The sequence below is a fragment of the Capsicum annuum genome, chromosome 1 (genome assembly GCF_002878395.1).
Source record: "Capsicum annuum cultivar UCD-10X-F1 chromosome 1, UCD10Xv1.1, whole genome shotgun sequence".
Classification (NCBI taxonomy): Eukaryota; Viridiplantae; Streptophyta; class Magnoliopsida; order Solanales; family Solanaceae; genus Capsicum; species Capsicum annuum.
Genome location: NC_061111.1, coordinates 42,241,347 through 42,313,435, shown reverse-complemented (window position 1 = coordinate 42,313,435; position 72,089 = coordinate 42,241,347). Strand labels below are relative to the sequence as shown.

General features: G+C 34.7%; 3 protein-coding genes, 1 long non-coding RNA gene and 1 other non-coding gene across 5 annotated transcripts; 4 read left to right on the top strand and 1 right to left on the bottom strand.

The window, feature by feature from the left end:
- Positions 1–2,638: 2,638 nt before the first annotated feature.
- TRNAN-GUU lies at positions 2,639–2,710 on the top strand. Its single transcript has one exon. It is a non-coding gene; the product is annotated as a tRNA-Asn (tRNA).
- An 898-nt stretch (positions 2,711–3,608) lies between these two features.
- LOC124886983 (NADH-ubiquinone oxidoreductase chain 2-like) lies at positions 3,609–7,385 on the top strand. The gene is made up of 2 exons (XM_047396011.1): positions 3,609–4,002; positions 6,451–7,385. Exons 1-2 carry the CDS (start codon positions 3,733–3,735, stop codon positions 7,096–7,098), a joined length of 918 nt encoding a protein of 305 aa, XP_047251967.1. The 5' UTR covers positions 3,609–3,732; the 3' UTR covers positions 7,099–7,385.
- A 14,650-nt stretch (positions 7,386–22,035) lies between these two features.
- Positions 22,036–23,498, top strand: LOC107854386 ((S)-8-oxocitronellyl enol synthase CYC2-like). The gene is made up of 2 exons (XM_016699397.2): positions 22,036–22,157; positions 22,309–23,498. The coding sequence occupies exons 1-2, from the start codon at positions 22,116–22,118 to the stop codon at positions 23,449–23,451; spliced, it is 1,185 nt and encodes a 394-aa protein (XP_016554883.1). The 5' UTR covers positions 22,036–22,115; the 3' UTR covers positions 23,452–23,498.
- Positions 23,499–32,051: 8,553 nt separating this feature from the next.
- Positions 32,052–37,968, bottom strand: LOC107873455 (probable methyltransferase PMT15). Its single transcript, XM_016720318.2, has 6 exons — positions 36,743–37,968; positions 34,133–34,343; positions 33,733–34,030; positions 32,962–33,354; positions 32,808–32,885; positions 32,052–32,722 (listed from the first exon to the last, which is right to left on the bottom strand). Exons 1-6 carry the CDS (start codon positions 37,448–37,450, stop codon positions 32,479–32,481), a joined length of 1,932 nt encoding a protein of 643 aa, XP_016575804.2. The 5' UTR covers positions 37,451–37,968; the 3' UTR covers positions 32,052–32,478.
- Positions 37,969–71,399: 33,431 nt separating this feature from the next.
- LOC124886982 lies at positions 71,400–72,076 on the top strand. Its single transcript, XR_007044380.1, has 2 exons — positions 71,400–71,570; positions 71,756–72,076. It is a non-coding gene; the product is annotated as an uncharacterized LOC124886982 (long non-coding RNA).
- Positions 72,077–72,089: the final 13 nt, after the last annotated feature.

The window sequence follows — 72,089 nt, the reverse complement described above, 5'->3', positions numbered from 1 at the left end:
AAAGAGATTTTCGAGCCTGCAAGCAGCAAGCAACAACGGCTTTTCAGCCGTTACGCGCTAGCTTGTAGTTTAGGGGTATAGTAGGGGTGCCCCTTTCTCAAACTTTTCTATAATATAAGGTAAGATTTTTGGAACCCTAGTTTTGGAGTTTTCCCCAACCAACCTATACCTTACTAATAAAAAGAGGCTTCCCTTTTTCAGCTGCATTGCACTGCCGCATAAACAATGGATCCGCTGGGATGGATGAGCAACCTTCTATTTGGCCTCTGTACCAATAGTAGAGTGGCTTGCTACTTTCAATCAGAAAAGGAAGATTGAGCAAGGCAAAGGAGAAAGGAGTTGTCCCCCCTTCTCTGGTAACCCGCCACCGCATATTTCGAAAAAGAAGGAGCGGAGAAGGAAGAACAACCGTTTGACTTTGGCACATGAGGTGGCGGGTTTGGCTAGGTAACATAATGGAAATGTATCGGACTGCAAATCCTGGAATGATGGTTCGACCCTGTCCTTGGCCTCGAGGAGTGGTGAGCAGCACGGAACTTGTTTCAATCAAATGGCATAGTATTAGGGTAGGAGGCTTTCCTTTGTTATAGAAATCCACAGACAAGATTCTGGAACTTCCAAACCAAAGAAATGCAAGATGAGAAGGAGCTTTTTACGTTACGCTTCAATAGAATGAATTCGGTAAGGGTAGAATAGGCCCTATGGTCGATCGAAGGTGCTGTGCCACTTGAACTCAAATCTATCTGACCTTCAATCCATCTTTGTCCAGCCAGCTCATAACAAAATGTTAGACCAAGGCTGGCACAACCGAATTGGTTGAGGAAAAGGAACCCCTAGCGACCAAGCACCCCCGCCCCCAAAAGCGGAGACCAAAGAACCTTAAGGTTGATGAGGACACGTCTGAACAGGAGGCGGGCGCCCTCTAAGTTGACCACCCTACCCACTAATAGACTATGAGGGGGGGAAGGCGATTTGGAATCGACCGAAAACCCGAACCGCTTGACTGACCCCTTCATAGTCCATTCATTAAGGTTGGGGATGGCTGGAACCAATCAGAAGTGCAAATCGCGCAAGCGAAGTGGGAAATGGACCGCAGCGCAACGACTAGGACTCGTGTTGGAGGAGTTTTGAGCGTGTGCTAACACTCATGCAGCGGCAAGGACCCTTAACTCTCGAAGGGGCCACCAACCGCCCGAATCACTGTAGCAAACCCTCTCTTTACTCAATGGATAGCCCTTATTCTCTTTCAATCAACAAAATGAGAAATGGAAAAAAGAGGTCTTTATTGAAGAGGCTTTGCACCTGAAATAGGACTAATGCAGATCCAGAAGAATGGTCTGCGCTTTCGAAAAGATGAAGATGCAAGGGATAAAGAGACAGTCTTTTGAACAACCAAGCTGACATAAGGATTCTAGCTCGCGCCTACTTAGAGCAAATAGAGATTCTCGGACGGGCAAAAGCGGCACTCGACATATATTAAACAAGACCAAGAACAAAGCCATACCATGCCCTCGGGAGAAAGTAATGATGATTTTCATGAATGCTGCCCTCGAGTACGTGTACAAGAAGGTCTTTGCCGATTCCTATCAACATGGTGCATCTATTAGTAGAGGGGCATGAAAAGTGGAGACTTTGACCGTAGGTATCAATTGATAGACATTTTTCTTGAGGAAGAGAATCCAGGATGAACGCTTTTTTCATTCGCTATGCGCTGACTGGATGCGTACTCGCGTAATCAATCGATGGACGGGGGAATTGCATGAATGATGAGACCGGACTAACCTAAAGTCAAGGCTCTTCTCTCTCTTGATGGCGAATCTTGATTGACTGACACTGGGAACCGATTCGGAGAAAGAAGAAGCATGGCATGAGATAGGCGGCGGAGAAATTTCCGATAGCAAATTACTTGACTCGATGGATGGAGGGAGAGCCCTCCAACTCAAGCACGAAATCAATGTTGAGTCAACAATCATCGAGAGGGGTACCACCAAGCGAGATCGAGACCAGCCCCTTGTATAGGTATAGGGTGCCAAACGTGCGCTTCTTCAAATATCCTATAAATCTAAATAAAGTAGGAACTTCAAAGCTTGACTAAGAAGGGAGAAAGTTGACTTTGAGAAAGAAAAGGGGCGCCCTAGCTGCAATCAAAAAATAGCGCTAACGAGCAAGAAAGGGCCCCTTACTATAGATAGGGCCTTAGCGCTTTACTAATAACAAACATATATAGGGTTGACTTTTTTCAGCTTGATTGAAATCGATTCTATGATTGAATAGCAGAAGTGCAACTTAGTAGTAGAAACTCGGAGAGACAGACAGAGAGGGGACTCTTTCATACCTGTTAACTCCTAGGATGAGAAGTAGGTCCCTTGTTTTTGGCAGGAAGAGTTCCAACCTTTGTTGCCTCTCGGTAGAGTGAGTCTACTTAGCGAATTAGCAGAGCGCGGATATCTATTGATCAATATGAATCTCGAGAGTGGATGGTTGATCGCCGCCTCCTTGTCCTGGAGGCTCTCCGGCCGGGGAGGGGCTTGCCATCGTAACCCTTTCTCCCGGTATATGTCAAAAAGAGTGACGAACTCATTTTTCTTCGGTCATAGGTTAAAGAACGAGAGTCGACTTCCAACATTAAGTCTGTTGTTCCTCAGTAGCTCAGTGGTAGAGCAGTCGGCTGTTAATCGATTGGTCGTAGGTTCGAATCCTACTTGGGGAGATTTTTGAGTTATCGCTTTTCTGACCTAGCACTTGCCTCCGGTGGTGTCCTTCTCCTTTGTTTCTAAACTAGCAGAATCGTGGGACATCAAAAGCAGTAAGTTGATTGTTGGTTTTTATTCCTCACTCTCGTATAGGAACACTTGGTTCGTTCCATTCTTAGGGAAGGATCCACTGGAAAGACTGGAGTAGTATCTTCATTAGCCGGAAGGAATTAGTCTCCACTAGCGTCATTCGAAGAACGAACAAGAAAAGGGTTACTGTTTAGGATAGATGGATGTGGCCCAATGGCTAAAGCTCTGCCAGCTTCTTGTAGACTGAACTCTCTTCTCTTTAGGCTCCGAGTTCTTTTTGGGGGGGATGGTCTAATTTACTAGTGGCAACGAAGTTCTTAAATGAATAGATTCTCCCGGAATGCTAGCTAAGCTAATCGTCTTAGTTCCCTTCAATTATATCAATAAGCTTTTTGATTGATTCAGGGCGCCGCCCTCCTTCTTAGAATTAGAACCCATTGAGGGGGGCCTCAGCCCGGGAAGGGGAGAGTGGCCGAGTGGTCAAAAGTGGCAGACTGTAAATCTGTTGAAGTTTTTCTACATAGGTTCGAATCCTGCCTCTCCCACTTATTTGTTGTAGACTTCAGAGAAGAGAAAAGAGGCATTCGTCAGCGTAGGAAGGCCAACCGAGCGAAGCTTTTTTTTTTTTGGCCGTGCCGTGAAGTGAAATTGTATCGTATGTTAGTTAGAGAGGTTGGCGAACTACTACGATCTATAGATTTACCATCTATATCCAATCCCAACGAGAATAGAAGCGAGTCGCTTTCGGCCTGTCTTGTAGTCGTAGTCTTTTAGCTTATATAGTCGTCGGTCTTCCTACATGCATGCGTCCGCCAGAATGCCTCCTTGGTTCGGGATGAAGCCAAGCCGATACATACGATAGGCGAAGGAAAGACCCCCATTTCATAGTGCCAGGGGAACGCAAGTTTGATCGAGGATTGGAGAGGAGAGGTGGAAGAAAGGGCTCGGGATGGATTTAGGAGTCTTTGTGCGAGCCATATGCGGTGAGAGTCGCACGTACGGTAACGAGGGGGTTTGCGTCTATACGTGTAGTGTGGTGCTTAGGCCTACCAACCCTATTTGTTCCATGATCTATGGGTCTACTGGAGCTACCCACTTCGATCAATTAGCCAAGATTTTGATCGGATACGAAATCACTGGTGCTCGATCTAGTGGTATTTTTATGGGGATTCTATTTATCGCTGTAGGATCCCTATTCAAGATCACTGCAGTTCCTTTTTGGGCGGCTGTAGGACGGCTGGTAGGGTAGGTGGGTAGTACCGCTCTGCGGCCAATCTTCCTAACCGCTTAGGGCCGGGCTTAGAGCGCGTGAAACTCATCACTACCTCGTAAGGGCGTTGAGACCATAGCATGTTATACGAAAGTGCCGCTTTCTCTGTAGTGTTGTCACACAGCTGCCCACCTAGAAGAGCAACTCGCTCTGTAGTGTTGTCACACAAGATAAGCACGCCGCCCGCCTGCTGGCCGGGTGAATCGAAGTTATCTTCCGATCAACTGTCCACCCAGTCAAGTGCAAAAATACAGTAGAATCACGCAACGCACGCTGCTGGTGTGCTTCCTGCTCGCGAGGAAAGAAAGAAGAGCGACAGGGTTCAGTTTAGATTTGACTGTTTGCAGCATGGGAGCAGATTCCCCAAAAAATCCCTGGGAACAATGAAAAAAAAAAGATATCTCAGTAACGAAAACTATAGGGGGCTGTATTGGCGAGATCCAATGGTGAACAGCTGCCCAAAAGAAAAACCGCCTGGAAGTCCGAGGACCTTTAGTACTGTACTCTACCCCCGAACCAGCAGCCTTCGTGCCAAGCAAGACCGCCCTTGTCCCTTTCCTTTCTCCATTCCGCCTCCTTCTTTGCTTTGTTCCAATAGAGTCTAAGGCAAGGTGGTTCGTATGCCTACTTTACCTACTTGACGAAAGGGAACGAACAATGTTTCATTTCCGAGTTTATGGATTAGATTCAGTCAGCCTCACGACATAATCAGAGTGAGGCTTTGGTTATTGGCAAACGCTTCTCCAAAGGCGACCCTCTCGAGTTTCTGGCTGTTTCCGTAATTGAAGTAATCGTCGCCCTACCAAACGAAAGAAGTCACTATCAAACTGCTCGCCCTATTGAAGTACCAAAGGTGCGCTCAGCCCGGTGATTAGGAAATGGGTTTGCCCTTGAATTGAAGTGATGAGGTCGTAAAGAGAGAAGTAGGGATCCTATTGACTAAAGGTTGGTTCTTCGCTTTCCTTTAGAATGGAAGTTGCTATGAAGCCCCTCTCCTTACAGTGGTTGAACGCCCCTACTACTTACTTTGTTTGATTCAAAAGGCAAACAGCCCCCCCAACTAGTTGTATGGGGTGGGGTGCTTGTGAAAAGCTACTTTGGATATGAGTAATTCCTAAAAAAAGGCTTTGTCCGGTATTTGACAAAGATCTTTCTATCAATAGATAGGAATGAGTGTTCGATATAGGGGATAGGATCCATCTGCTCTTTAATCTCATAATTTTTTTGTGAGAAATATATATATATATCATTTATCTATCTCTTGTCTATCTATCATTGATTCTCAAGTCCAATTTTTGGGTTCCCCGAAGCCCCGAATGGAATGGATCGTTTCTGCCAACGAAATGAACGCGGAGCCCGTTCTGAATGCTTCTACGATCTGGAAGTTCTTGCGAAGAGAATAAGATGCTGCTCTCCTTTCCTTTTTCTTTTCCTCCTTTGCTAATCTTCCCCTCTAACGCGGGCCGGGCGGCGACGGGCCCGGGAGGAAGAAACCTAAGAGAAGACGCTCGTCTCGGGCGGTTCTTTTTTTCAGTGCAACATAGGAAAGCGCCCTCTTTTTGTCATCCCTGCAGGTTTCCAGATTTTGTATTGAACGCATGGCGTAGCTAGGACCCTTCACATTCTGTTTGAGCCTATGTTCAAGCCAAACCCACCCCCTATTTTACTAAGGCTGGAAAGAATGCCCACCAAGTTCAAATAAGGGAATGCTTTTCCCAACCATTAAAGTAAAGGTTCGACGAAGGGAGGGAGGTGCGGCGGGGGAAGGAAAACGCTTTCAGAGATCGAGATTTTTTTTTCATCGAAAAAGAAGAAGGCCGAGGATGGCCGTAGGTGCGTCTTATCTAAAGGGAACACGCTTTTTTGACCGCCGTGGTATGATTTCGGGCCCTCCTCCTTACAGTGGCTTTCAGCTCCTCTCCTCGTTCCGCCCTTCCTATTGGGATAGCAGGCTTCGGGCTTTGCCTGCCCTTTCTAATAAGAAATTTTGGCTCGGCCCGAGAAAGCGCTGGCAACAACTGAAAGGAAGGGGTCCATGTAGCTGCTGTGTCCGCCCCCTTCTTAGTCAATGGGGCACAGCAGGTTCGGCATCTACTACAAAAGAGAGAATCCACTTCAGATAACCACGTCTCTGCTAGGCAGCGTGTGGAATGACCGAGAGCGAACCTTTTTGGATATATAATCCAAGTCGAGAGTAGAGTTACAGGAAAAGCCGTTTGATGGAAAACGACTTTCACATTCGGTTCAGAGAGCACTTTTTTCATTGAGAATTCCTCGTTCCCTTTCGTGTGAATTCCCCAGCGACGAATTTCAAACTTGTGGGGCCCTATCTATTCCATCTCTCGAGCCCCGAAGAAAACCCCCTACCCTTCGGACTCCATATATCTTTTGACTCTATATATGTGGGCACCTGATATCTATGAGGGTTCACCCACCCTGGTTACAACATTCCTTTCTATTGCGCCTAAAATCTCTATTTCTGCTAATATTTCACATGTTTCTATTTATGGTTCTTATGGAGCTACATTGCAACAAATCTTCTTTTTCTGCAGCATTGCTTCTATGATCTTAGGAGCACTGGCCGCCATGGCCCAAACGAAAGTAAAAAGACTTTTAGCTCATAGTTCAAATAGACATGTAGGTTATATTCGTACTGGTTTCTCATGTGGAACCATAGAAGGAATTCAACCACTAGTAATTGGTATCTTTATTTATGCATCAACGACGATAGATGCATTCGCCATAGTTTTAGCATTACGGCAAACCCGTGTCAAATATATAGCTGATTTGGGCGCTCTAGCCAAAACGAATTCTATTTTGGCTATTACCTTCTCCATTACTATGTTCTCATATGCAGGAATACCCCCGTTAGCCGATTTTTGTAGCAAATTCTATTTGTTCTTCGCCGCTTTGGGTTACGGGGCTTACTTCCTAGCCCAAGTGGGAGTAGTGACTAGCGTTATAGGTCGTTGGGCGGCCGGAAGGTTGCCACGAGTAAGTAAGAAAGGGGGACCGAAGGCAGTTCTCCATGCACCGGACACGTAGCTTACCAAATCAGTTGCGACACGGATGGGAATGCATGCTACGAAAGATAGGGTCGAGTCTGATACATCAACCGTCTACTCAATATCCTTGTAAGAGTCCACAATGACTACAAGAGATGAACTTTGGTTTGGTGAATTGAAGTTGGCCTTAGGTGTAATAGGACTCCCAGTTACTGCGCGCGATCGTATACTGAGGTGCTCCCCGCCGGTTGTTGGAACGATGCTAGCCGGGCTGGGTCTCGATTCAAAAAGATGAAGGGCCCAAAAGTCTAAATAGGGGGTGAAAAATTCCCCATCTCATTGGAGGCGGAAAACGAATCGACATCTCAATGTGATACAGCCCTTTCGATTTTAGTTGGGAAAGAACAGCGAAGTCTATCCGAACCGTCCAATGAAGAATAAGAGGAGAGCAAAGCGCCAATGGCACGCGAAGCGCATGCGGAACGGGCACGGAGAAAAAGAAGTGTGGAGGAGAAGCAGCCGAGCTCATTCCCTTCGCTTCCTGGGCCCAAAGAAATGCAGTCTTTCCTGGCCAAATCAAGGATTTGGGGCTTCTTGCTACGCTACAACACTATATAAATCCATTTATATTAGTAATATATATGAATAGAAAGATAGATCCATCCATCTATCCTATCCGATTTCGATTTTTCTATCTAAAAAAGAATCGGTTTCATTCAACCTTTGATTCAAAGAACTGCCTTAGCCCCCCCGCCCATGAAAAGGCTCTGCTGTAATGGATGGCAGAGGGTCCGTAGTACCCGAAGCACTGGAGTGATCCAGTAGCCGGGAAGGGGCCTAGAAGTGCCTACTACTACACCACACTACACTTGGCTCTACACATTTACAGAGCTGACCCCTGTCCAGTGCCTGGCAGAGCTAAGGGGGCTTCAATCCTTACTCTTTATCCCCATCTTCGCCCAGGCTTAATGGGGCCTTACTTATTCAGGAGGGAGAGTGGAGCCTCGAAAAGCACTGTTGAGAGGAAGATCCTTAGCCCCTCTTCATTCTCTACAAGGTTCCAAACCTTTCTTCAACATAGGTAACAACAAGCCAGGCAGAGATGGAAGAGATCAAACACGAGAATAAGAAGCAAGCTCGCCTTCCTTTTTGATCATTTTGATAGAGGGGGATGAAGAAAGTGGACAAAACAGACTCGCATTTCTCATCGAACAAATACAGGAAAAGAATCATATTGAAAACGCTCCTAAACCAACCCCTTCCTTCGTAGAGCCCGTGTATTATAAGTGATCCGAACCTGCCCGAAGTGAGCCTCCCATAGAGGCAAGTGAAGTTGGTGAGCCGTATGATGGGCAACTATCTCCTGCGGTTCGGAGAGGACTCAGCTGTTAGTTAGTACCCCCTTGGTTTCGGGGTGGACCTTTTCACTCTATTTTATTATACACGCTTAGCGAAAAGAATGTTTTTTGATACACCTAGGACATGGATTCTATATGAACCAATGGATCGTGACAAGTCGTTACTACTAGCAATGACTTCCTCTTTCATTACTTCATTCTTTCCATATCCCTCTCCTTTGTTCTCAGTTACTCATCAAATGTCACTCAGTTCATATCTTTAAGTTCGATCATTGACAAGGTTCAAAGAAAGGGTGGGCCATTGATAAAGAATCGATGGAAAACCACAATGATAGCAGATGGCGGGCCTCCGCTTTTCTTTTCATTAATGAATCCCGCCAGTTATTATTATTATGAACTCAAATAAAAGGACAAAAATTTGGATTTAGAAGGCTTGTTCAAAAGAAAAAAAGACGTGGGTGGCATTATGACTGGGGTGTCAGTTAGAAAGGTTCAACCAATGTTCGTTCAATCAAGCAACATTCTTTTTTCTTAACTTTAGGAGAGGGATGAGGGAATTGTTTCTATGATTTTCTCAGATAATGCGGGTGCGAGAGTGAAGCTATCGCGCCTAAGGCGAAAGGCTCTGTTCGGCTCGATAGGTAGCAGGCTCAGAACAAGAGGATAAAGACAAGGGGGAAGTTTAGTTATTAAGTTCCTTTATTAAGGTAAGGATAAGATAAAGAGAGGAAATAGTTATATATAACTATTATTTAGTTAGACTAGTGACCAATAGCTAAAGAAAGTGAAAGAAGTAGAATCAAGCCATTCATCTGAAAAAAGCTTTTTGCTTTATTTAAAACTTCTCGAACTAGAAAGAGAAGCCCTTTTCAGCAGGCTTCCAGCTTCAGGGGCTTGATCAGGATTCGAGGATTCTCCTTGGCTCTTTTGCTTCTTTCGAAGATCATGTCGAATCCCTCTCTCATACTCCTCATAGGTCAGCCCTGGTACCATAAAGGTCGTCGCCGCAGATGAGGGCGGATTCCAATTTGCTTCATTATCTTCTTCTTTGTCAGCGACTACTACTCGAGACCTACCCTTATGCGAGTGACTGACGGGGGGAAGCGATGGCTCAGGGAGGGAAGGCGCAGTGCAGACTTGGTTAATCACGTAATCGTTGTGGAGTGCTGTAAGTGCACAAACTTAGCCAAGTTAGCGAGTGTGAGAACAAGAATTCGAGCATTCACTTTATTGAAAAACAGATTGACTCTCTAAAAAAGGAAAAAGCTTTAGAGTCTTCTTAGGAAGCTTGCCCGCGGCCAAGATAGGGAATTGCTTCCGCAGAAAGGCAAGAAAATGCGCTCGAGCAGAAGGACTCACTCTCGGTGATTCAGGAAGACTGAAGAGCAGTCCCGGTTGGCAGCGATCCCAGTCCTGCCTGGCGCGAGCCATAAGAGTAGAAATCCGCGAGGCACTCCCTATCTCTGCCCCTTCCATGGGGCGCAGGCCTTAGGAACGTAGGAACTTGCTGGCTATTGAAACTATCCTAACTTTTTTAACGGGAACTGAGTTGACTTACTAGGGGTAGGGTTGAGGATCTAGCATCCCAACCTGAATTAGAGGGGAGCTCCAATTCGAAGCGTGGCTACTAAGGAAGGCCCCTTTCCATATAGGGGAGAGTCTGAAATAGTGTTTTGGAATTCATCGATATCGGAGTACAAATTTTTCAGGTACTCTAACGGATAGAGCTTTTTCTGTGGCATATTGAGAGCCATATAGTCTCCCGCCAATCAAAAATCCCCAAACATTATCAGGTAGACCCAGGATCTCTAATCTAACTGTGCGAATCGAATCAAAGCGTTCTCCAATAAGGGCATCATGAGATGTAGCGGTATCTCTCCTCAGTCTATGGTCTCAATTGTGGGTGGGAAAATGAATGCTACTATTACTCTTTTTTAGCTTGAGAACCAATGAAAGCTGTGAAAAGAAAGAATGGCCTAGAGGGTTTATATGGATAGCAGTGCACCCAGGACGATGTGGAATAAATGAGGATATTTAATGTTTTATGTTTTCTAAAGAGTCAACATTCAACGAAGGCAAATTAAGGGCCGCCACGTGTCCCGTGAACTGCTATCGTAACTGGATCTCCTACCGTCTGTCTATCTCTTATCGGGAAAGCACTTTTTTTTATCCTTTAGTGTATGATTTGACTCCACTCAATATATCATGCCCATCAACAGACCCACTGCAGCTGTACCAGTGAAGTCAACCTAGAATATTCAGTCAGGTGTTTTCAATATGAGTACACCCGAAAATCGGCTAGCCCTCATCCTCTTGGGATGCAACCTTACCCCCTCGTAACTCGTTCTACCGTACTCCAGACCCCCATACGTCAGAAGGGTGGACTGACCGCACTGATTGGATTGTTTTCCTCGTCTAAGAATCAGAAGCAGGCATTCTCTAATCCTACCAAATTCCCACTTTCACTCGAGCAGCAGATATGAGACCAGTAAGAGCGGATTCAAGACTTTCAACCTGATTTGGCTCGTACTCACATTCTCCCTAATCAATATAGAGCCGATAGTATGAATAGGAAAGTCTATATTAACTAGCCATAGGCTATCCTAAGAACGATCTCTATAATAAGGAAAATAAGGAGTACCCTCACTCACAGAGGATTCGATAAGAGTCTATTGATTCTAGTGCAATATCCTTAACACAGGTAAATCGGTCTTTCTTTTTATCATATGGTATTCATGTGGAAGAACTAGGCTAGAAAAGAATCCCTCATTCATTCATCAATTTCATTGCCTCTTCCCTGTCTTAGGTGTGGACGAAGACCGAGACTTCTCTAAGATCCGATTCGATGGTATATCCCTCTTCTATTGCTCTTAGACAGATCTCTCACTCTTGATGAAGAAAAAGACTTCAGCTTTAAAGATCTGATATTGTCTTCACTCATCGATTCCTTTAATAAGAGGAATGCTCGAAATGCTTGGTACTCTTTTTCTTGCTACTGGTTTATTCCTGTCCCACTTCTGCTTTCCTCACTCCCCGCCTTAAGAGTTATTGCTTCAAGTAAATTTGCCTTGCTAGCTTGCCCTTTATTATTACTGTACAGAGCGGGGAAGAAGCACTACTGAAGGTCATTATTGTGTTGGACCAACTACTTCAATTGGAGCATTCTGGTAAGCTTGATCCTCGGGTTAGGTTCTTTTTCATTGGCATGTGATAGGGCGGGGTGGTCTACCGGTGAGAGCCAGACGGGAAAGACATAGATGGCACCAATCTAATCTCAAGAACTCTGATTCAACCATTTCTGTGTCGCTGACTGGGGTCTCTCCCCCTCTGGGGAATCCATAGAAAGCAAAACAATTCCATAAAGTGACAATTTTACTGTCCGTATTGATTCATTCTCTTTTTTAGTCTGATTGTGGCATGTGTCATGCTCATCTATTCTATAGTCAAAGCAGGAGCCTATCCTTAGCAACGTGTCGTACCCCGATTGTTATCTTTGTCTTTGTGTGTGTCTGAGTGGGACCTTTCCTCATGAATTACCTTCTTCGAGGCATGATCAGGGGGGCATACAGTTTTTTCTTCTTTTATTTGTGTTGATCTGAGCACCGCCCTAGCGAACTATTGGGTTGAGGGACCCAGCCCAAACAACTTTGGAGTAGAGTCACTTCCAATAGCATCAGTAAAGCTCTTAAAATATGAGAAATATCAATCGGTGGAAATTTTTGTGGTTGGTTCTTGAACTGATTCCATTTCAGGTTCCCCAAGACAACAATGAATGGACTCTTTCTGGGGAGGTTGAGGGAAGGATAAAGCAGCTAGATTAGCGCCCTATTGATCGTGTCTTCGGAGGGTTGGAGAAGCGTTAAATACTCCTTTAGGAAAGAACTACTTGCCATCTTTACGCCTTACATGCGGCATAAATTGCATAAATTAAAGTAGAGGTCACAAGATGACCTAAAGTCCAGAAAAAACCCACTCTCCCCCAGGAGTGCTTTCGAGAACACATGCACAGGTTATTGCATCAACATCTTCTACAGATAGTTTACCAAGAATAGCAAAGGAGATTCCACCAAGAACCTCTATTGCTAAAAGAGCTAATTCAAGTGCAGTACTTACTGTAACAAGAACAACGTGAACTCATTCTCAAGCACTTGCAGCGACAATATGGTATTCTCTTCCACGCAGCCTTTTCCTGACGAAATTTCTAGTGGGGTTTACTCTGGTATAGGCGTGAACCATATTTACAGAGAAGCAAACTCTTCTGCAGATTCTATAGCCGGCTCCTCCCTTTCTGGTTTGCATGTCTTTCATTCTGAATTGCCTCCTTTGACTCATGCATGCTTGCGTTTAGATAGGTTAGATACTTCTTATATTAGGAGAATTATTGTAAAGGAGCAGTAAGGGAGTGAAACCCCGATCTAATCTTACACGTGCGAGGACAGTCCTCTGAATAGAGTCCATTGCATCCCATAATAATCGACGAGCAGCCCTCGTACATTTAGCATAAACCGCTGAAAACTCGAAAGTCTGTCCACTCTGAGTGGGCAGAGCCTTATTACCCTATTAATAGGAGGGATGCAAGGAATTGATGCTACGAATGCCATAGCAAGTGAATCAGAATAAGCCCTAGCCCAGCTACTGATTGGAAAGGTTTAAATAAGAGTGTGCCTAGCGTCTTTCGCTCTCTCTTATTAGAATAAGGAAGGGGCGCGACCCCACTCAGCTCGAAGAAGTAGCTCTTTCAACTAATCCATACTTTTCCTCTCCAACCAGTCAAGTGGCCCAAGGGCCACATCAATTTTATTCTGTTTTCGATCCTGCTTCAGATTCTCTTTCAGTTGTGGAAACAAGCCCCTATTCCTATCGGTTGAGTAGCCCAAGCTCCTTAAAGCGTATTGTCCCCTTTCCTGTGAAAGAAAGAGGTTGATGCACCCAGCTACCTAAAGTAGAGCTTTCTTTGTCCCACCTTTCCTTACTGACTTTCCTAGTTTAGATAGCGTATTGAGAATTATGTCAAAATACACCAAGACCTGGGCCCAGGTTCTCTTTCTTCAAGAAAGGGTAGCTTTAAACAACCCGGTTCCAAACACACCAAACAAGCAAGCGACTCCCCTTCCTTAGCGTACCCGTCCATTAAGGCATTCTTCCTTCTTGCGTATGTGTTATAGCCCATAGCTCTAAGCCCCAATTCCTTGGTGAAAAGAGTTGTCGCCTTTAAATCATCGAAAAAAAAAAAGAAGGAACCGCTCGAAAGGGACCACACAACAATGGCTCATAACTGGAAAACATAACAACAATGTCTCCTAGCTGCAAAAGAATGGCTCCCAACTAAAAATTTCTCTCGATCACTCTCTAACAGAAAGCCATTTTCCCTTTCACAAAAAGTCAACTTGGACTTCTTTCCTAAGCGGAGATTTGGACTACATGGACCTAAGCAACCCGCCGACAGGGGCAGCCTTTCACTATTGGAAACTATGATTTAGATTGGTAGGATTCTGTCTAATCTTTCCTAATTTTGAAATTGCACTCAATCAACATAGTTTCCACTCATTCCTTCTCGACCGCCTCTTTTCTAGTCACTTTTGATCAAATTTTTCTTGTGATTTTCTATTCTCTTATGAGAAATGGTTTGCTTCGTTTGAGCCGTCGTCGCTTAATGCATGTAGGGGGGCTGGGGCTTTTCCCCCACGACCCCTTTTAAAGGAGAACCAGAAAAACAACAATGAACTCAAAGCTAATGAAGGAGATCCGCAACTTGAACAAGGTAGACGGGATCTTTCCTACCCCTTTCTATTTTGACTTCTTCGAAAGGTGAAAGAGTAAGAAGCTAGACCGACTTGCTCTTAAATTAAAAGTAGCAAGAGCAAGTAAGTAGGCTTTTCTCCACAAGAACAATCTTGACTTTCTTTATACTTTATAATATAAGGCCCTTTAAACGATCGTAAATGGCCTGAAATGTAACGACCTATGAGAGAGGGGTTTCTAGAAAAGAAAGCGTACCAATCCAGCAAACAAAGCAAAAACAATGGCTCCTACATAAATACAATAAAATAGAAATGTTGTCTGTCACTAGAACGGACCACACAAATAACATCTTTCTAGCCGCCTAAAGGAAGTATTCAAAGATAAGATAAGGCTATGCGCACACAAGCTAACTTCAGGTATGCAGTTAGTTCTCAACCGATTCCTTCAGATCTTAGGTGCGACCTTAGGGAGCTTGTTTTGGCAGCTACTCTCTTATAGTTATGTGTCCTGGTTTCTGAGTTCTAGTTCAAGGCAGGGCAGGACGGGACTCACGGGGGTTGGGGGGAGCCTTTCCCCAGGGAAACCTAATAAAACTCATTCTAATACTTAAGTTCAAGATCCTACTTCAAAGTAAGCCTATGGGTTGTTTCGAAGCTTAGTAGCTAAAGCGTACTTGCGTGTTATGTTAAAGGGGGTACGCGGATTTGGGCTACTAAGTGGAACCAGACCGTGAAACTTGCCATTTGCACTCTCCTAGGGTGCGATCGTAGGAAGCTCTATTACCGAATGCAATTCCCCGCCCGATAAGACTGATCATGCCCTGCTGCTTGGCTTGGAATCAAACTAGCCTATCATGCCCTTTCTTCATTCCTATATGGACCCATATTCCTATGTTCTTCCAATGTTTACTGTATTACTGGGATTCCTATTTACTGAACCATATCAAAGAAGCTACTTTCTTTCTGGCTTTTATACCCAGGTATAAAGGGATAGACAGTCTAAGAGAGTGCCAAGAAAGAACAAATACCTATCACTTTTGGAAGGTTTGGAACCATTTACCAAATTCACCAGTCTGAAGTGAAGAAGTGATCGATTCCTTAATCTTTAAATTGCAAAAATAATGAAATGGCTGTTTTATTGCCAACCCATCTCTTTCTTTCAATCAGATGCCATGTGTGAAGCATCTATCTCTCTCAGGACCTCACCTTCGTGACCTCCTGACGGAGGAAAGACTGATGTCATGGTTAGCAATCAAATCTGGAATCTCCGACAAAGCATCTGAGATCGGACAATTATGTAGATGAGAGAGTGGGACGGACCTTGCTCTTAAGGGTCGAAAAAAGACCTGGTTGCTTTCTTTCCTGGGAAAGACCAGATCTACGGTCACACTTCAATGAGTGAGCCTCAACCTAGACATCGAACTCCTAGCTCTTGAGCTTATTTACTGTTGAAAAAGGTACTGTTCGTAGCTTGGCCTTTTTCGATTTCCTATTTAGCGCTTTGAATTCTTCTGCTGTTCCTGCCTAGCGTTGAGGCCATAGGGCTACCTTGAAAATAAGTTTGAATTAGAATAAAGTAACGGTTCGGGAGAGCCTATGCGGAAGCCTTTTTTTTCTTCTTCACCTTGCTTTCCTGCGTCTCTTACGATGGCTTTCTTGCTAACGTAACGAGCAGAGGTAGGGCGCCTAGTAGGAAAAGCCGTAGGGCTCAGTGCAATAGTAAATCTAGTAAATATAATAAGAGAAGAATTAGCGTAAGAAAAGCCTAGCCTTTCCCTTACCGACGAGTAAGTACCCTTTTTTCTCCTTTTAGTTGAGTTGGTGTTCAATGTGCCCCGTGGGTACAAACAAGATTGAAAGGGTCAACAATCCCTTACTTTAGTAAGCAACCTCAGTTCCCTTACTTGTTAAAGTAAGCAAGTCAACTCTCTTACTTGTTCTTGTAAGCTATTTCTTTCCCGTACTTTAGTAAGTAAGCATGTAAATGACTATCTCTCTGCAGATAAAAGACTAGAGTAGGCCCCATAGAGATGTTGACATTCGGGTTCACTGATCTTGAAAAACTAACGGAGATAAGGTCGATAGCTTGCTTTCTCATGAAAGTACAGAAGAAGGTCGCTGAGGTAGAGTCCATAGGCAAACTTCTTAGGATGTTTTTGCCCCTGGTTCCTTTTGAAGACCCATAGTAGCCGCAAAGCACCATTCTGCGCACTCAGAATAAAAGAGTGAATTTCCACAATTAGTTTCAAAGTGTCTATGAACATTAAAAATCTCCTTTCTACGGCTTACAACTTTCATCGCCCTTATATTTAGCTCTCCAAAGAGCAATTCTTCTCAAAAGGTGCTGACCATTCTAAACATGGCTTCAAAGTTATTCTTTCTAAGCGCGGATTTAGTGGATTAACTGTTCCACCTTCCTTCTACTAGTTGAACTGTGCCACCTTCCTTCTACTAGTTGATTTAAGCGCATCAACCGTAAAGAAAGTGACGAACTATTCTCTAGCAGCAGCAGGGGCAAGCCTAAACATCTACACCTTCCATAGGAATTTAGGAAGAATTCCATTTCCTTAAGGAATCAGTCCCAAGAGCAGCTACGACTACGAGAGCAGTTACCCTTCTAACCTTAACACCAGTTACGTCCTTCTTCTGTCATCGGGGATGGGAACCTTGGTAGGAATGTTGGAGGGTTCTCGGCAGATAGGTTTGATGCTAGCCTTGTTGCCTTGGCATTGGCTGATTCAAGACATCCTCGCAAAGGCGCCATCTTTCTTAAGTGACTTTTATAGACCTCTTTTTCTAAAATACGATAATTTCGTTTTTGAGACCACTGCGATAAATGAGCTTTTGAGACTCCATTTTGTTAACAACAGGTACTCTTTCTGCCTTACTTTAACAAGTAAGCAAGTAAACTACCTTCACGGTAAAGGATCATCTGTCCTATGAAAACTCATAGCCTCGATAGTGGTCTAAGGCAAGAAAGTATGATCCGTCACATGTGCCAAGGAGATGTCGATTGACATTGAATTCTCTCCTCTTGTTTTAATATGAATTGACTCTGCTTCGGTCACTTTCTTCGTAGGTCCTTAAGCAACTCCTCTTGTCACTAGTCACTATGCCCGAAGGTTAGCAAGCCTGTCTCTTGATATAAATAGTCATTCCTTTCTTTCCTTTGTTAGAGAATCACCTAAGACCGCTAATGTTCCATCTAATTCAAGAACAAGCCCTTCTCAATGTCTTGCCTTTCGCATGTGTTTTCTTTGAAATTGGAATTCCAACCAAGTTCCCTTCCCAAAGCGGGAACAAGTTGGTGCGACTGATTAAAGAAGAAGGAAAACTCGCAATGGTACTATGGCTAGTTGGAAAGCCTTTCAAGCCAATCTCTTGATTCACATTCATGTGAAACCGTTGCAACCGATCCTGCATACCAATCATCTGCCGCTTAAAGTAATGGCCAAGGTTTCTATGGATTCAGTCCTATGGAAAAATAGTGTTGTGGGCAATTCAGTGTGTAGTGTCACCCCTGGTACACTAGCGAGTCCGTCCCTAAAAATTAGGTCCATGAAGCCAGAGTGCTGTCGCACTAAATGACTACCCTTCCTTAGATACTCTAAGCCACAATCTGTATTGTCCTTGAACCTAGACCATGGAAGGTTGGTTATAGTCCCATTCTATTAGTGGGATCTATAGCCCGCGGGTCTTTCCCAAGCCAGCAAAGAAGAAGGTAGTCTAGGACTACCCTAAGCCTAGAAGAGAAGTAGGCAGGACTTTCAATTACAATGTCTAGGTTGGGCAAGCCGCCTTTCGCCTTTCTAAAGCCAATCGATTATCGGATTTCACCAAGCCAACTACCACTACCTGGGGATTTCTAGATCCGCTCTAAGATAGCATTAAGATTCCAAACTCCATGAAAGAAGGAGATTGATTAGCTATAGTCAAATCTCGTGACGGTGATCAAAGAGCATTAGCTACGATACTACAATCTCTGCTCCTGATCCCCAGATCGAAACGTTACGATTCACTCCGGTGCTACTTTCTGGTGGAGGTTGGGAGTATCTCAACTACGAATAAGAAGTCGAAGAAGCCCTAGATCCGCCTCTTACTTACCTACCTTCCCAGACTAGCTAGTCAGGGCGAAGCATTCGTCAGCATTAGTAGTTTTGGCACAATAGACTCATGAGATGTGACCTCATGATGGGTCGATGGGAATGGCTCGTCATCGTGCATTCAATTAATTTCCCTTGGAAATATTGGAAACGATGGTCAAGGTTTGCCATAAATAAACAAATGAGTTCGATTCAAGCATTCGAACAAGAATACGGTTCAGATACCCCAAACAAGAAGCCACTTAGGATTTTTGCTTTTTCTATCCCGGAGGGTGGGTCTCGTGACAACGCCTTCCTCTGCAGTCTCTATTCGTAGGAATAGAATCGTCCAAGTAATTGCGTCTATCACTGAAGGCAGCCAAGAGTCACTCAGGGCTATTGTACTTGTACTACTCAGCTGTTATAGTCCATTAGAGTGTTTGAAATCCCTGAATCCTGACTCTGTACGAAGCAGTAGGCTTGAGTTATAGTCCGTATCCCATACTACTTGTCTGGAGTAGGAAAGAGTGTGATCTCAGTTTCCTAGCAAGTCAAAGGGAGACCACGAGGGTCTTCCTTATGGTTCGCTATAGTCTATTAATAATTAATAGGTCTAATAATCCTTCTTGTCCGGTAAGCAAAAGCAAGCAAGGGAGTCTCTGGCTTCGTCCCTTCGTCTCGCCACAACACAAGCTGTGGTATAATCTGTCTATACCTCACTCGGTTCAGTAAGATAAAGATATGGTTTGATGTGTGAGGCCTCGCTTCACTAACTAAAGTCGCTTCCTCGTGAACTCCGTTACAACAGATTAGTCATATATGTTACAACAAATTACTAATCTGCGCAACATATTAGTCATATATGTTGCAACAGATTACTAATATGTGCAACAGATTAGGCATATATGTTGCAACAAATACTCATCTATTGGATTCACGTTACATGTTTTATCCATTGTTAAAAAACAACAGTAGCAGATATATCCAGATGAAAAATTCAACTAAAAAATAACAACATTAAAAAAAATAACAAAAAACATAAAAAAATAACAAACACCAACAAATCAAGTTCCTCATTTTCGTCATAACTTAAAAGCCCTAATTTTTAACTTGTGAAAATCGAAAAGAAACGATGTAGAACTCGAAGTTATGGTCACCGGAGAATGTTGCCACGTCGACTAACGGTTGAAAGTAAAAAAGGAACAGGCAAGAACTCAAAACTATTTGTTGCCAGAGATTGAAGTTGCACAAGATTGAAGGGTGAAATTTGAAAAGTTGTTGGTTGGGAGAAGTTAGAGAGAGAAACTATCGAGAGAAAGAGAGAAGAGAGAGAGAGATTGATTTGCAGAGGGAGGAAAGTTCTGTGAGTGTGGCTTAATTTGTATTTTTAAAAAGATTAAAAAGTTTAAAAAATATTAATCAAATCCACAATTAACCTAATCAAGTTTTTTAATTATGTTTGACCCTTTAAATTAGTCAGTGTCACCAATCCTTCATTCAAGACTTAAAAGACATCTTTCCTTCAATTTTCTCATGTATCCTTTCTTTGAAGAAAAGCCCAAATCAATATTAATCTATAAATAAAATAAAACACACTGTAATCTAACTCGTGGATCCAACCCAAAAAAAGTACACAAATAAATATAACCCTCTCTTAGTTTTGTTGATCGAATTTTTTCAATAAATAAATATACTTCTCTTTTAACGTACAGAACTTGTAAGTTGCTTACAAATAAGCAAATAGTAAAATTGAAAAGGATAACACAGAAATATGAAACTAGAGGAAATATTTATTACAAACGTTGCTCCTGTTTCAGTTACGTTCAAGTTTTAAAATTTGAAATACAATTCTATGTGCATCTAGATTCTAGAATCAGTGGATAAACTTTCTAAGCAAACGACATGATGAAAAAAATCTATATATCCAAATTGTATATAAAGACATAGGAATGAAAATATGTCAAGGTTGACACATACGAAGACATCTTAACTCAATCATCCAGAGAGATATCCAATGAGCCTAATTTGTTGCATTTGGCCGCTAAGTGTCACTTTTCATGATCTTTACACTGATGTAGATACACGAACTGAGGGAGGAGTGTATTTATTTGTCATTGCAATGATGCAAATCCATTTTCCAGGAGTTATATGCACTATAAATATCTAGTGGCTTAATCTCGTTAGAAAAATTTGATCAACGAAATTGAGGGGATATATTTGTTTGTCTTTTTTGTGATTTGAGTCGGATTGGGCGGATTAGATTAAAGTATATTTTATTTTTAAAAAAATTAGGGCATTTAATGTTGACTTGGACTTTTCTGTTAAAGGAAGGGTGCATGTGAAAAGTTTTTTTACAACAACGGTAATTTAGTCCCAAAAATATGACATCAAGAAAATTTTTGCCCCAAAGTATGACCAAGTAGAGAGTAAATTTGACTCTAAATATAACAGTGAGAGTAAATTTATCCAAAATATGACAAATGATATATTTAGCCAATTTTACAAAGTAGAGGAATAAACTTGACACTTTTTCCTATTATTAAACCTCTATTTCTATCACCTTTCAAAATATCCCTTATTGGAGGCCTCTCAAAATAACATAGTGCCCCCTGTTAGAATATTACTTTTATAAGGTCCGTGCTAAGTTCGGACCTAAACTTAAATAATTTAATATTTTATATAATACTATGATTAAATATATAAAATAATTACAACTCAAAAAGATCATAATTTCAAGTGGCAAGAATTTAAGTTAGTTAATATAATAATTTAAACTTAATTTTACGTATATTTTAATTAAGAAAAAAGAAACTAAATTCATCAAAATGAAACTTGAGAATCTATTAGTTCTTCATATTTAGTTTATGCCTAAAATATTAATTCTCTATTAATTAGAAATGATATTTTAAAAATAATATGATCTTAATTGATATCATTACATATTCACTTTTAACTTTATCAATAATTTCAACTTTCAATATTAAAACATTCTATTAATAATTTCAAAAGCAAAATAAAATAATCCATAAATTTTTTATTCAATTCATAAAAAGAAATTGGAAATATTGAGAACGAAACTCAGTTCATTAGAACTAAATATAACATTATACAATTAGCTAAAAATTATCGATTAGTTAATTAACAAGGGAATCTAAGTAATTCAGTTGATTGTCAGCCTGAACTCTCACTTTTTCGGTGAAGGTTTGATTCCCTACTTTGTAATTTCCTTCCTATTTTTTTTTTTAAATAATTAAACAATTAAAAAATCAAGAAAAAACTCAATAATAATTTCTTATAATATGACACACCACATTCAAAGTCCATTTGACAAACAAAGAAACAAAATAGTTTTATTTATATCAACTACATGTTATAATTTTAGTAGATTAACGAATTAGCTGAAATTACTAAAGTAACTTTGTGAGGATTACCAAAATTCATTATCCTCTCTTATGTATAATAGCAAATTAAAAAAAATTAAAATAGTAGAAATGAAAAATAAATTAAAATAAAAAATAATAAAAATAGAAATAAGAGGAAGAAATTTAAAAGTAACCAGTATCAATAATTCAAAGATCCCCCTGAGAATTGGAGAGGTAATTATTCCTTGCAATTACACCCAACCAATTAATTATCTAACCAACCAAATATATCAGCCCTAGTATATTTACACCAATTTACAGCAAATCCAATTCCTTGAGTGGCTTTCCAACCCGGCCCAAAATATTCGATGATCATCCAAAATAATTTCATGTATGACGTGACCCTTTTTCTGCATCATATATATAATAGGCTGCTTCATGTTTACTCCATTAGAGAAGTGATTCAAATTTCTATATCAGGTTCATACTTTTGCCTATCAGCACACTTCTCAGAATGAACTGGTGGTGGTCAAGATCTATCAATACTGCACTGCAGGTAAAAACAAATTGATCAGACAATATCACAAAACAAACTCTATTTTCGAACATAATTCTGTAATTTCTGCTAAGTATTTATTTCTGCTAAGTATTTCAATATTCTAGATCAAACATTTACAAATTGTGTGTCAAAAACATTTGGTTCACAGAAAAATGTTGAGTATTGTGGAACACATCAAAGCTACCAAAATGTTGGCCTGGTTATTGGAGTCACTGGTGTAGTTGGCAACAGCTTGGCCGAAACACTCTCATCCACCGACACCCCGGGCGGTCCGTGGAAGGTCTATGGTGTGTCACGGGGGACACCAGTCTATAGAATTGCAAATGTTAGATATATTCAGTGCAACGTATCTGTGTCAACTGATGTACAATCCAAGTTATCGACCCTTAAAGATGTGACACACATCTTTTGGGTGACTTCGGCTTACGACCTTTCCAAGGCCAAATGCTGCGAAATCAATGGAGCCATGTTACGCAATGTCCTTAAGGCTGTCATACCAAATGCACCTAACTTGCGCCACATCTGTCTCCAGACGGGCGCAAAGCATTATGTGAAGATGCAAAGATCGATTGATGGGAAACTTCATGTTATTTCTCATGATCCACCTTTCACCGAGGACATGGAAAGACTGGAGAACAGCCACAACTTTTATTACACGTTAGAAGATGTACTATTCGACGAGGTCTCTAGAAAATCAAGCCTAACGTGGTCCATCCACAGGCCTGATCTAATTTTTGGGTTTTCACCTCATAGCACGTTGAACATTGTTGGAACACTTTGCGTGTATGCAACAATATGCAAACACGAAGGTATTCCACTGAAATTTCCAGGGACAAAAGACACTTGGGATAGTTACTTTAACGCATCAGATGCTAATTTGGTGGCAGAGCATCAAATTTGGGCAGCAGTTAGTCCACAAGGGAAAAACAAAGCATTCAACATTACCAACGGCGACGTGTTCAAATGGAAGCATTTATGGAAGGTGTTGGCTGAACAAATCGGAGTAGAATACGTGGGATTCGACGAGACAGAAAAGATTATTTCCTTATCTGAGATGATGAAGGATAAGGGGACTGTGTGGGAGAAGATTGTGAGAGACAATAACTTGATATCCACAGCATTACAAGAGGTTGGCTTGTGGGCATTTGCAAATATGTTACTGGCTGAATGGACTAGTAGGTTGTGCAGCATAAATCGTAGCAAAGAGCATGGTTTCATTGGCTTCAGAAATTCCATCAACTCCTTCATTTTCTGGATACAGAAAGCAAAAGATAGTAGATTAATTCCATGAATTTTGTGTTTTTTCACTTCATCATTAATAAAATAATTTGGATCTAAGTCTTTTTTTCCCTACATTATCAAGATGATATATATATGACCTGTTATATAACATGTCAGTTAGACAGTCACCTTATTCTCTCGGTTACATGTTCAAATTTCAATAACAATTACTTGTAGTGATCTTTTACATAATGTGATAATGTATATTAGCTTAATTCCTAGTATAAAGATTATCTTAGTTTGTTAATTTAGTTACTGCTAAAGTCTGTATATGTAGGTTTGGGTAGATGTTTGAACTTTCCTTTATAGGAATAATGAAATTAGAGTTTAGGTGTCACATTTCTCACCAAGCCTATCTACATTTTTACTTGGCGAGGCTTAATATTTCACTTAATGTTCAAATGTTGTGTGTCGTGAGGACCATTAAGGACCGAACTAAATAGCCCTTAGATGCTAGGTACAATTAATTTCTACTTTGGTACAGTATTATATTTGATATTTGACGTTTTGATATTAGTGAATTGGAGTAGTACCTATAATGTAGTTGTAGTAAAAGTCCAAGAAAACGCTTGCCTAATCTAAAGGAAATACTGGAGCAGTACAAACATGTAAAAGCTCAAGGTCTGAAAGTTGGCTTATGGTGTTCAGTGGCGGGCTCGGGATTTAGGGGGCGTGGTTGCCCAAGAAGTTATATCGAGGCTCAAAGCTTTAAGGTTCCGTCTGGAAACTAAAACACAAAAATCAAAGCACATATATCTTCTTGGTTTTGCTTTTCTAAATCTTATATATCAATTTTTATACATTTTTCCATAGTTATACCAAATCTGTGTTAGATTTAACGGGAAACACAACAAAATGGCATGTAGGTCCGCCCCTGATGGTGTCACGCGATAAATAAATAAAATCAAAACAAAAAAGCATGGAATAAATCAAACTTTCAATTTTCAGCTCTTTCTAGTGTGTTGGGATAATTAGGATTTCTTCGTCCTTAAGGCTTAATAGAAGTTTTTAGAACAAACTTTTGGAAAGGAAAATTTCTTGATGGTAAATGCTTATATATGATGCTAAGATGCTCGGTTCTTTAGATGGTGCTATTATGTGAAAAGAACTCCAATTTTTACAAAGATTCTCTATATTTCGTTACCATCGACCCGAGCCTATGCAAAACATGTCTCCACCCTAAAATAGCTCCGAGCCAAGCTTAGTTATTCGTGAACGAGAACTTGTTTTGCTGGTTGGCTTAGTGGATCTCACTCAACGTATATCGGAATTATTTGTGTTTGTGATCACCAATAGAGATTGATTTGCACAAAACAGGATCTTTCAGTGCTACTGTTTAAATAAGTTTTATAAAAATAACTTGTGAGTCAGAACTTAACAAGTATCGTAAGAATTTAGCCAGAAGCATTGTCAAAATTTTGAAGAGATGGACAAAGACTTGCCTCGTCACAAGTCTTGGCGGATCATTTTAGTCCCGCCAGTTTGTTACCTCTGTTCCAACTCTTTCCATAATTCTACTGCAGTTTGAGAATGGGCGGTCCATACGATACACTATATCCTCGTATGGAATAAAAAGTAAAAACGTTTTGGTAAACTTCTAGGTAAGTTATGGTAATCGTCAGGATTTTGCCCACAAATTCGCTAGCATTTCAACCACAAATGTTGAGAAAGATCCTGGAGATTTTGTCAGGATTTGATTGTTAAGGCAAGTCTCGGCCATTGTCAAATAAGAAAATTGTAACAAATGCTAAACACGAGAGCAAACAAAGAATATGGAAAGTTCAATAGCATATTACAAAATGGAAATATGGTAGCAATAGAATAACTAAGACACAATCAACAAGAAGGATAGAATTAGAGAGGAAGAAGCCAAAGAAGGAGATGAGAGGATTCACATTCTTCGTAACAATTTGCATAAACCTATTTTGCTCGCACAAGTACCGACATTAAAAACCTGAATCCCAAACATAGACACTTAATTCGATGTTGGGTTGCCACCCTGTCAATACTAGTCCATTCGTAACAGAAATCATGACAACTTTGTGCTCCAGATTATGGAGAACAAATTAGTTTTTCGTTACGATACCATAAATTGTTGGTAAGGTAAGTGTCGTCGAAAATCAAACAAGAAATCTTCATTTATGTTATACATGGTACTAAAAGAAATGGTTACTCCAGATGCCCTTATTTGGTTATTAAATTTTCATTTGGTAGTTAATAATTAATTAATTCTTTCGTATTAAGCTTAAATATTTTGACAACTGATCACTGCCAAATTGACAAGATCTCACATAACAATTACTAGTATTTGAGAATAAATTGGGTAATTAAAAGAAAAAATTACAGAAACTAGTATCCTTAAGACTATAATTACAATAAATAGCAACACTTTTTCAAAATTATAACTTATAGCAAAAATAGCAATATTTTACCCACTTCATAATAATAGAAGAATGTGTATTTTTCAGTTGTGCATATGTATTTATATAACAACATTTTACTTAAATACAAATACAAATTGCTATTTTTCATAATTATAAAACTGTTGTTATAAAAGTTATAAGACGAGTCCAAAGGAGAAGAAAAGATGAAATAGAAGTCCAAAAACCTCAACCAACAAGCCCATAAGTTAAACTAGGAAAGGAACCCCATATCAAATTTGGCACTCTATGATAGCGTGGCTAAATAAAGGTTAACTGAGCGTGGCTAAATAAAGGTTAACTGACATAAATCTCGAATCTTTAATGGGTTGTAATATTTTTTATTATAATTTTATTAAATTACAAAATTTTGAATTTTATTTTTTGTAATATCTATCTTTATCCTTGAGACATATGCATTGTGATATATTAATAATTAAGTGGTTAATTAAATATGAAAGTGACTGATTTTTAATTGTTACGGAGAGTAAATCAAACGAAAATCGTGGTATAAATACATCTTATTCGGATGTATCATTCCAGATGTATCATGATGATACATCTTGTAAAAATTACTCAATACTAATTCAAACGTATCATTCACATCTATTACCAATATACTTACATCAAATACATCACTCATATGCATCACCATTTATAGTAGGAAAATATATCAAGAAATTAACAACACTATATATGTATTGTAGACAAATAATTTTTTACCCTCCCAAATTTAATATATATTTCTATATTAAATATCTATATTTGATCCGATATAATTTTAACTCTTATTTCATCTTTAAAAAGTTTTAGTTGAAAATAAATAAATAAAGTTACATTTTAAGATTTTTTTTTTAAAAAAAAAATGAAAATTTTTCAAAAAAATATTTTCTCTTAATTTAGATTTTTATAAATAAGCTAGTAATTTTATTTTCTCTTAATTATATTTTACTTTAAGTTAGTTATATTTTTATATATATTTTTCTTACGTATAAAAATTAATTAGTTAATATTTTTTCTTATTATTAGCATTATTTATTTTTATATAACTTATTTATATATTAAATAATTAGATCATTATCCTATATAAAAAATAAAAAAAATTTAAAATTAAAATCCTAAACCGCTCCCTCCAAAATTCTTCTATTTAAGGACTCCCCAACCCCAGAAAATAAACGTACATAAAAACAATCAGACTTTGACAAAAAAAAACCAAGAACTTGAGAAAAAAAAGAGAGAGGGAAAAAACCAGAGAAAGAAAAAAAAAACACCAAACAAAAGAGACAAAGAAGAAAGAATTCGAAATTCAAGCTTCAGAAATTCGTTCGAATTTTTAGAGCCGATTGTTTCTTGCATTATTAACTAATTCAAGTAATTACATGTTTTTTTTCAATCTTGAATTATTTTATGTTATAAGTTTACTGAAATATGAAGGAAAATATTCAAGTAATTTTATGCACTATTCTGTCTATAGTTGATTGATTATATGAATTATTATTACAACATGTTATACAATGATGTTACTGAATGTTGATATATTTGATATATTTGTACACGAAAAAAAGTTTTAAATTTACACACTGTAAACAATTACACAAAAACCAGTCACACATATTTTTATTTTTCTATTCACCACATAACATTCACTAGAATTGATGTGCACTCCCACACACCCTTCTCCCTTTTCTATTTTTTTTTTTTTTACCAACAATGCACACACCATACACGCAACAATGTAAAAAATAAAGAGAAAGAAGGAAAAATTCAGTAGAAAAAAATGGAGAGAAGAAAGTAAAAATAGTGATAGAATTGAGAGAAAGAAATGCAGAGAAAGGGAGAAAAACAGAATTTCAAGCCGGACATCGTTTTAATTTTTCGGCAAGCTTTCACCGGAATTTCCATTTTTTCCGGCGACTAAATAGTCTGAAACCACCAGATCTCCATCCCCCATCACAAAATACCACCGATCCACACCCCTACGTGCCGACACCACCATCACTAGTCACGACGTCACCACTGGTCGGCACACAATCCGGCAAACCAACCATGACCACCGTTGTATTCCCTTTCCTCAACTCCGGCGACCTTCAGCCGAACCAACGTCGCCGGAAACCACCCCAAAAACTCGCTAGCGCCTTCCCGATCCTCCCTTCCCTTTCCCGTCACCGGAACCACTATCTTCTCCGGCCCACACCATCATTAAAAAACATCGCGGTTCCATCTTCCGTCTCTCCATCAACCAACTCCGGCCAGTAACTGATAAATCTGGCCGAAATTTACCCGTTTCCTTACACAACTTTTTTTTGAAATCGTTAGTATCATTGTGTCTCTGTATATGTTTTGTCATATTAGTCTCATAACTTTAATGTGGAAAAAGAAAAAAGTGGGATTATTAAATATCAGATGTTACTAATTAAAATAGTAAAGTAGTAGATATAAATTAATAAAAAATAAAAAAAATCTTTATTATTTCGATTTTAAAATTATAAAATATACTTATGACTTTAGGAAGTTATATTATTTTTATTATCCTTTCACGAAGTTTGACAACTATTTATTAGTTGATTAATAGAAATTAAAGTTACAGTTATTCGATTGCAAATTCATTCACGTGAATGTTATAGAATCAAATTTTGAAAAATATTAAAAGGGTTAATTTGTTGGAACACTTGTTACATCAAATATATTAAAGTAATTTTCAAGACAATAAAGTTTGTTATGAATTATTACGAATTTTTAAAAAAAAATCAATGTTTTTAATATCAAATAAATTTTAATCATGGTTTTAATTTTTTCTATCGATTAAGAATGCGGCCTACGCATCATTTTTGAGACGTTTAAAATTTAAGGATATAATAATGTACCTTGACAAATATTTTTACTAAAAAATTAATTTTTCATCGATTTTATACAAAAGTTTTAAATTAGTTTCAGTATATTAAAATGAGTGAATTTAGGCCTTGACACAATTTATAAAAATAATTTAAATCAAGATAAGTCAATAAAAGCGATCGTGCTAGAACCACGGGACTCGAGGGGTGCCTCACACCTTCCCCTCGGTCAACAGAATTTCTTACCCGGTCTTCTATTTTCGCAGACCACAACAAAGAGTCATTTCCTTTTGATTAAGGATTCAATAAGGTGACTTGGAACATTATAACCCAAATTCAAGTGGCGATTCTATAATTAAAATAATTCCTACTCAAAATCGTCACTTTAATTGGAAAAATCCTTCGACCTGAAGCCTCGTGCGGAAAAGGGGTGTGACATGTATCAAGCGTATTAACCAAAAATATATGTATGAACGTCAAATTAATAGAGATTTTTGCTATGAAATTTTTTTAGCTTCTATAGCATGAAGATTTTTCAAAAGAATATGAATACTTGTCAAGATGAAACACAATAAAACTTTTAAAATTTTAATGAAAAAATTAATAGAGATGACAAAAATTTTAATAAGATTTGATGAAAAAATTTTAATTTAAATTTTTTTAGATATGTAAGGGATTTTCTCTCATTATTTACTTTTCTAAAATAAATGTAAATCTGTTACTTCCTTATTTAATACTACTTGCATAAGGTCCGCGTTGAGTCCGGGTCCAAGTTCATGATAAAGAATATAAAATTTAATTTTAGAAAAAATATAACTTAAATTACAATTTTTTATTACATAATTAATTTAGTACTACATTGATTATGTCTTGTCTAGTAAACTACTATGGTTATTAAAGTCTTTTCGTTATATTTGAATAATTTTTAAAGGACTTTATTTATGAAAAAAGGAAGTATGAAGGATAATTACCAAATATGAATAGACATAAAATTTAATTTAAAATAAATAAGTGATGTGTTCAACGTGTTTAAAAAAAATCATATTTGATAGATTGTTGGAAAAATATTTTTTCTAGAAATAAGTCCTTTTAGACTTATAAAAATAACTTTGTGGAAGTAGAAAATTTATATTTTTTACATTTCACATTCATTGAGCCCTTCGCTCTTCAGTACACCTTGGTTTCACCCCACCATAGCTTCCATCCCTACCACTCCATACCTCATCTCTCATAGAACTTATCTAAATTATATAAAAATAATTTTTAAATAATATTACTTACATTCCGGGTATAAGAAAATAAGTAAGAAGCACACTAATTTAAAAAAAAAAATATTTTAAAGTAATATTTTTAATTGAACAAACGATTGTACCAAATACACACGAAAAAAGAATAAGTATTATTAAAAATAATAAATGCTCTGATTGAAAGTGAGGCTATAACTTCAAAGTTGCACAAATTTTACTAAAATGTAAAAAGATTAATATGCATTCTATCCATTTCATTTAACTTTATATTTGTTGATTTGGTACTCCTATTAATAAGAAGCTGTTTAATAGGAGTTGGTTTATTTATCTCGATAATTATGATTTGAAAGTATATGATTGACAACTATTATGTTGTATAGTTACTTAATAATAAGAGTAATATTGAAAGAAAATTATAAATCTTTCTTTATTTGCTAAAATAATAAGCAAAAAAAGAGTACTCTTTTAAGAAAATTTTACTTTTAGTACAAGGATCAAGCAAAATGGAAAAAAAAAAAAGGTATTCTCTTAATTCCTTCTTACTTGTTTCTTTGACTTGACAAATAACTTAAGAATTCAATATATTAAGGGTAAATATATGAAATTATCCTTATTAATTATGTTTTAAAAATTTTAATTTAGCTATTCACACTTTACTTAATTACATGATAATAATAACAATAATAATAATAGTGATAATAATAATAATAATAATGTGAAAAAAGTTATAAATCTTCCGTGATTTACTAAAGTAAATAAGAACGAAAAATAATTAATTTTTAATATAAGAAATAAGTAAAAAAGAATAAGTAGTCTAATAAGGAACAAGAAGAGATGTTCAATTACAAAGTCTCAAATAAGAATATCATAAAATAATAAATAAGTACAAATGTGAGAATATGTATGAAAAATAAGTAAACATGTGTTGCCATTTAATTGCATTAAAAAGTTTGTGAGGATTACAAAAAGGGTGATCCTCCCTTATATATAGTAGTAATGTATCAAGATGAAAAGGAGAAGTTTGTGATTTTATGAAATTTTTTAAAAGATAAGAAATTTTATGTATTTATAGCTCTTTAAGTTTGTGTTTTTATGTAATTTTTCCCTAAATAAATGGTATAAAAAAGCTCAATTCCTTATAGTTATTGACACCTTATAGCCCATATTCATACGTAAAATTTATTAAATCAAGTATTTTATAGTCAAATTGGGTTATCTCAGAATAAAAAGAAAATAATGTTATCTCTTTCGACACTCACAGTCAACTGTATCTCAACAAATATTTTCCTATTCTCTCAAAATATTTTGATCTTTCTCCCATTATGATCATCTACTAGATACTCTTTTAGGTTATAATTTTTAATTATATTTTTCTGGATTTTTTCAGAGTTGTGATATTGAAATCAGATAGTTTTCGATTGGGTAATGCTGAATTTTCTTGAGAACTGTCTTACAAAGTTGAATATTGATTATGGAGGTGTTTGACATGATTTTCAGATTAAAAACTCGTCTTATATCTCTGTGTATATCACTTTCTATATCCGTCACTTTCTATATCCGTTTTATCTCCTATATATCATGCATATTGATATACATGTTTGTTATATTAATGATAAACTTGTATATGTCTATATATATTATTCTCAATAGAGGAGGAGGGCAACTTACAATTTCTTTTCTAAAAACTTGTATGTGTCTATATATACTATTCTCAAGAACACCAGCGTTAACCACTCATTAAATGTTTTTAATTAGTACTCCTTTCGTCCATGTTTATTGGTTTATATTTGATTAACAATCGCTTGATAAGCAATCAATACAAATAATTTTACCATATCACCCTTAATAATTATAGGTCATCTAAAGATAAAATAGATATAAAATGATAAATTATGTCTTTTTTAAATTAGACAATTAAGAATAAATATTTTTAGACGAAGTAAAAATGGAATGAGGGAGCACCAATCAAGCACAAAATTTCGGAGTTTGGTAGGATTTGACTGTTTTATTGTCAATCACGTTACATGTCCCTTTCTCTAGGGTCGTCTAGCCATATCATTACGGGATTTCTTACAAAAAGACATAAAAAGCAAAAAAAAAAAACACTATAGATGGACATAGAACAAATTGATAGATGTGATAGTTTGAGATAAAATAGAATCAAAAGGATTCACACGGATCTTACAAGAACATATTAACCAGCCTGGCTAATGCTTCGAGAAAAGCAAGTAAATTCATATTGCCCAATTCTAAGATTAAATTACAATTGGTTCATTGTAGAAGAATATCATCTTCAGTCATTTCAACTCTAGCATCATCTAAAATGTGGTTTCTATACCAAATTGCGTAAAAGTAACACATTACAAGCCGATCCGAACGCGAAAATAGGTACTAAAAGAAAGCCTCAGGGGAAACCTCAATATCCTCTTGTTGTTTATTTTGAAGCCAAAAGATAGAGAGGTTAATGAAAAATCATAAGCGCCTATGGAACAAACAAAAAAATTATCAACAAAAGGAAGTAAAGAATTGGCCAGATTGACTATAGAAGACTCATCGCTTTATCTTGATCAGGTGCTGGTGCTGTCCAATACAACTTGGTAGCAATTAGAAGCTTTTCTCTAACATGAGGACCGCCTTCGTGATCAACCATCCTGCTATCCCATTGTAGTCCGTCTACTATGCTCTTCACGTTTACCAAAACATCCACGTCGTCTCTGAATATCACACTGCCTTGCGGCCTTAATACCCGGTCCATTTCCAATAATATATCTTCCATCTCACATCTGCAATGCATAAAATGAAAGTAAATCAATGGTCAAGAAAACATGCATGATGCAACCTTTGATAAACCTAAAATCGGTTAATTACCTGTCCTGGTAGAGAGTGAAGACCGAATCAGCATGTATGAAGTCGTAAGTTCTTGGATACGTAGACATTGCTTCACACCTAAACGGGGAAGAGCATCATCAGTAACAAGCAGGAAACAGCAAAATTGAAGCTTACACAGGAGCAGTGGGCTTACCAGCTTTGGTATGTTCCAATCAAACCACGTTCATAGATAACTCCAAGTGTATTGACGTCAGCCTCAGCGGGCACAACATTCATGACCCAAACTGGATCATCAACAAGTGCAGCTGCAAATCCTCCCAGCCACGCATTCATGTCTAGTATGTTACGGTACCTTCCAAGTTCTGCTAATTGACTGTCCAAGGACTTGTAGTGGGCGACTCTCTTCTTCCACAATTCTGTATCTTTAGAGAAGCCCTCTGCAGTGACTCCTTCTATACTAGAACTAGCAATCCTAGGAGGGACTGCAGTTAATCTTTCCGGCCAATTCACCAGTGGCCCTCCAGCGATATCTTTAATGCTGGAAACTTCAGGAAGGGGACTCAAACAAGCATCTATCTTGGTGTACCTGGAAGATAAAAGAGTCTTGGCTATGAATACATTTAGGGAATACTAACTAATTCTACTCTTCATTTGTGGAGAAGAGTTTTGAATTCATGAAGTTGGATGCTTTTTCATCAGGTACCGTAACTTTCTACACTAAGTTTGTCAAACAGTTTGGTACTACTGAAAAAAGTGTGGAATGTAGCATGACAAAAAAAATAAGGTGTAGAATAACATAAACTAGTACGAATGTGACACACGCTATTGCTTTTTCTACAAAAATGTATTTAGCAATTTTGTGAAAGAACAATGCATCATGTGCTGCAAAAATGTGTACAGGGGAAACAACAAGGAAGTCCTCTAAAGTATAGCCTCGGTTGAATTATAATCATTTGAAAATTACCATGCTTTATCGGGATCTTGTTCCAGGCAAAAGAGTGGCTTCTTGAAGACCTTCCGGTTAATTTTGCAGTGCACATGATTAGTAGGCTTCTGCCAAATTGCTAGGTCACCTTTCTGATTAACTTTCTTCCAGCACAGGCTTCTCGCAACACTTTCAATTAGATCTTGCTCTGCTTTCAGATCGTCGGCGGTTCTGTTCCAGCCTCTCCAGTGATCTTGCCAGTTAATAGGTGGTCCAGAAAGAATCCAATATCCACCAGGTCGTAAAATTCGATCAACCTCAATTAAATATAGCCCATCTGCTCCATATCAAATGGATAAAAGGTAAAATACTAATTAAAGGATTGATCTTCTTTCGCCAAGAATGAGTACAAGAGCAAAGGTTATGTCATTTAGATTACCATATTTTCCCCAAGGGATGAGACAGCGAGAACAATGTGCCATGTCGAATGCCCTTGCAGGGTAAGGTAGCCTATTAGTAGCTAATATGCCAATCAATGCTGGAACTCCTCGCTCGAGAGCAAATTGAACTTGAGCTTCATGTGTGTCTTTGGGTGCAAATGAAATTGGAAGGATGTCTCTGGAAAGCAAGTAAGCACCCCAACTAGCAACCTGAAGTTGTTTAAGGTAAAATTAGCCTCATACGACTAAGGAAAACAAAAGAAAAAGAAACCAACAGTCAAACATGATAGACCCAAAGAAAATCCTGTGCAGCTGCACTAATAGACTAGGGGCACGGTTAGTGGTGGAGCCAGGATTTTCGCTGAAGAAATTCAAAACATAAAAAGTAAACACGGAAAAGCTAAAGACTTTGTATGTACAATTTAATTTTTATGATGAAAGAGGTTCGGATGGACCCCCTTGCTCCCCTAGCCGTTAATTGTTCATATGGCGACTAACACAACAACAACAACAACATACCCAGTATATTCCCACCAAGTGGGGTCTGGGGAGGGTAAGTGTACGCAGTCCATACCATTACCTCAATTGTAAGATAGAGAGGCTGTTTCCGATAGACCCCCGGATTAAAATATAGCAATCTAAGATAAAATAAGAAATAGTCATAGAACAAAATACAATTGAAATTAAAATATACAATAATACCAAAATCAAGATACTCCAAGTATACACCAAAACATACACCATCCTAACTCAGACTAACCTTCTACCCTAATTCGCCTCCTCCACAACTTTCTATGGCGACTAAAACAGGATATATTTCATGAGCATGAATTTTCCATAAATTGTAATGAAGAAAATTTTGCTCAAAATTTGGATCCTGGTAATGCAAATTTTTAGAATTCAGTTCAACCAGAATATAAGTTATTTATGGATCACTCTACTGAAATAGTTAGTGGGCATCCAATCTGAGACTGTGTACTGTGTATTTCTTAATAAGCACACTTTGCTTTTATAAATTTAATGAAACTTTTTAGAATTACTTGTTTCTTTCAATAAAATTGTAATCAAGACCCAGAAATGGCGGAAAATTAAAGTTCAAACAACATTGCCTAAGCAATTAAAAAGTTTCTATATAAGTTGCATCAAAATATTAAATTCATAATAGGATTACACTATAAAAGTGAAAGGCATAATAAGTTTTTCTTCCATTGCAAGTTAAATCTTGAACTGATTAGTTTATGCTTCTATTTTGGCAAATCAACAAAACACATATTCTTTATGTGCAATTGAAGGAAACACACATTTTTGGCTTCAACCAATTGTGGATTCTACAAAGTTACCTAAACCAAATTACCAAACTCTTTTATTCAAATCAAGTAAACCAAATTACTACCAACCTTTTACAGTAAGTCCAATAATATCAACTCTAGGAATGAAAATCCCACACGAAATGCATCACAAAAATTCTAGCAATCATCTTGTTCAACTCCCCCCCCCCCCCCCCACTTCAACCAACTATCTAGGGACCTCTTTTATATGAACTCTCCATTAAATTAATATTTTCTTTTATTGGGAAAATAATAAAGTCAAATTTATGAAATTCATTTTCTCTTTTAACTTGAAAGTACCTAGTTTTTGACAACTTCCTAACCAATACGTTGGAAGATCGAAAACCCATGTGCATTGCCAAAAAACTTACCTGTTTTATTCTTATTTCTCTTTAAAAAGTCAAAGCTTCAAAAAGAAATGTATGCAATGAACTACTTTATCGGAACAATACCATGAAACCCAATATTATAAAAATATCGAATGTAAATTTTCAACCTTTATTTAATTAGTTAATAAAAGGAGAAATATTAATAGCATAATTTGACTAGGATTTTCACCAAATAGTATGATAATTAGTAACCACATTTAGACAAAATTATGTATCTCTAATAGTAAAAATTTTAAATGTTAATTTACAACAGGGTTAGCTTGCACAATACTATTCTCAAGCTGCACAAAGAGGAGGATTGACAACAACTGCTAAAACTAATTCCTGTACCAAAACATTTTATTTCATTTTATGAAAATTAATTTAACTCTCTTTTAAAGTTAACTTAAGTTAAATTAATTTAATATTTTAAATTTTAAATATAAATTTTCAAAACATAAAGTACTACATAAGTTATCATCTTCCTCGTATCAATATAGTAATAAAAATGACCTTAAAATATTGGTCGAAAACCAGTTAATTTGACTGTGAAAAATTAAAATGTGACAATTAAGACGTAGTTTAACTACATACTCCTGTTTATCCGTCTCAAAAAAAATATTATCTTTTTTTTTTTAATAACTATTTAATTAAATGGTATCATCTTTATTTTATTTTTACTAAGTCTCACTTAATTAAAAAAACAACTAAAAAGTATAAATATTAACGATAATTTTCTAAATTTAATAAAATTATCATTTATTTTTTAAATTTTGCGTGCGACCACATATAAAATGGGATGAGGAAAGTATTTTTTTGAAAAATAAGTGTGTCCAAGAAACAAGTCGTCAACTTTAGAAGCAAACAAGTAAGAAAACTCCAAATGAATTTAATTAATTAATAAAAGACGTACCCCACAACCGGTATCAATGGCGGTTCTAATAGAACCATCTTTAAGGTTGATCAATTTTCCGATATCATCAATATACGCTTTAGCGCCACGTGGAAACATTGTCCCTCCGCCGGGGAACGTGAACCGGTCACCCTTGAACCGGACCCAATTCTGACCGGCTTTTTCAACCGTCAGATGTTTATGCGGGACATTAGCATGCCATACAGAGTCCCTACTTCCCGGCCACCGGAACGGCGATTTGTACCCAAAAGGCGCCGGAATCCTGCACTTCAACAACTCGTTCTTCGCCGGACAGTGGCGTTCTCTGTAAATAAGCATGTTCCTATCGAATTTGAGTGACCTTTTTGAGTCTTCACAAGGGGTGTATTCGGAGAGCTTGGGGTTGCAGGAAGGGAAGTGGGTTACACGCGCCGATGGTGAGAGTGGGGTAAGGGAATCCGCGGTGTGTTTGGCGGTGAAGTCGATGGAAATTGAATTGGGATTTTTTGTTTTTGTGTTTTTGATTGATGGGTTGTTGTTGCTGTTGCATGGGATGGTGGTGGTGATGGCGGTTGAGGATAACTGATGGGTGTTGATATCAGTAGTTTGTGGCCAAAGTCCGATGACATAGAAAGTGCAACAAAGAACAATGGTGGCAGCCACGTAGTAAAGATTAGCTTTCTTGAATTTTGATGCAAGGTAGTATGACAAATTGGCCCATATCGCCATTGCCACACAAAATTTAAAAAAAATAAAAAGTTGATGAACTATGAGTTTGTTATATGAATTTTAATTTTGTAGATAGAAAAAGAGCTGTGTGTTTGTGAGTAACGAATGTAATGAAATTTATTGGGGAGAGGTGCTGACGCGCCGAAGGCTCCCTCGTGAGTAAACTAAATTGAAGAGAGGGAGGGAGGGAGGGAAAATGAAGAAGACGAAAAGGCTACAACCAAGGGGGAGTATATTTATGGAGAAGAATTTATATTTATTTTTGTTTTTATGTTATGAAAGTTGAAAGGTGTGTAAGAGTTTAGAGTTTCTTTTATCTTTTTCCCTTTTCCAAATACATTTTCCATAGTTAAAAATTCTACTTTCAAAAAGATTTTTAACTCGATCTTGTTTGATGCTTGAAATTTGTTAACTCGATTAACTCAAATTAGCATCATGAAAATGTCATAGTTGAAATTTGGCGCTCTGAATTCGAAGATAATTACGTTACATCATGAGATTTGAAATTTCTAGCAAAGAATAAAAGAAATTTTCATCGAATCATTAATTTTTTAAATAATAATAATAAAAAGGTTAGGATTTGAAATTGCATCAACTAATGGTCAAAATTTCAATCTACTAATTCAAACTTTAAATTTTCTAACAACATACAAAAATAATGAGTTATAACCTTTAATAATTATATATGCTTAAGATCCATTAAACTAGTTAAAGAAAATTTTCTGTTTGATTACAAACAGGAGTAAATTGTGTAACTATTATGAAAAAGGGAAAGAGTGCAATGGAGTGTTATTTTCCCTATTTATCATATGAAGTTGTCAATTTGAAACACAATGAATAGACTGGACGTAAATATCAGTCCATGAAAGAATGTCAAGGCAGTGACAGATGATAAATGTTCAATTGTTTTTAATTAATTAAAATTTAAATTAGACAAATTCAAAAATAAACACAACAACGTGTGAGAAAAAAAAATATGAAAACAAACAGACAACAGAAGAATTAATTTGACGTAATAGAATTCGAACAGAACGAGATAATGTAAATAGCTAAACAATGAATGTGGCAAGGCACTAATAAAGGATGTGGTACAGTGAATGAGACTGTTATTTTTTTAATCAAAGGCCTTGAATTTGAGTATGAAAAAATTCTTGGTAGATAGTGCTGCTCCCGAATGGAACTCTATCCGGCACAAATTCAAATTAATCGAACTCCAATACGAATATCAAACACCAAATGAGAAATCAAAAAAACATATGACAAAGCAAAATATTTATATGACCCTATTTAAAAAGTTTCTGTGTATTTCTTTTTCCACTAGATACTTTAACATGAGTATAAGAAACAATTTTATATTCTCACGTTTGTTTTTGCTTTTGCTCTCATACGCAAGGTACCTATTACACCCAATTTTTAAATTATCATAATTAAATTTTATTTCTCATTGAGTAATAGGTACTCGATATAGGATTTGACTAATTCAGGTATAGGTACGCGTCGAAAAGTTTCACTTTTGAGCGTAAAGCATTCATTATTATCGATAAATTCATATTTAAAGCTCAAATTCAAAAGTCTCTAATTAAGAATAAAGAAATACTTACTACTCTTTCAGTAACTCTATGTATAATTGTCTTGTGCATTTATATATTATTTACTTTTAGATCTTACTGTCAATATAAATTATGGAGAGATGATCGAAATCTCTCGACCGGTAAATAGAGATTTCATGTTCGAGGTCTTAGGATGAAATTTTGCCCTCACAAATGAATCATTCAATGCATGGTTTAAAATTAGTCATTGTACCTCAATATAAATATCGAAGGAAATAAACTTACTGTGATTTGAGTATTGATCATGTTTTTATGAGACAAAATTAATCAAAAGTGAAATGACCCAAATTAAGCTTGCTAGTAAGTGATAATCTTTTCTCAAAGCTTATGCCTCAACTAATTTGAACAAATAAACATCTTCTCCATTATATCTCAATAATTTTTTAAAATGCTAATTTCACCCTCTAATTTATGAATGCCTTTTTTTTCTTTTACGTTTTTAATTTCGTAATAGAATTTTTTTTCTCTTTGTTAATCTATGTCATGAATTTACTATAAAATAAATAAATTGTTTTTGAATAAGTACCTAAAAGATTATCTATTTCTATATTAAATAGGCTAGAAATTTTAATTTAAATAAAAGTTATAAACTATAATTTAATAAGTATTTCATTAATGACAATCAAAATACAAATTAAACAATATACAATGAAAAATAAAAGAAAAAATAGAACTTAAATGTAGACACAGAGCGAAGGAAAAAAGGATATATAGTTGAACATGATGGATAATGATATATAACTAATAGTAGTATAAGAATATATTACATGTTATAAATATACCACATAGCGAATGCCTATTCTACTATATATAGTGAATACCTACTTTATCATTTATTATGTATGTTTATTTATAGAAAAGTTACAAACTCAAGGTTAATTTTTCCCTATAAGTAAAGGGGTTTTGCTTTATTATAATTCATCCCTCAAGAGAAATAAGAATTACTCTCTATTCTTTATTCTTCTTTTTCTTTGCTTTATGTTTTATAACACGTTATCAGTACGAGGCTCTACCAAACAAGATGAATCCATTCCGACCTCAAGAAAAGAATGAAGAACTCCTTGGTTATGAAGTACCATATCTTAGTGCAATTGATGCACCAATGTATCTTGCAAATACTATAGGCCTGATATAACCTTTTTCAGTTAATTTGTTAGCAAGTCTGCAGTCCCAATCTTATTGATCATGTTGATGTTGGGTACTTATCTGACCTACATAGAGCTCGGTCTCAAATAGGCTATATGTTCATATGTGGTGGTACTGTCATTTCTTGGAGATCAACAAAGCAGTCTATCATAGCCACTTCATCGAATCACGCTGAGATTATAGCTATTCACGAAGCAAGCCGAGAGTGTGTGTGGTTGAGGTCCATAATAAATCTCATTCGAGAAAAATATGGCTTGAAATGTGACAAAGTACCCACGATTTTATATGAAGATAATGCCGCATGCATAGAACAACTTAAGGGAGGATTCATAAAAGGAGATAGAACGAAGCACACCTCATCAAAGCTTTTCTACATGCATGAGCTCTAAAAGAATGGTGAAAGTTACATGAAACAAATTCGTTCAAGTGACAATGTGATTGATTTATTCACCAAGTCTCCTACAATTACAACTTTCACCAAGTCTCCTCCAATTACAACTTTCAAGAAGATGGTGCACAAGATCGGGATGCAAAGGTCCAAGGATGTTCTCATTAGGGGGGAGTTAATACGCGTTGTACTCTTTTTTCGTTATGAGGTTTTGTCCCACTAGGTTTTCCTTGTAAGGTTTTTAATGAGACAACTTATATGAGTATTGTTAGAGATGTGTATTCTTTTTCCTTCATTAGATTTTTTTCCCACTAAATTTTTTCTATTAAGGTTTTAACGAGGCATATTATCTATCAATTAAACATTCAAGGGGAATGTTATAAATGTACCATATATAGTAATGTCTACTTTACCATATATAGTGAATACCTACTTTATCATTTATTGTGTATGTTTATTTATGAAAAAGTTACGACCTCCAAGGTTAGTTTTCGACCTCCAAGGTTAGTTTTTCCCTATAAGTAAAGAGGTTTTGCTTCATTATAATTCATCCATAAAGAGAAATAAGAATTACTCTCTATTCTCTATTCTTCTTCTTTGTTTTATGTTTTATAACATTACATAAATAGTTCAACAAAGACAAAATAGGCATTATTTAAGATAGATGAAGGGATTGTGAGACTGGAGGAAGAATTTAATTTCTAAAATTAAATTTAAATGATTTCACAATAAGCACACAATTCCTAAAAGCTTGTAGTACTTAATAAAATTATTTTATTAATTTTTTTTGGGTGCTGAACTTAATAAGCTTGTTGGTACAGTAGGAATTAAAGTATTTTTCCAGAAACGGCACTGTACTACAAATTCAATACGATCAGATTTATTCTGACCAGTAAATGGTAGCAGTAATAATTGCAATAATCTGATTTCAAACTTTTCTCCAGATCCAAAGTATGGTACTTCCTTAGTTCCACAATAAATTAATTATTAAATTTTGATACACATATTAAAAAAAAAATAAAAAAATATAAATTTATCATCTTTTTCATTTTTATCCTCTTCAAATTTCAAAACCTTAAAAATGATACATCACTCCCAATGCACATTTAATAAAGGGTAAATTTAGAAAAAATCTCCAACGTCTACCTTGAATTGTGAACTATTGACTTATTTTGAACACTAAAAAATACCTCAATAATTCACTTACTGTGGAACGAAGGAAGTATTTATTAGCTTGTCCATCCAATTATTTTCATTTCTATTGAAAAAAATGAAACAAAGTTTGATAATATATCTGTCGCAAGCTAGTTACACATGTCTTATCTAGTGTGGTTTACATCTCTTGTGTGTTTTGTGAGTCATTGCACAGTAAGAGATCGTTTGGTAGAATGCATTGGAATGTTAATACATATATTAATTTAATGTGTATTAGTAGTACCTTGTTTGGTATACCTTTTTATCCTATATATACCTAATGCAAGCATTAGCTATACACTCTATTGTGTATTGAGGTATATATTACTAATACTTCAAAATTCATGACATTAGTAATGCAGTGGATCTAATGCATGCATTAACATGCTTAAAGACCCTATTACCTCTCAAAAAAATTTCCGCATCCTTGCCAACATATATATTGAGAGTATAATGCAAAAAAAATAAAAAAAATTAGAAATTATATAATTCATGTTTTTTTAATGCATCAACCAAACATACAAAAGAAAAATACAAGCATAACTAACGCTAACACTACTAATACAAACATTACCAATACACTATATTTTACTTTATTCACATAGACTCTACCAAATGACCCCTAAGTAAATTACCACAAAATGCTTAACAGACTGACAGATTGTGAGTTTTTTGAAATTTCAAACAAACAAAAAAATGGGTGACTTTAACAAATTTTACAAGTGTATTTAATTTTCCCTTAAAAAATCACAGTGAATGCTTCAGACGTCTTGTTTTATTTCTTACCCTCTATTTTGGTAAAGAACAAAAATACCACTGATAAATACAGACTTTGTTTATTACTAGTATTATTATAATCGTAGTAGTTCCAATGGCAAAAGTTTACAGTTCTGACGAGTTCGAATCTTATGACAAATGGTTAAAAAGGGGAAACTTATAACAGGTGGGTTTTTTTTTTTCTCTAGTAAAAGTATTTCCTCATATTATGTGGCACTTAATTTTATGTCTCTCCTTATATAAATATTCCATCCGTCTCATTTTATGTGATATAATTTGATTGAGATAAAATTTAAGAAATAAAAAAAAAATTAGTGATATTTATCAAAATTGTCCTTTTTTTAAATATGTCACCATCTTTTTTTAATTAAGTGGGACTATTAAGAATAAAAAAAAAATTATATTTTTAAATAGTTATCGAATAAAAAATAATATTTCTTTTTTAAACGAACCACAAAAAATAATGGCACATCAAATGAAATGGTGGGAGCATTTTTATGAGTTCGATATAAGCAAATGAAATAAGTAGTCAGAGGCGAAGCCAGAATTTCAAATAAAGAGGGTTAATATTCAAAGAAAATTAAGTCGAAGGAGGTTCAACACCTACTATAACTATATATAAAATAATTTTAATTATGTATACATAGTATATTTTTTTGTCGAAAGGAGTTTGGACGAACTCCTTAAAGAGGGTTGGCTCCGCCTATGCAAGTAGTGGCTATGCATGAAGGTCCACGTTACAAATTAAAGACATGCACCTTTCTTTACTATTTTAATAATCCCCAATACTATGTCTTTATTCGGACAAAACAACAGGAACAATATTTTTCAGCTTCCCCTAAATATTTTTATATGCGTGAAATCATAATTGTGTTTAATTTAGTAATGCTCTCTCCATTTGTTTATACTTATCATATTTTATTTCATGAGAATAATTAATTTAATTAATTTTTAAAATTAAATTAAGTAAGATTAATTTAATATTTTAACTATAAAATCTAGATGTGTAGAGACTATAATACTTATAGCTTACATTTTTTTTATACTAATATAATAAAAATATATTACAAAATATTCATTAAAATTTATATAATTTAATTTTAAAAAAATAAAATATGATAAAGTAAAATTGAACAAAGAAATCAAAATACTTGGCTTTTTAATTTAGGTGCAGAGGGACATGCAGTGCATGTTGTGACTTGGTGCGTGGTTGACTTCCATTTGGTTGATCTTTATTCCTTTCTTTCAACTTGTCTCTGATTAGCTGAATTTTTTAATCAATTGATCCATCAATAGAGGCGGAGCCAGTCCGAGTTTATCCGAACTCTCTTCAACAGAAAAATATATTATTTATACATAATTAAAATTATTTTTATGTGATTATAGTAGGTGTGGAACTCCCTTCAACTTAATTTTTTATGAATATTGACCCCCCTTACTTAAAATTCTGACTCCGCCTTTATCCATCAAAGTTGATCTATTGGATTAAAAGCTTTCTAACTGACTTTAAAGTTTTGACGTTTAGTAATTATAAAAGTCTTTATTTAATGGATAAATTCATTTACATTCGAAACTTTACTTTAAACATTAAGCTCCCCTTAGCTTTGACTAATAAAGAATGTTAGAATTGTTGTCGTTCTTACTTCAATAAACTATCAGCGATCATGGATAGGATATATTTGGAATGAAGAAAATATTTTTCATAAAATATTATTTAGTTTACAAGAAAACACACTCTAAAAATAAGATTAAAAAAATGAATTACATTATAATTCACGTATAAAATTTATATTTTTTCTCATGATAATAATTTGCATGATATCAAACGTTATAAAATAACTAACATTATTTACCTTTTTTCCTTATCTATTTACAATTTTTATAAAACTAAAAATGAAGAATAATATAATATTACTTATGTAGGGAGCTAGAACATTATAAAACAATTAACGTTAATTCTAATCTTTCGTCATTATCTATTTATAATTTTTTACGAAAACTAAACATGAAAAAATAATATTACGTATTTATGGTCTAAAATTAGAACCCCCGATATGAAATTGGGTTAATTTAAAATTAAAATTTTATTTTAACATGAAATTTGAATTTTGAGCTGTATTTTTTCATAAATACGAAATAAGAAATTTTTTTTTAACTCTTATACAATCTTATTAAATAAGAAAATCACGTTTTGCCCCTATATGTACAGATAATATCTCTGCTATATTATCAAAATTAATAAGAGCACATTACTTTTATTTTCTTTCATGGTAGATGATCTGTATACATATTCTTTATCAGGCGTTGATAGTCTATGCCTTTCACTTCCTTTCTTCATGCGTCTCTTTTTCTTCCCTTTCGTCTTTTATTTGATCTTTAATATGATATTTATTTAGTTAGATTCTTTTCTAATGTTCTTGAATTTTATATATATATATATATATATATGAATTCCTACAAATTCGTATACAAATCTCTGCATCCGCTCCTCAAACTCGACCCTACTGAAATAATGAATGTCTAAATTATACATATAAAAATCTAGACAATGTTGAATTTCCACTTGCTTATCAAACACTAAAAGTTTATAAGTAAAAAAGTTAATTATTTTTCAAGGGGATAATTTGTATGAAACATATTTTCCTTCCTACCAAACACAACCTTGATCTTTACCTTTTAAATTGTGGGGTGGGTACAAATTTCAAAGTAGATCTCACTTAAAAGTTGAAAAAATAGGTCCATCTCTAACTCCCATGTGGTTAGTTAGAATCATCTACAAGTCCACATGAAATGTCACTACATTTCATCAAACTCAAGTAGTTTCATTTTTCCTTTTTATTTTTTTTCTCTTCAATTGGTTATCAATTTTTTCTTAGGTTAACCCATAATTAAAAAAAAAAGAAGTAAAAAAGAGGGGTGGGGTTGGCTCATCTCTAAATTTAAAAGGTTATATTCCTGTCCAAATAAACTTCCATCGAAGCGTTATTTAATTTTGTTTAGAACATGATGATTCAATGATTGCGTACAAGACCAGCTAATATATTATTTTAATTGTTCTTAAAAAATGATTTTGGATAAATATTAAAAATAATTTGTTGTCAGCATTATCCACCTATTCATCTTCATTATTGTTTAATTTTCTGTGAGATATACCAATTACCAAGTTACAAGGCAAAATGTTTGACCCGACCCACCAATTCTAATTACACAGATATTTAAGAAAATTTAAACAATCTGATAATTATAAACAAAAGAAATCACTCTGACCAACATAACCATTTCTTTCTTCTATTTTTAAAGAAAAGAAATGAAAATTTAACGTAAATAGTTGTTCACGTAATCATTTAAATTATAAAAATATACTATAATATGTGTACAACCGTGTACAATCAATACATAAGTTTCATATATAACGATTAGAAAAAGTAAACGGTAAATTAAATCTGATCGGGCAGGTTAACTATTTGCGTAAAATCTCTTTAAAATTTTATAAGGTTAAATGAGAGATTATACCAAAAAAAATTCTTCGACGTGTAGATTGCAAAGTTGGCTCGAGAATTCCTCTAATAATTAGACTTTGAAATATTAAGAAGGAGAACCCGTGGAACCTTAATTTCTTAATGCCCACTTCATCAACATGTACAACTTTAATATAATTATTAGGAAGATTATTCTGTTTCAATGTTTATCACCTGGCATACCAGCGGCGGACCCACGTGGTTATCAGGGTTCCACCCGAATCCCCTCCACAAAAATTACGTTGTGTATATAAGGTAGAAAATCTCTATATATATATTAATTTTGAACCACCTAAATCAAAATTGTTAGATAACTTAGTGGTACTGACTGCACTAATTGGGCTGCTTTCTGATTTTTTTTAAAATTCATTGTGTACTATACAACTGCTACTGTTATTCTTTTTTTTTTTTTTAAAGAAACCTAGCTGCTGCTATTTAAAAAAAACGTCAAAATAAGTTAGAACACTAAATCAACCAAAACTTAAATTGTAGTTGTTGGCTTAATCACATATTTATATTATCATTTTTCGAACCCCTGAAAGAAAAATCCTGGATCCGCCACTATTGCATGCTAGCTTGTAGTTGTCAAAGATTAGGAAATTAGAGCGTCATATTTTTGTACTTAATTATTATTATGCATATCCAAATTCAGACCAGTGTTGACATTGGATTAGCCTGAGGGTATTGTTTAGTGGAATTAAGCATAATGAAAGATAGCAACTCTATCATCAGTGGTCTAATTAAACTCTAATTAAAAGACAAGATACCATTATCACGTGTGGACTAGGATTAATCTTGTCTTGTTACTAATTAGATTCTATCCAGGGTGAAGTAGTCACTAAAGATCCTTAATATAGATTAGAGTTACTAATTAGTCTCGAAATTATTTATCCACCATTTGTATTATGATGATTGAATAAGTTATTACATATATCCCAATACCTTTGACTATCCTTTAGCTTCTCCCATACAAAACAACCTCTAAGATGATAATGTTATAATAATAATGCATTATAGTAGTGCATTATATTCTAGGAATTGGGTAGGTGTTTCCCCAGTGTGCTCTTCAAGTTCAATATGAAGTCATCTCAAATTTTCAAAGATTTAATTGAATTGCACTAAGACTAAGAAACCATTTACTGTGTGATCTGTGACATGTTAATGGTCATATTAGGTTGAGTGCTTTCTGATAAAGTCAAATGAAAGCAACAAAGAGTTACTACCATATATATATATATGTAAAAAGTAATTTCTTCCTGAAAAATATTTTCTTCGAAAAAAAGTTGATTTCTTATTTAAAGAAAAAAAAGCTATTTCAAAAGCATTTATATGTAATCTAATAAAAAGTTATAGAGGTGGTACGGGGTAAAGTGTGGGACCTCGGGGGTGGCAGGAGTGGAATGGTCGAGGATAGGGGTTGGGGGCGTTTGGTGAGTGAAGGGATCCAATAAACACAAAGTGTCATTTATAGAATCTATTTTTCTTACCTCTATTAAGGAAGTTATTTTCCTCCTTTTTAAGAAACTTATTTTCCTATAAGAAATGTTTTCAAAAATTTTGTCCAATCAAACATGAGAACATAAGAAAATATTTTCCAAAAAAATATTTCCTCCGTACCAAACACACCCTTGACCTTCAAGGTTTTCCCATCAGGCAAGCAAACGCCAAAAGGTCAAAAAGTTAGCAAAAATAACATAAACATACACCTTACTTATGATGTTTGCACAAATTTCCACTCTTACAAGAAATTACAAAAATCTTGACTGATTATGTATGTTCGTTGGATATATCGGAAGCTAATTATGTATCTCAACAGATCCAAAATCGAAAAAATGTATCGGAAGCTAATTATCTATCTTTATAAAAAAAAATGTATCTTTGTTGGATGTATCGGGAGTTAATTATGTGTTTCGGAAGATCTAAAATTGAGATTTTTAGTAATTATGGATTTTTGCCTTGAAAATACCAGGAGGAAAATGTAGTCAACAGAATAAAGATGTATTTTTGTCTGGGCCTATCCAACATTCTTGATATATTTCAGTATGGATCCAGTTGCAAAGTGAATGTGAGATGGAAATGACCATTGGGCCAGCTCCCCAGCCCAATCTAAATTTGCCTCTCTTAAGACTTGTCCACCACATAACACATTTCTATAAGAAGAAATAATTTTAATTTTAAATAGCCTTCCATCCTATTGTTTAAATTATCGACAAATGTATAATATATATACAGTTCATATATATTATGTGTATAATCGTGTGTAGCTTATATAATACCAATTATAAAAAGTAAATAATGAGTTTGATTGGCGATTTACATAGATCAAATATCCTATTTTGAAAAGGTATTTTCACCAAATAGCAGTTGGAGTAGAGTTTACTTTATTATCCAATGCATGACGATATGATATTTTCATACATAGTCCAAGTATTTAGGTAGGAAAACTTCTAGTAAAATTTTAGGATTGTCTTATAGCATAATATGGTGTTTGGAACATCAGCAAATTCAACTATTTTTGTGAAAATGGAGATTTCCAATTAAGGTTTATCAATAACTTGATAATGCTCTGTTGATCTAGTTAGTGAATCCTCCCCAAAAAACATAAATCATATATTGTGGCGTGACATATGCTATTATATGCCTATGTATATATGTAATCTGTTATATGAAGTCATTTGATCAGAAACACCTTAATTATTATGTGACAAGTTAGTGATTATGCGTTTGCAGTCTATTATATCGTGAGGGGGGAGAGGGGGAAGGGGGGGGGGGTGTATCTAATGTGCATAAAGTGGTCACTATAGAGTGTATATTCGAAGGACAAAAATTGCAGCGATTGCGAATTCTTGCAGAGTCAATTTGGACTACATATCAATCCATTTTTTATGAGTTGAGCTAATAAATAAACAGATACAACTCAAACTTCAATGAATTAAACAACCATAATTTTTTGGACTGATTTTATCAAATAAATTGTCTGGTGAGTTTTATTTTATTTTTAAAATTAACAAAAAATTGGAAAATAATAACAACACTCGGAAGAGGATTTTCTTCCTAAGTTTTCTTGGATTATTTGAATTGCATATTCTGAAGTAAAATCATGAAGATTACTACTTGTCTCATATTACTTGATATATTTGCTTTTTGCATAATCCGTCTGTCTCATATTATTTGGAATATTTATCTTTTGTATAATTATTAAGTAGAAATTAATAAGGGGTGCAAATTGACTAATATGATCCTATAAAATTCATGAGACAGAAGGAGTACTTCTCCCGTTCTCCTCCTTGCATTATTGCTTTCACATTGTGGCACGCCAATGCTGAAGTCCGGTGTTACTCACCGTCTCAAAATAAGTATCGTCTTAGCTGAAAAAAATTGTCTAAAAATGAGTGTCACTTTAAAAATTTAAGACACTATATCAGAAGTAATTGTTTTCAATTATATCTTTATTTTAAAGAACTGCTTAATTTTCAATAAACATCTAATTAATAGGTTAACTTAGTAAACTATGTCTTCTACTCCCTTCGATTCATATTAGTTGGCCCCCGGGGACTTGATACATTCATTCAGAAAATATGAATTAGGGATTTATTTTATCAAATTAACCTTATTAATTATTCTTTGAAAATATAAATTTGAGTAAATACACTTTGTTTAGTCCTTTAATGTTAAGGGTAGTATTGGAAGAATATGATAAAATTATCTTGATTTCATCAAAGGGACAGTTAAATTGAAACAAATATTTTTAGAAAGTGGGTCAACTAAAACGCGAAACGGAAGAAGTATTTTTTTTTTGATGGACGTAAAATGAGTTTTAGAAAGGAGGAAGTAATGCTTTGTGAGCAGTGTAACAAACTTGTAATCTAAGCACATGGTTACATAATTGCCCACATAATTTAAAATCTCATTGACTTGTTGTTTTGGTTCCTACTTGTCAATTTGAAAACGATCGAGGAGAGCAAGGGTTACGAAATAAAGTAAAATCAATGTTTAATCAGGACATGGACAGTAAGCATCACATGGAAATACATCAGAGATTTAAACCTACCATTTTAAAACAGATTTACAACCATGAAAGAAATTAAAGTTCATGCATTTCGGTTTTGTGGTTATATATATTTTAAAAGTTTCTTTCTTCTTTCAACATCTTTTGCTTATATTCGTTCACCTTTAGTTTACAAATAAATCAGCATAAGTTGATAACCCTTATCACAAGTAGGTTGATCTTTGGTAGGATTGCAATATTAGTCCATTTTGTCCCTCTATTTGCCAAGACCCTTTCCAAGAATTGCTTGAGAACCTATGTCCATTTAAAGAAAGACTCGACCCTGCATTGATAAGGCCAGGAAGAATGGACATGCACATTCACATATCTTGCTTCCAACTACCTTGGCATTAAAAATCACTGGAAAATCGGCGAAATAGAAGAGCTTATAACTGAAGTGAATGTGACCCCAGCAGAGATTGCAGAAGAGCTGATGAAAAGTGATATTCATGCAGACATTGCACTTGATGGGCTAATTAAGTTCCTCAACAAGAAGAAAGAGGATTGCAAAGAGAAAATTGTTGTAGAAAATGAAGCTGATAAGAAAGGGAAAGGAGATGAAATGAACAAGGAACAAACAGAGACCAAAGATATGAGGAAACATAAGGGGAAGAAGAAGAAGCAGGCGTTAAATTTTCTGATGTTCTTGATTTCTCGGCTTACAGTTAATTACGTCACTAAAAATTTTTTGTTGTTATTCTCATACCTTTTTTTTTGGGGTCATATGTCCAATAAAATTTAAGTCATTTACCTAAACCTGAAAATGTTCAATAGTCGATGTCCCTGGGTATGTTGTTCAATATTCTGCATCTTTGGTAATTTAGGTATTACAAGGAAAAGGTAAAACAAAAACTGCTATTCGTTAATTGTTGATTTTAAGACATTCTCAAAATGCATATAACTTGATGTTTCATAATGATGATGGTCAGAGTGTTCACTCTCACCAACAACGGTACAGGATAACTGAGCAACATAAGTGTGACCTGCTCTCCTCGTTATGGACTGGATAAAGAACCATCCAACAAATAAGAGATCATAGTATTACTCATACTCCCTCCAACAAAGGTTTTACTCTTTGCATTAATTATTTTTTCTTCAAATTAAAATGTAAACTATGTTATTAATTATTTTTCTTAATCAATGTGTTATTTCAATTTGGGACGGAGGGAGCATTCACATCCAATAGCTGTTTTATTCCTCACTGTGAAGGATGGAGCTATAGCATTAACTCAGTGATAAGCCCCTAGCTATCCTAAAGTGCCCAGATCTGTACATCTCTTCCACAAAAAAAAAAAAAAAAAAAAAACTAAACTTACTCATTGGAATAGGAGTGAAAATGAGAAACAGAAGATATATTAGATTAGTTGTCACAAATATCGATACGAAACAACACCAAAATTTTTGAAAACATTATATTAGTTGTAAACGTAGTTCGAGCATATCTCAATATGTTTATTTTTTTTGGTTTCTCATTCGTGTCCGGTGTTCGCATTGAAGCCTCGACTAATTTGGATCGCGGGTTGCAGGGTCCATTAAGGTGGCAACGCTCCCAACAGAGTTTTCTCCATACCCAGAATCGAACCCTCGACTACTGGTTAAGAGTGTAGTAGCCCCATCCACTGCATTACAATCCATGTTGGTATATCTCAATATTTTTAATATTAATCAAATAATAATTTTTTTTTGTAAATTAAAAGACTAATTTTTTTGTTAGAGTTTATTTTACATTTTTTTTCTAAAAAGTTTCAAACACATGCATGCATCAACACTATTTTTCTTTCTAGTTAAATAGTATTTTAGAAATTAAAGTCTTTAATGATTCAAATCAAGTTTTATCTTACATTGAATTAACTTGATCATTTTTTTTTCTCAAACTCAACTTACATTGGCTAATCTATTTTTCACTAAGTTTTTCTCAATTAAACTTATATTAATTAACCCATTTATTACAATAAAATAAATAAATTCTGACATTCAAAGTAATATAATAAATATTTAATATTGCTAATTATTGTATTATAACATCAACAAAGTTAACTTATAAAAAAAGAGAGAATTTAGTTTAAATAATTTAAAAACTTGATTCAATAAAATACTTTTGTTGATGTCCCTTCATATTAAACAATACGAAAGAAATTGAAAAGTTGTTTTTTTTTTTTAACTTTAGCAGTTTCTTTTTCCTAAAAATACATGTTAAAAAATCTATACTGATATTTCTTAAACGTGTATGAAGTTTTAATATTTCATGTTAAATTGATTATTTTGTCCTAAATTATATAAGTTATTGATTATCCCATTTTTTCTTATAAAATTCATAATTAAAAAAATATGAAAATGAATTACTCTCATTTTTCATTATTTAGTATCACTAATATTTGGAGAGTCAAATTGTATTGTTCTTAAAAATAGATTTTCAAACATTTTTTGAGATATAAAAAATAATTTTTTATTTAATAATTAAGTAAGTACCAAGAAAGAAAATGTCAAGATACTTTGTTTACTTGTCCATGAAAAATTTATTAGAAAAAAATAATTTAAAATAAGATTAATAATATTTACACAAAATAGAAAGACAACAAACTTTTGGATCAATTTTAAATTTGATTGTATAAATAGCTTTTTATGATGTCACTTTTGTAGCATTTGTTCAAATTTAATAAAATGGATGAAAATTTATAGGGTAATTAAAACTTAAGTTTGGGATCACTACAAAAAAAACCTCGTTTAGCAACAGATCAAAAACGTTGCTAATCAACATATATCCGTCGCTATATCAATTTAGAGACGGATCAATGACGGAATATGTGTCGTTATTTTGCGCGTTGCTAACCATTTAGCAAAGGAAAAAATAAAATCCGTTGCCAATTTTGCAAAGTCATAGAGACGACCTATATCCGTTGCCATTTTGTAGCAACAAATATATTCATTGTTATATTTATAAATGTCGTTACTAATTTCGTATTGTATTTCGTCATTTTGATTATTTCGTGACCAAATATTTCATTGCTAGTCCGTCACTAAAAAATTTGTTATTTAGTCCCCAATTTTTTAAAATTCTTAAAATATCCAACATTCATATAAAAGAACCCATATATATAGATAGCAAAATCTTCTTAAAATATCCAACATTCATATAAAAGAACCCACATATATAGATAGCAAAATCTAAACATCCACAATACCAAACATAGCAACATCTAAACACATAATTATGTCCAAAATATCCATAGTACTAAACATCAACCAACTATCCTTAAGACAACCCACATCATCCACAATATCAAAGATAGCAAAAGCTAAACACAATTCATGAGAAGCTGAAGATGATGTCTTTTCACAAGAAACACAAAGAATTTGCCCGTAGTAGCCATTTGCTTCAGATCCAAGACCAAATACTCTTCGCTTCTTTTCTTCTCCGGAAGCTTGGTAATATACTTCAAATTGATCAATATCAGATTCTGATAATATTTTTTCTCGTAATATTTCTTCAAATCTTTCCTGTAATAGAGGAAGTGAAATTATAATGGATTGTACTTAAAAATGATTAGATGCCAAAAACTACTTTAAACTAAAAAAATAAGAATTAAGTAAACTACTACATTAAGATTGAGTCTTACATGGACGATTCGGGAACGTTCATCAATGAAAGATTTTCCATCATGACCATGTGTGTATGCAATCACATGGGAGAGAATATTCAGCATTTCAAGGGGGTGTAAAATTTCACATACAGACAATAATCCTTGTGTTAGACAAACTCTTTTTACATAAGAAAAGTGTATTCAAGAAATAATATATTTAAATATCTATAGCTAATTACAGAAGTTTAGAAATATTAGTTCATGTTTTACTAGGACAATTGAAACCAAATGAAATTATTAATACTTGAATGATCATATGCACTCCAAAATTGTAACAACTGATCACTACTTAAATAAGAAATAAGCAAGTTGTAGATGATCATTGTAAAGTGTGAAATTTCATCAATAGGGTAGATGATACAGAGGATTCGAATAGACAACCTCAACTAATCCGAGATTAGAGTTGATCAATTGACTGATTTCATATATGAATTGATAATTCGACCCGCACTACAACAACTTTACTCTATAAGATATACTCGCCACCGTTGACGGATGAGATCCTAATCGTTCTATCTCTTTAACCAATGAACTCAAAAGTTCACAGTTTTGACCATTATAAATTTATCTCAAATAGCTAACATTTATGTTTTCTTGATTTTGTCATCAAAAATATGAGAAGGCCTGACTGAAAGCTCAAATTTGTAGAGACGCACAAAGGCCAAAACCAGGGAAGGAAAGGGATAAAACACTTGGGAGATAAACACATTTTTTTCTTGGGGAGAAAGGATGCATGAATGTGTAAGATTGTAACAGCATGGCGCCATTTCAAATCTGATGGCTATTTGCAACAGTTTAGCTCAGAACAGTTGACATAACATTTATCGGGAGATAGATAAGTTCATTAAATAAACAGAAATTAAGTGGTAATTTTGTTGATCAACACAATTTCGAAAAAATAAAAAATGTCATTATGCAGGCAGCAAGATATAGACATGTATGCACCTGGTAAATCCGGTTTAAGGTCTACTGTCAATTGTACTATAGTGAGAGAATCATCTGCGCCTCTCGTAGCCAGCACAACTCTAAAGTCCCCAATATTATCAATAATAAGATTCTTACCCTGCTAAAAAAGTGTTCATATTTAGAATAAAATGGTAGAAAAACTAGCTAGCTTCAACTTGCTGAATATGTCGACGAACCTGTTTAACCAGGGTTACAGCTGTTGTTCCACTACAGAAGCGATCGATATTCGTATAGCTTCTGAGTTCTCTATCCATAACCTTATAAGCCTTCAGAAATGACTCCTTCAATGTTTGAAATAACTCTAGGTGCTTTTCAGTCTCTTCAACATCAATGGAGAGTCTCGACTCCTCACCAGCGATGAGGAAAGCATCATCGGGATATAGGCTACTCCCCGTGTTGAGACTGATCTCTCTTAGAACATCTTCACTTTTCTCTTAGAACATCCTTGAAAAAGCATCCTCACCTTACATTTCTGCGTGGGGTTGTTATTTCTAGCTTGAACCCATGACCTACTGGTCATATGACAACAACTTTACCAGTTACTCCAAGGCTCCCCTTCCCAACCGTGAAAAGGGGAAGGACGATAAATGGAATGATGTGGAGCCCATCCTATATACATGTCCAATAACAATTACATATCCCAAGAGAAAACCTTTTCTATCCCATCAGAAAGTAATGACACAAATTAACTATCGAGAAAGAGTATTCAGTAGCCAAGTATCTCACAATATTGCATTGCATTCGTAATTGATCTTCTTCTACACATATACACATACAACATAGATGTCAGAAAATAAAGTATTTGTTCAACTTCCAAATGACTTTTCATGTAACTGTGTACTTATCCATGACAGGAACGGGAAGTAGCTAGCCATAATATAATTATCTATAAAGAGTATGCAATAGCCAAGCCTTTCATAACATCATTCGTCACTTAACTTCTTCCACAGATATACACTTGCAACATAAAAGTCAGAAACTAAAGCATTTGTCCAACTTACAAACAACATTTCCAATTTACTGAATTTGGTAATATGAGGTCATTCTCATCCTCCATTCATTTGCAATGAAATAAAGTAAATATAATGCAGTGAAGTTTCACAGCTATATAAAAAAAATGCTAAAAAATAACTTGACGGGGTCAGAATTTTTTTTTCTGTTTAACAGATTCAAACACGACTTTTTCAGGAGCAACTTAGAGAAGATAATGTCAAACACTTACAAAATTAGCAAGTTGTAGATCGTAAAGGAGTATATGACCGACACTTGAGATATCCCATTGACCAACCCAGGAATCCTTGCAATCAACACGTCCTTGGAGAAGTAGTTCTTATGTACTCTCAGCAAATATCAACACATGAACAACTTGATGGTAGTCTCCATCTCTGCGGCCACCCCTCTGGGTTTAGAGAAGCAAATTTTTTCTCTAGGTTTTACAAATCTAAACTTTTAATCACATTAATAATACTCAATTACGAGAAATAAGTCAAAATAAAGTCCGCAGATATCTTTTAAATTCAAAATAAGAAATCCAAGCAGATATGAAAATTTTCTTATACTACACTGAGACAACTAAGCGAGAAAATATGGTACATGCTATTGTCTACCGATTAACCATAAAGACATATAATATCAATAATGGAAAGGAAAACCTAAGTGAAAGAGATCAAAAAACCCTAAATCTATCATTTATAAGTGATTTCTAACATAGAAATTAAGAAATTGAAAGAGGACAAACAACTCACATTACGAGATTTAGAATCGTAGCTCTAATTTAGATTCGAAACTGAGCGATTGACTCCCTTTTCGATTGATATTGAGCGATTTTCTTTTCTCAATTGAGAGAAAAAGGAAAGAAGAGTTTGTTTTTGAAGAAAGGCTGATGATGCTATGTTTTGGGAATAAAGTGAAATAAAAGACTTTACCCTAATATTTAGTTGGTAGGGTGACGGATTCAACAACGAATTTAAAATCCGTTGCTAAACACGATTTTTTTTTGTAGTGGATAAAATTGACAAAAAATCTTCATGCGAGGACTACCAAAATCACACACACACATACACACACATATATATACACACTAGTTTCACGGGGCCCGGCTTACTCTACGTATAAAAATAATAATTAATTCATATATCAAAAAACTACAAGTAATTCAATATTTTACATAATAAAATAATTTAAAATATTTAATAATTATGCTTCGATAAAGATCATAAATAGAAAAAAATATTAATATTTTTATAAAATTTGCGAGGATTTATTTTCTCAGTTATAGCTAAAATAAATTTATCTTGATGTTTATTCAATTTTATTTCCCTCATAATTTTAGAGGCAATAATTTTTGCTAAGTATATTTTTTTTCATCTTATAGAATCATCTGAAAAAAGTCAATACTTTCAAGTTTTATTATAATAATTATAACCTAAATTAAGAGCCTTTATATTAATAACTTGCTCCATTTGGTCTATTTATTTATTATATTTATTTTTACACGCCCCTTACAAGAGTAACTTATTTATCTCATTTTAATATCAAAAAGAACTATGAGGTTGTAGTTGAAATCATTAAATTTTTTAATTTTGTAGTAAAAGTTAGCTTGAATATTGTTGATTTAAAATGAAAGAAGTTTTAATTAAATAGTAATCGAAAACGTGGCACGACGAAATCAATTAGAAAAATCAAAGTGGAATGGTCTTAACAAAAAGAATAAGGACGAAAAAGAAATATGTAATAAAAGAACATTATTAATTATCATGTGTATTAATTTCATTTCATCAAAAAATTAAAATATCAGAAAAATTCTTAGGCTTTAGTGGTAAAAAAAGAATGTCTTCAAAGTTGTTTAAATTTTATCATTTCATTTTTCAAAAGATAATTTGACTTACTTTGAAGCTAAACTGTGTTATATTAATTTAATAAAATTAGAAATTAAATATTCGAAACTATATATATGAAAAAACAAATACCATAAATTGAAATGATTATATCAACATAATAATTTTTTTCTTTTAAAACATTGATTAAAGTTCATATTGTTTGATTCTCGAAAGTGAAATGTGACAAATATTTTAAGATGAAGAAGAAAATAATTTAATAAAATCAAAAAGAAATTCAATCAATTACAAATATTCATGTGAGAAATCTTAAAAGGAGAATTATGACAAAATAATGTCACATGTAAGACTTTTATACCATCAATTTTAATGTGAGGGCCACCAAAATTTTTGTTCTCTCTTATATATGTACTAGAGTAAGAAAAAATAATGTGTAATGGTGTGTGTATATATATATATAATCGAGTTGAAATAACTTTTAAATAAATAATAATAAAAATAATAGTAATAATAACTATAGAAAGAGTAATAGTAATAATGGAAATAATAATAACAATAAAATATATCTTGTATAGGGTAGTGTAAGAACACATACCTTGCATTTTTGAGACTTTGAAAATCTAAAATTTTAAATAGCATTAATAATAATAATATTAATAATAATAATAATAAAAGTTGTAAGTATTTAAACTATATTAAGTTAAATAAAATCAAATTTTGATGGATGAGTTATTTGCAAATGGAAAGGGTTTGACTATATTAAAGTCATTAGTGATTTGTTTGAAAAACTTGAATTAAAATGGTAAAAATCGTTAATTAATATTTTTAAAAATAATGAAGGCTATAAATAATCATCTTAATCAGTTAAAACAAAAGGTATTTTTTTTCATTTGAAATTGCACTTTAAACTAAGATTTTCCCTTTATATTCTAAAGGGTTATATACGTCGATTATATAAAGGATTAGCCGCGAGGAATCAATTCTAGACAATTTATACTAAACAAAACATTAGTCAATTTCTAACAAGCCACATACAAAAATTCAATATTCAAAATGCTATAAGATTAGCGAAATAAATGCAAATAATGAAGTGAGGAAAAAGTGAGGAACTCGATATAACTTTCTATTGGAAGTGGCTCCTAGCAATTTAAATTCTGAATGGTGATCTTTGGGCCGAAATAGAGTTTCAATTGAATCTCCAACTCTCAAGTTCACATGAAACACAAAAGAAAATAAGGATTAATAACTAATCAAATAAAGAATGTATGCGAGAACATAAATTGAGGAATGTATGCCAAACAAGACACTAAAGATCGACTAAAACACTATATCAATAGGAAAGGGCTTATGATCATTTTGATACAAACCCAGGCAGCCATAAAATTTAATAATTATTTCATACAACTCACATAAGACAACCAACAAGGGTACAAAGTAACCAAGATAAGTAGGCAAAGTCCACATGGTTGGATTAAAAAGAAACCTTTCAAAACATGTCAAACTCTAACACACATGTCACTATGTTTTTTTTTTTTTAGCAAAACGGCCCCTATAATGACCAATTTGAAGTAGAACGAAACTCATGAACATGATCAAAACAAGTAGTGAATACGCAATAATCACAAAGTACCAAAGAGTAAAGACTATATAAGAATAAAGATTGTTAAAAGCATGGTGTTGCAAAAGATGGTAAATCTGCTGCGACAGATGAGTGATCTATTGCAACAAATGGTCCATCTGTTGCAAAAACTCAATAGAAACAGTTATTATTAAAGGAAACGATTGTTGAAAATTGCAAAGTCTTCGATTATTTAGTTAAGAAAAAAAGTTATTTAAATTTAAAAACTAATTAATATTAAAAAACTGAAAAGTCATGACTTTTCACAATAATCAAAAAGTCACTAGTTTGATTTAATTAAGTCATGACTTTTCACATTAATCAAAAGTCACCAGTTTGATTTAATTAAGGTATGTAATTAATTAAATGGAGGTGAATAGTAGTGATTTTTTGCCTAATATATTCAAATTCAATCTTCTATAAATAGGTTCCTTCCTTACTCGTTCATTCTACTCCACTTTATTTACTTTGTGCATCTTGTCTTTCATATTACATCTTCAATCACTTTTCCTCAAAGAGCAAATTCCTTTTTTATTGAGGTAATTTTTTTAAAAGAATCAACCATTTAGTAGTATACGTTGTATTACACTCGTACTCTTTTATTTTTCTTTAGTATTTTATTATATTTTTTTAATGCATGTATGTTTTAGATATGGCTGATCCTGTTTGTGATGTTGCAATTCCGCGCGACACCATGTGAAAAATTCAAAGGCAGGTTAATGAACTCCAGTGTGAGTTAGACGTCATAAGAGCAAGGATGGTGCATGAGATTCGAGAGCTGAGGAGGGCCCTGCGGCTATCCGTTGGCAATTAGTCAGTTGAAAATAATAATACTAATAATACTAATACTAATAATAATAATAATAATAATAATAATAATAATAATAATAATAATAATAATAATAATAATAATAATAATAATGATAACAATAATTAGGTCATATTTTTTTCTTTTATTTTGTTTTATTTATGTCAAATTCTGCCTAGGCAATATGTATTTTGTTTTGTTTAATTAAAAAATCTATGTTTGGTAAACTTTGACTTTATTTCGTGTTTAATTCTCATTCTGTCTATTTCTTTTTCTTAACATGTCGAGGGTTGGAGGTAAGGATTGAGCATTTGACACAATTTTGAATCCAGTAGCAATAGCAAAAGTTTTGAGTTCTTCTAACAGAACCATATGTTGAAACAGATTGGTTATCTGTTAGAAGAACACAAACCAATGACAAGAACTCTATTGTGTTGTTCCAACAGATGACCCATTTGTCACAATAGATTGGTGATCTATTGGATGAACACAATCCAGTTTGATGATTGTATTGTGTTCTTCCAAAAGATCTGCAGCTACAGATGGTCTATCTGTTGGAAGAACACACTATAGTTAAATATAATAATATTTACGTTTGCAATAATGAGTTAAAAATATTAAATTCCATAAAAAACAACACCACAAGTTTTATTATTACAACGATAATGGTGGATTATGATCTAGTCTTGTAGCTATTTTGTGGCCAACATTCTTACATATGGAGCACTTATTTTTCTTGATGTAAATAAATGTCTGACTCCACATCTCCTCTTATATCACCTTCTTTTTTATTGGATAGTACTTGAGTCAATATATGGAGGAGGTATTAATCTTCCCAAAAGCTCTATAGGAACAACCCAAGATTCTTAAGGAGGCACCAAATTAATATTCTCACTATATGCCATTAATATCTTTCCACCGAATAATATGGAGACGGGCACTCATAAATTTTAGTGCACCATATTGGGCTCGAAGCACTGCCAAAGCATGTGAACAAGGTATTTTATCCAAGTCAAAAACTCTACATGTACAATATTTTATTTAAAGAATGATCGTGGCAACATCACCATGATCGTCAGAGGTGAATCTAGGATTTTAAGTTTGTGGGTTTCTTGAGCAAAATAAAAATTAAAATAAGTCATTGATTGGATTAGAACCCACGACCAAGAGGGAATTAGTGCTCCAACAAACACCTTTCTTGCAACTAGACCAATATCACACTTCATTGTGGGTTCCTAACTTATAATTTTTATATATTTACAAGATTTCTTAATATAAATATAAGATTCGAACGAAAGTAACTGAATTTCCGAGAACCCCCACATTAGCCTCTAAATCCGTCTCTGATGACCGTCGATACTAAACTTGTAATCTGCTATTTGATAAGAAAATAACCTATTCCCCAAACTGATATTTGTTGATATTTGTTTTTGTTTCTAGAACAAATTTGGTTCTTGCATTCGCGAACTGCATACGTGATACGGGTACGATCATGATCGGGGTCCAATCCGTCAAGACTAGAGCTCAGGGGGTTGTCCATCCAAGGAACAAACTTTGAAGTGTAGAGACCAAGTCCCACAAGCTTCAAAACTGTTCACTGTTCATCCGCGTTTACTGTTCATCCACCCTTTATAAGGGTTTTTTAGTCATTTGTAATAAGTTAACCTAGGTATAAATAGAAACTTATTAGGTCATTTTTGGGGGATTTTTGGAGAATATATTTTGTAGCCTCTTTGAGAGTCTTTAGTAAGGTGGAATCCTTGTGTTGATTATTTGCTTAGAAACGGAGATTGCTTGAAAATTTCGGTTCCCTTGAGGTCACGTAAGAGATAGGTTTAGGTTTTGTGTGATATTAAAGGTCCAAAAGTGGAATAAACTTTTGGGTTGTTAATATTATACCATCCCTTTGTCTATCTATCTATCTTTACTTTCTTGTAATCGTTTGTCTATATCTAGTGTAATCCGTTTGTGTTCTTGTCTTGTAATCGTGTGTTGTTGTTATTGCATCTTGTTCATCAAGTGTTGTTTCCGTTTTAGTGTATTTTACTCTTGATATCACTTCCCTTCTTGTTCCTCTTGCGAATCCGAGAAAGGTCATCAAAAGGGTCCATAGTTCTTGAACTAGTGGACTGATTTTGGTGTTTGGGTTGTTGTGTTCTTGGGAAGTTTGGTATCATTTTGTATCAAAGCAAGGCTGGTTGTGTCCCTACACTACTAATCTTGGGTTCTCTTGGACTAAAATTCAAAAAAAAAAAAGCTGAAAACTGAAAAAAATTTCCAGAAAAGTGCAAATCTGTCCATTTTGTGTTGTTGGCCGAAAATTGTGTTGTTGTTATCTTGGCCAAGACTTGTTTGTTGTGTGTCTAGAACTTGTAGTATTTATTTGTTTAGAGTGTATCTAGTGTCGGTTTCTTTCTCATTAACACTAAAAAGTGTTCAAATCTAAGATTGAACTTTAACTTGTTGAAGTTGTTGATGTGAACAAGGTGTGGCCGAGTTGGATGTTGTTGTTACCTAAACCTTGGCCGATTTAATGTTCTTGTTGTACTTGAGTTGGAAACTAAAATTGTTGTTGTTCTTGGAGTTGTTGTTGTGTTCTTAAGGTTCTTCACTCTTTCCTCATCTTGTTAATCCTTAAAGTGCAAACTAGATCTAAAAAGGTGAAAGACAAGCTTGTAGTAGTTTTTAGTGAAAGACTTGTCCCTATCACTTCAGAGACTTATCATCCACTTTTTCTTGATTTAAGGACCTTGTTTCAAGGAGAAAGTTCAAAGAAGTCAAGTTTTGCTTTTAAAATTTGAACAAAAATGCTCCAAGACCTCTTTTTCCTCCATTAACCAAATCCACCATTTCCAAATTATATATTGATCAAGACTTGAAATTGGGAAATAAAATTTTGATAAAACTCAAGGCCAATAGTGGACTGCCACGTCACTAAAGTACTGTTCACACAATATTTTTGAGTTCAAATATTAGATTTCTTAGTTTCATTTTATTGTTTTCTAGTTTCGTTTATTTGCTCGACACTAATTGACAACCTAGTAATACCCTACTAGCTTGTAAGTTAGTTTTGTGTACGTTCTTCGTGTTAACGTTGTTTGTTGTGTGCTTTCTTGTTTTTGAGTCGTAGTATCTTGTTTGGTTCAAGTTCGTACATTACTTATTTGAGTCGTTTCAAACAAGAATCTACTCTGACCTCGAGCCACAATTGGGACCAAGTAACCTCATTAGAGTATAAGCTAGTTATCAACACTTGTAAGGCCAATTGAGTGAAAAATCTAAAGTGTGAAAGTGAGGGATTGGACTATTTTGAGATGCATTGTGGATTGTTTTGTGACGAATTGTGGACTGATTTTTGCTAATCTTTAATGTGTCTGTTGTTTTCGTGTTGGTTGCTTAGTAGCCCTTGATGGGTACAATGACGAATGAAGCTGAAATGCCTAGTTGGGTTAAATCCATCATGGCAAGGCTTGATGCCATAGATAGGTGAATAATGGATAGAATGGAAGGAAAATTAGAAGGGACACAAGGCTCTCTGTGCAAGAAGTTGGATAACTTGATGGAGCATCCAAGCCTTCCTAATCAAATTTTCATGAGTGGCCATGCTTCACATGAGCTACAACGTAATCAAACTAACTTTTGCACTATAGTGAATGAGGATAACAGCCAACTAAGTGTGAATGATAGTTTGTCTTTAAGTGAGCCGAATGTGCCTTCATTTTGTGATCATAATGTACAACTTGAGATTGTGGATACACTAGTTGATTCACATAGTGTTGAAGCCATTGTGGAAAGTGGTAGTACATTGTCTTATGGAAGTCATGAAGACCAACTTGTGTGTGAAAATGATGATGTTGAACATGTTGGCCGAATGACTAAGGATGACCCTCTAGTTATTTTTGTTATTGACCATGATAGTATAGAGGGGACATTTGATCATTATTGTAGTAGTATTGGGGTAAGGAAGTGTATTCCCAACCCGTTCCTATGGACACTCTACCCATTTGATTCTGGTGATAATTTGAAGTGTGGTGATGAGGATGTCTTTCGGAATGACTTGAATGTGCATGTAATGTATGACTTTCCTCTCTCGGATTTCAAGTCTAATTATTGTTCCAAGAAGAGTCTATGTTTTCCACTTGATAAGCGACGCTTATTCCTTGTTTCTTGTCACACTTATGTGGATAAACTAGTTGATTCTCCCGTGGTAGAGTATTCGGGTAAGAGGGATGTTTGGGTATATGTGAAGTTTTAGCCACCTTGGCAAGATGCTATGATTGATTACACTAATCCTAACCCTCATACCTTGAGAAACTTTTGTTTGCTTGTCCTTCCTATTGCTTTGCAAGGTTCAGATTCGAGGACGAATCCTTTCTAAGGAGTGGAGGATGATACGGGTACGATCATGATCGGGGTTCAATGCGTCAAGACTCGAGCTCAGGGGGCTGACCATCCAAGGAACAAGATTTGAAGTGTAGAGAACTAGTCCCAAAATGTCACGCCTCAAATCCTATTGGGGCGGACTGGCACCCGTAATCGAGGAGGCCTGGGAGAACCAGCTTATAACCTTATACTTTCCATGCATACCTCTATGACAACCCAAAATTCGGACAGCATCATGTCGCATATAAAAGGAAATAATCACCTATATAGGCTCGATCTAACATATATATGTATATATAATACTTGGCCATTGGAGCCATCACGCCTATTAACAAAACACCACCTTGACTGTACATTAGGTCTACAAAGCCTCTAGATAATACACAGAGTTTAACTAAGGTTGGGACACACCCCGCCATATAAGTAACTTCTATACAATACCAAAAGTGACTGGATATGACATGGAAAGCCCCGAAGCAAACTGGAGCTCACCAAAAGCAACTGGATATCCTGGCTCCTACTTGTGCGGTATATGAGCTGAGGTACCTGTGCCTGCAGCATGAAATGCAGGTCCCCCGTGGGGGACGTCAGTACGAAATATGTACTGAGTATGTAAAGCTGTAGATAATCACATATGATATAGGAGCTCAATAGAAATCAGAAACAAGTGAATAAATCATAATAGGAGTGGACCACACTTACTAGAACTTATGACAACCTGTACATTGTATTTATTCAATCACTTTATCTTCGTTCTTATCATCTTTGTAATCATTATTGTATTGTACTGTGACCATTAGACTGCCTCTAGTACATATCAACTGGGATCGACCCATGATAGGCTTATGCCCCTGGGATACCACCCGATAAGAGAGAACTTCCATCACTTAGTTCAATTAATCTTTGAGATTGTTATTTCGGTCGCCGCCGCATTTTTGATACTTTGAAATACATCAATAAGAGATATATAAATAGACCATCAATGCAATAATAATGAAGTAAGAACTCATTGGCATATCAATGAAGTGTTTTGGAGTCATCAATGCCATAACAATGAAGTAGGAACTTATTGGTATATCAATGAAAAGTTTTGGAGTTATTAATAGCACATGGATCTTGTTTGAGTAACCGGATAACTTCTGACATTCATTAGTGTAATAAACATGTAAGATTTAGAAAACAAGTAAGTATTGGAATGTCTTGACATCTTGTAGGGTGGAAAAAGTTCATTGGTAACGTAGGACATCATACAAAACCATTATGGATCACATGTTACTGAATAACTTTGGAAACTTTCTTAATAGAACAATTGTTCACTTTCATGCCAAAGATACGGTATAGAGTATGCCTTACATACCTGACTGTCAACCTTAAATACTAGTGCCAAATGGACTTTCCGTCTTTTTGAATTACTTATCTACAATGAACATATATAGCAATCTAGTATTAGCGACCAAACGTCACACTTCAATTATTTGAATTCACCAAACTAGTGGTTAAGTAGTAAGCCTTAATTACACCATAAAAGGTGTCACTTTAACCCCTATTATACTCCAATCACATTCACATGCCATGCATATTCATACAATATCCTCCAATATCAAGTTTGGATTCATTTATCCTTCCAACCAATCCATTAAACCAAATTGAGCCATAGACATAAATAATCATCAATTTAATAGTATATCACCATATCCACCTTCCATAACTCAATTACCATATCCACCTTCCATAACTCAATTATCATATCCACCTTCCACAATTCAATACAACCAAACCATGCAAAATAGTTCATAACCCTATTTTCATCACCTTTCAATAACAACTAATACATATAATCCTCTATCACACATATACATATGGAAAAGAACAAAGGCAAACAATATTCATACCTTAGAATTCACCTCTTGATTATGCAATCCTGTTTGCACAAATAATAGGTGCCGTTCGAAGCTCTCGAGATGACAAATGCAGTTATCGAATTACTTTGGAATTTCTACGGTTGAATCAAAAGTAATTTAAAGGTCAAATTTGGCTAGGGTTTGTTCTTTCTCAATGATTGATGATTAAAATGAGTTTTTGAACTCATATACATATATATATATACACATATTCTCGTCCATAATATAATAGGAAATGACCAAAATGCCTTTAAAATTTAAATAATGCCAAATCTGTCCTTTGGTGGACTATTTTGATAAGCTAAAGTAGATTGACCATAACTCTTTACTCCGATATAGGATTTGGGTGAAATTGGTATCGTTGGAAAGATAATTCAAAGGGATTTCATTTAATATAAAGTAGGCCACCCAGTTCATCCTGTACAAGGAGTTATGGTCGTTTGAAATTGACCCTAAAAATCTATTTTGAGAGGCTGAAGTAAAACGAGTATAACTCCTTACTCAGATGTTGGATTTGGATGAAACCAATTGCATTGGAAAGAATACTCAAAGATATTTCTTTTAATAGGTCGCAGCTCTCCTAGTTCATTATATTAAGGGAGTTACGATTGTTCGAAGTTGACCCAAAAATTTGTCTGGCCTTAGTAGTTTGTGTGCAGGAAATTTTCCTACACATTTACTATTCCCAAATATCCCGGCCACCGTTTTGTAGTTTCGAATGTGATCGATTATATCTGAAACCTATCTATTTTTGGAAATCTTTATATCGTTGGAAAGCTTATTCAATAACCTTCGCATAAAACCATCGACGAGCAAATTCCGGTATAAATAAAATAAGAAAATTAATTCCATATAAATAAGACCAATACACGTACTTGAATACGCCAATACATGTACTTGAATACAGGGTGTTACACACAAGCTCCAAAACTGTTCACTGTTCATCCGCGTTTACTGTTCATCCGCCCTTTGCAAGGTTTTTTTAGTCATTTGTAATAAGTTAACCTAGTTATAAATAGAACCTCATTAGGTCATTTTTGGGGGATTTTTGGAGAAAATATTTTGTAGCCTCTTTGAGAGTCTTTAGCAAGGTGAAATCCTTGGACAAGGTGGAATCCTTGTGTTGATCATTTGCTTAGAAACGGAGATTGCTTGGGAATTTTGGTTCCCTTGAGGTCACGTAAGAGATAGGTTTAGGTGTGTGTGTGTGTGTGATATTAAAGGTCCAAAAGTGGAATAAGCTTTTGGGTTGTTAATATTATACCATCCCTTTGTCTATCTATCTATCTTTACTTTCTTGTAATCGTTTGTCTATATCTAGTGTAATCCGTTTGTGTTCTTGTCTTGTAACCGTGTGTTGTTGTTATTGCATCTTGTTCATCAAGTGTTGTTTCTATTTTAGTGTGTTTTACTCTTGATATCACTTCCCTTCTTGTTCTTCTTACGAATCCAAGAGAGGTCATCAAAAGAGTCCATAGTTATTGAACTAGTGGACTGATTTTGGTGTTTGTGTTGTTGTGTTCTTGGGGAGTTTGGTATCAATACGCCTTTAATGAAATAATTTGTCATACTTCTTATTTATTTCATCATAACAACGCCACAATGAAAATTCTCTTTCAACGCCAAATAATGAATTCACTGATTCAACTATGTTGGTCATAATATTATACATATACAAATGAATCACTTAGTACAACATCATACTAAGTTATACAAGCTTGTAACTTAAACAAAACATTAAATTTATAATAATGTACCTATTTATCGGACAAAATGCCCAGCTCCATCTCTTGAAACTAACACGTTCGAGATGTTGTGCTGCTTTGGATGAGACATCCCTTATTTGATTGAAATGGTCAAAAAACTTAGCTATAACATATGTTTTAGCTGCTTTATAAAAAAGAGTCACGACCCTTTTGTTGTGAAAATTATTTCGAATATTATCTCCTAGATGCCTCATGCAACAACCAAAGTTAGTTGATGTGTAGAAAATTGAATCCATCTTTGGGATACGTGGATGCCTATTCGAAATAAAATACAACTCTTTGGTATCTTCTACAAATCTTCTCATGTGTTCAAGAAAATATCCATACGGGGCATCGCTTTTCTTGTTTGCTAAACAAAAAGCGATAGGAAAGATGTGACCCTCCGCATTCTATGCCATCGCCGTTAGCAAAATTCCTCCATACTTACTCCTCAAGAAAGTCTGGTCGATGGCTATGACTTTTCTCAACTGTTGAAAACCAAGAATCCAAGCATCATAGAATACAAAAAAGTACTTGAACCTTTCATTTTAATCAACATGTAACGACATCTTACTTTCGAGATTTGTGGACTCAAGCATATAACAGTAGGCATCGAGGATTGCATATCCGTACTCGTGTGTACCCCTAATCAAGTCTTTGGCAATCCCCATGATTATATATATATCTTCCAATAATTGACCGTAACACCTAATTTTGTAAGGGGTTGATTAGTCATATCACTTGTAGAAGGGCCTTTGCCATTTGGAAATCTATTTTGAAAATATTAACTGAGGACCTTTGTCGTGGCGTGAGGATAGTGGCTCGTAATATGCTCCAAACTACATGTGCGATACTTTTCATAAACATTAATGATGAATCTATCACAACTTAAGTATTTTACAACCCTCAACCACCACTTGCAGTTTGGATTAACACATCTAAAAGAAAAGACTTTGCTCGAACTAATCACCTTCTTTAGACTGAAATCTTTTTCCAAACAAGAATTAAACAGAGAAGTAGATAGTTCTATCTTATTCTTGAATGACATTCTCTTGTAAAATTCAGTCTCGCCATCTTAATGATTACTCGACTGTGTTGATTGAGAAAAACTATCCACCGTATTGCTCTCAACACAACGAGCATATGTAGTTGATCATCATCTGAAATATTCATGTCCAGATCATCCAACTTATCATAAAACATGTCTTGTTGTTCTTCTTCTTCTACATTCTAGTTCTCATTCTCTCTCATTTTTTCAACTACGTACACCCTTAACACCGGCCTAGCTGAATCATTCAGATAAGCACACAATCGAACCTGATCGATTATCTTGAAAGGTAATCACCTCTGATTTTCAAAGGAGCTGTGCATGTAGCTGATGACGAGTTCTTTTGATTGACAATTCATTTCATAATAACTGATGATTAATTTCGCAAAATCATCATACGAAACATCACTTTGGACTACCATAGCTATCATCTCTAGCATTTCACTGTTCTTCCACCGCCAAACATATCGATTACTCTTCTCGATCCATTCACCAAGACAATCCACCCTTATTGTTATTGATCTCTCCATCAGTGGTACCTAAATAAAGACATTTGTTAAAAAAGTTAATAATTACATGATAATCAAATTAAAGTGATTTTATAGTACCGAATGAACCCCAACAAATGAGTAATTTGTTGCAACAGGTCAATTATCTATTGAAATAGGGTGAATCACTTATTGGTACTCATGTTACGGTACTATAGAGTGTGAAGCTGATTCCAATAGATAAGTCATTTGTTGGAACAGGTGAATCATCTGTTACAACAGATGTCTCATCTATTGGGATAGATGTTACAGTACTAACGACTCTTTGAAGCTGATTCCAACAGATGAGTAACATGTTGCAAAAGATAATTAAATTATTACAACAGATGACGCGTCTATTGAAATCAACATCAGGTTTTGTTGCAACAGGTGAGTAATCTAGTTTAACAGATGACTCCTTTGTTGCAATAGATAACTCGATTGTTACAACAGATGACCCATCTGTTCGATTCATGTTACGAAACTATAAAATCATAAACATGAATTCAACATATGAGTCTTCTGTTGCAACAGATGACTCTTATGCTGGATTCATGTTCAGGTTCTATCCATTATTGTGAAGATGATGAATAAAGCAGCAGCAACAATGAACAACAAAAATCGCGAAGAGAAAGAAAACAACAAGGACTGAGAAGAGAGAAAAACACCTTTTTTTTTCCTCAGCTTCTTGTTATATTAGGGTTTACAATTGAATCAAAGTGTAAATTCAAAAAAACTTGTGGGTTGTTCTCAAACTTTCCCAACTTTCTTAATTCATAATAAAGTAATTGTCACCTACACTCAATTATTAAAACTTGAGTTACCCACACCTCATTTTAAAACTCTTTTGTTACTTTTAACTCAATTGCCCAAAATTAGCTCATATAGTCTATTTTGGGAAAGCTCCAAAAGTACTTACTTTTTATTTTTTTAAGAAAATTTAAGTTTTTGGCCAAGTTTATGAAAAAATTATGTGCTTGTAGAGATTAACATAAGCTTACATTTAGAAACTAAAAAAAATAGTTTTTTTCTTTGAAAAAACACTTTTGAGAAAAATATATTTATTAGAAGTCATTTTGAAACACTGGTCAAATTTACTTTTTAAAAATATTTTTTAAAAAGATATCTGAAAATAAAAATTTAACCAAACGAATTATAATAATTGGATTGGCTTAGAAAATACTCCGTCTGTTAAATTTTAGTTGGGCATATTTCATTTTACATGGTATTAAAGAAATATAAATTGAATGACGAGTTCTACTATTTTACCTTTTTATCCATATTAATGATATTCATTGAACATAGGAATAGAAATAAAATTATAATTATTCATATTTAATGTATACTATTAATTGTAGAGATAAAAAAGTAAAAAAATAATTAATTATATCCTTATTTAGAAAGTGATTCAACAAATATGAGATATTTATTTTCAGTAAGATGAAAAACTAAAATGGGAGAAGTAGAGTGTGTCTTTTGTGATAGCTGCAATGTATTCAGGGTATTACCTATAAAAAGAAGATTGTAAATCCTTATTTAAGGTAGATCATTAACTAGCCTTTTATAAATAAAAGATTTTCTTTGACCTATTCTCTAAAATTTTAGACTGAAATAAAAGTCCTTCCATAAAATAAAAGATTTTTTGTCCCGTTCTCTAAAATTTAAGATTGAGATGAAAGTCCATTCATAAGCAAAAAAAAAAAATTCTTTGACTCATTCTCCAAAATTTAAGATTGAAAGGAAAGTCCTTTAATAGAAAAAGATTTTCTTTGAGCCAGAGTCCAAAATTTAAGACTTAGATGAAAGTCCATATTAGTAACTTCTAATGAACATGTACTATATATATTGTTACAATAATAAGAACTCTAGACACACACAAACAAAAAAGATTTTTCCTTTAATTCAATATGGAAAAGAAATTGTTGACTGTGTTTTATTTGGCCATCTTATTGATCTTTTCATGTGGTTAGTCATTTCTTCTCTTTTCTGGTACCTCTATCCTCTCAAAAGTATATAGAAGATTCGAATAATTCTATATCTGCCGCAATTATATAATAATTTTTAATCTCACATGATGAATTAAAATATTCAATTAATTATTTGAATTTAAATATACTTTTATTTGATGCTAACAAATTTTTAATTCCCAGATATGGTGATAGGACAACGACCGAAGTGTGAGACTACCGATGATTGTAATCAACAAGATTGCGAGTGGGGGATCGCCGTTCAGTTTCGCAAATGTTGTGACGGTGAATGTTATTGTGTTAATTACAGAAATCCCTGTCCTCATCAATCACGTGGTGGATCTGGCCGCAAAGTTATCTCATAGGATTCTTCCTAGTTGTTTAAAGTTATTGGAGTTTTGGGCAAGTGGATTTAATGCCTAATACTTGCTTATATAATTATTAATTATTACTATGTTTCAAGGAGTATTGCAATATCAAATGATGTTATCAATCAAATTTTAATTTTTAGAGTTTA

Excerpts from the sequence above, each read along its gene's own strand:
- LOC124886983 (XM_047396011.1), top strand. The coding sequence starts at position 3,733 with ATGGATTTAGGAGTCTTTGTGCGAGCCATATGCGGTGAGAGTCGCACG. Across the intron at positions 4,003-6,450 it reads AGATCACTGCAGTTCCTTTT|TATATGTGGGCACCTGATAT; the intron begins TGGGCGGCTGTA and ends CTTTTGACTCTA.
- LOC107854386 (XM_016699397.2), top strand. The coding sequence starts at position 22,116 with ATGAACTGGTGGTGGTCAAGATCTATCAATACTGCACTGCAG. Across the intron at positions 22,158-22,308 it reads CTATCAATACTGCACTGCAG|AAAAATGTTGAGTATTGTGG; the intron begins GTAAAAACAAAT and ends TTTGGTTCACAG.
- LOC107873455 (XM_016720318.2), bottom strand. The coding sequence starts at position 37,450 with ATGGCGATATGGGCCAATTTGTCATACTACCTTGCATCAAAATTCAAG. Across the intron at positions 34,344-36,742 it reads CCATTGATACCGGTTGTGGG|GTTGCTAGTTGGGGTGCTTA; the intron begins GTACGTCTTTTA and ends AAACAACTTCAG. Across the intron at positions 32,886-32,961 it reads ATTGGAACATACCAAAGCTG|GTGTGAAGCAATGTCTACGT; the intron begins GTAAGCCCACTG and ends TTCCCCGTTTAG.